The 72089-nt window shown below is 31.0% G+C and overlaps 6 protein-coding genes and 1 long non-coding RNA gene across 10 annotated transcripts in view; 2 read left to right on the top strand and 5 right to left on the bottom strand.

Moving 5' to 3' along the window:
* The window catches only part of LOC110646334 (AP2-like ethylene-responsive transcription factor AIL5), a 3666-nt gene extending 2859 nt beyond the window's left edge, over positions 1-807 (top strand). The window contains exon 9 of the mRNA XM_021799739.2: positions 1-807. This exon is cut by the window's left edge and continues 312 nt beyond it. Within this exon, the coding sequence (XP_021655431.2) occupies positions 1-443 (443 nt within the window). The 3' untranslated portion in view covers positions 444-807.
* Positions 808-20725: 19918 nt separating this feature from the next.
* Positions 20726-30959, top strand: LOC110646338 (uncharacterized). 2 transcript variants are annotated; one of them, XR_009145514.1, is made up of 4 exons: positions 20726-21533; positions 29995-30110; positions 30307-30396; positions 30494-30959. XR_009145514.1 is itself a non-coding variant. In XM_058139464.1 (2 exons), the coding sequence occupies exon 1, from the start codon at positions 20838-20840 to the stop codon at positions 21510-21512; it is 675 nt and encodes a 224-aa protein (XP_057995447.1). In that variant the 5' UTR covers positions 20726-20837; the 3' UTR covers positions 21513-21533; positions 29995-30287. The 2 variants fall into 2 exon arrangements, 1 of the variants encoding a protein (XP_057995447.1); XM_058139464.1 differs by lacking the exons at positions 30307-30396; positions 30494-30959 and having other exon boundaries at positions 29995-30287.
* Positions 30960-32302: 1343 nt separating this feature from the next.
* LOC110646335 (ribulose bisphosphate carboxylase small subunit, chloroplastic) lies at positions 32303-32887 on the bottom strand. Its single transcript, XM_058140023.1, has 2 exons — positions 32558-32887; positions 32303-32443 (listed from the first exon to the last, which is right to left on the bottom strand). The coding sequence occupies exons 1-2, from the start codon at positions 32708-32710 to the stop codon at positions 32303-32305; spliced, it is 294 nt and encodes a 97-aa protein (XP_057996006.1). The 5' UTR covers positions 32711-32887.
* A 1369-nt stretch (positions 32888-34256) lies between these two features.
* Positions 34257-38768, bottom strand: LOC110646346 (pentatricopeptide repeat-containing protein At5g66520). 3 transcript variants are annotated; one of them, XM_058139443.1, is made up of 3 exons: positions 37052-38768; positions 36393-36935; positions 34257-35925 (listed from the first exon to the last, which is right to left on the bottom strand). In XM_058139443.1, exon 1 carries the CDS (start codon positions 38637-38639, stop codon positions 37053-37055), a length of 1587 nt encoding a protein of 528 aa, XP_057995426.1. In that variant the 5' UTR covers positions 38640-38768; the 3' UTR covers positions 34257-35925; positions 36393-36935; position 37052. The 3 variants fall into 3 exon arrangements, with proteins under 3 accessions (XP_057995426.1, XP_057995424.1, XP_057995425.1); XM_058139441.1 differs by having other exon boundaries at positions 36393-38767; XM_058139442.1 differs by having other exon boundaries at positions 34257-35714; positions 36393-38767.
* A 141-nt stretch (positions 38769-38909) lies between these two features.
* Positions 38910-44840, bottom strand: LOC110646336 (ankyrin repeat-containing protein NPR4). The gene is made up of 5 exons (XM_058139437.1): positions 43367-44840; positions 42309-42814; positions 41552-42186; positions 41284-41455; positions 38910-39600 (listed from the first exon to the last, which is right to left on the bottom strand). Exons 1-4 carry the CDS (start codon positions 44706-44708, stop codon positions 41332-41334), a joined length of 2607 nt encoding a protein of 868 aa, XP_057995420.1. The 5' UTR covers positions 44709-44840; the 3' UTR covers positions 38910-39600; positions 41284-41331.
* An 8263-nt stretch (positions 44841-53103) lies between these two features.
* Positions 53104-54394, bottom strand: LOC110646340 (uncharacterized). The gene is made up of 3 exons (XR_002493129.2): positions 53957-54394; positions 53625-53714; positions 53104-53370 (listed from the first exon to the last, which is right to left on the bottom strand). It is a non-coding gene; the product is annotated as an uncharacterized LOC110646340 (long non-coding RNA).
* A 6151-nt stretch (positions 54395-60545) lies between these two features.
* Positions 60546-61714, bottom strand: LOC110664055 (pentatricopeptide repeat-containing protein At2g42920, chloroplastic-like). The gene has a single exon (XM_021823584.2). It carries the CDS (start codon positions 61153-61155, stop codon positions 60628-60630), a length of 528 nt encoding a protein of 175 aa, XP_021679276.1. The 5' UTR covers positions 61156-61714; the 3' UTR covers positions 60546-60627.
* Between the last annotated feature and the right edge of the window lie 10375 nt (positions 61715-72089).

The following is a 72089-nucleotide window of genomic DNA, read 5'->3' as shown; positions in this document are numbered from 1 at the left end:
ATTGGTCCAATATCCTTGGATGCCAACGCGGTACTAGTACTTCTTGTTCTTTAAACAGTATTGGTAAGAGCACTAATAGCAACGTTGCTCAAAGTGTTCTGTTTCAATCTTCCACCAATTTTCCAAGCACAACAGCCTTCAGTATGGACTTTAATAATGGAAGTTCTACAGTGAATGAAAGCAACAACAATGGGTTACTTTTTAGTGGTGGCTACCTTCAGCAACAAAGTGGTGGAGTCAGTGGTGGTGGTGGTGGTGGTGGTATTAGTACAAATAGTTCAAGTTCAGTCCCATTTGCCACACCTGTTGCTTTAAATATTAGTGGTAGCAGTTACGAGGGCAATTCTAGTTATGGAAGCTGGATTGCGCAATCTTTACATTCTTTCCAATCTGCAAAACCAAATCTCTCGATGTTTCAGACCCCAATTTTTGGCATGGAATGAGATCATCAAAAGAGGAGAGAGGGTATGGGAATGAGAATCTCTGCAAAAAATGTAAGTGGAGGAGGCTAGTGGTGGTGGTGGTGGTGGTGGTGGAGGAGGAAGGAGCATATGCATGCAGAGATTGGTGGGTCTTGAACTTTTTTAGTTGAAGAGAGAGATGAGATGGGAAATGATGTGTTGGTGGGACTGATTCCAGCATTTGACAGGAGCTGACCGTGCTAACTGAAGTTCTTTTCTTTCTTGCTCATGGTCTTTGGTTCTTTTTTTTTTTCCTTTCCCTTTTGCTTTTCTGTAATTTTGTTTTCTTTACTGACATGAATTTACTTGGGTATAAATGAAAATGAAAAAAGAGATCCTTTTGTAATCTTTCTGTCCTTTTCGTTGCAATTTATTATCGATGTGAAGAATTTTTCCATATCATATTGGCATTTTGTCTTATCTTTAAGATGTTCTCCATGTATATATATATATATAAAGAGAGCGAGAGAGATGTAAATCATCAATAAGCAGCAAAATTCTGCTTAATTAGAGGATAAACATTGATAGATATTTGGCTTAATTTATAAAATTTAGTTTATAATTAAGCTATTTCAATTTTTAATATTATAAGTAATATGTCTATCTAAAATGTTTATATTTCAAATTAAATTAATATAATATGATAAATTATTTGATCAAAGTATCTTATAAGTTGTGCCTTGTTATAAATTGAGCTTTATTTGGTTGGGGTAAAATGATTTTATTTGATTTGTATTATCAAATCAACTTCCTAATAAGTAAAGCATTTTTTTTTTTTTTGTGTAAAGGAAGTAACTTATTTTGATGAGACTTAGTAAATTACACTTTTTCTAGTTAAATATAAAAATTTATTAATTTATCTTTCAATTTATTATAGTTTAAATTATTTTATGAGTATTATTATCTTCTATAATTTAAAAATAATTTACTTCTTATAAAATTAATTTTATATTAAACATGTTTATATCATACTTTTTAACTTTTTAATAAGTAAGTTTCATGACAAGGTCTTAATTGACTAATATACAAGACAAGAGAAACACATTTTTTAATTTTAATTTTTTTTATTTATATTTAACTCTGATTAACATTTAAACTTAAAATCTTATAGCTTTGGAAATGACTCGGTATCATTAAATTAAAGCTTATTGATATTTTAATATTTTTTAATTTATTAAAAAATTAATAAACTTAAATTCAGTAATATTTCGAATTCATCAAATCTACCACATATATATTTAGATGATCTCTCACCTTTATTAATAAATTCAATTTTAATTAATTTCTTGTTATCCATTTTTGGGTCAAATGAACTTATTGTTGTCGGATTAATACCGTGCAAGAAATGTAAATTTTATCATATTGTTTTTTACAAAAATAAATCCTTGTAAAACATTTTTTAATGCTCATAAATTATACGTCTAAATGTCTCATTTCAAGCTCATAATTCATCAACAATTTAATTAGAAGAACTTTAAAAAAAATTATAAGTTTATATAATTCAATTTTATTCACCCCAAAAATTATAAAACGAATTTTTCAATATATAAAAGATAAATATATTAATTTTAATAAAATCCAAACAATTATATAGTGATGAATGTGCATTACACCCTAAATTTGAATACCATCAAATGGATTGCCGACATGAGCATGCATGGGAAATATTGCCTTTATGAACACCATAAAGCTGAGCAGAATAAAAATTTCTATAAATTTTCTCAATTTCAAAGTGGTTTTTCCTCGTCATGTAAAGTATTTTGGAGCCTAAAATTCAAACTATAGTAATAATTATATATTGCCTTTTCTTGCAACAAAAGAAAAATAAATTAAAATATATTTCTTTTTTCTTAAAGTTTGAAATTCCAAATATTGATGCTAAAATTATTCTTTTTCACTACAATATTATTATGATATTCTGTCTAGAATTCAGAACTCTAAAGCACCATGCATTAATTTGTGTAATGCCAAATTTGAGAAAATTTTTAAATATATAATTATTATATTTTATTTTAATTATCAATTATAATAAATTTTATGTGAATTTCATTGTGATTAATATTTAAAGTACATAAAGTTGGAAGCTTTAGAGATATTTATTCTCTTTTCGATGATCCTTTAAATAGTTTCATCATAAAATAGTTTTTGCACATTCTATTTACAATAAGATTTAAAAAAAAAAATTATTCTCCCAAAAAATTTTAAGTAAAAGCGAATCAACGCTGATATTGAAAAATAGGAAAATTAAAGAATAAATATAAGTGAATAAATTGTAACATTAATTTGATTAATTATTTTGATGTGTAAAGTAATATAATCAATTTTCTCTCCAAATTTAACCATCAATTCATTATTCAATAATATTAATTTAATTTTTTTTACAGAATTTGAATATATTGCCAGTATTTTTTTTTTTTTTTTTACTAAATGGTTAAAAAGATCCAAGCATTTTCAATTTTTTACCATTATAACTTATCTATATAATTTTAGCATAGTTTTAAAGACTGAATATTTTTATAGCTCAAGATCAAATTTTATTTTAAATTATTTTATGTGGCACAATCTCAACTGTTAATCTCTTTAATTATATATATTTTTTTCTTTTTAATTCTTTTAACCATTATATTTTTTTCCCCCTTAAAGCATATATCCTCAATCATATAATTTTCTTTGGTAAAATTTTAGCTATGACCAATTTTAACAAAATGAATCAGATTTAACTCACTCCGAAAAACTAGTTCAAGAGAGAAGAAAATGTCCAAAACCTTATAAAAGGCACGTTATTCCTATCCGAAACTAATATGGGATATTAACGATCAGAGAAAAAAAAATAAATATTGACCAAAATATATCCATCCAATTTTCTATTCAAACCTCCAATTGAGGGAAAGAAAAAAAGGAAGAAAGAACAAAATGATGAAAAGACAAATGTATATATATAAAAGGTGTGTCTAAAACCCTGAATGCTCCACAACATAAAAAAGGCAGTCCAAACTCTTAATTAAAGGTAGGAGTAGATTGACCAAAGAACAAAGAAAAGTGAGATAAAAAAAAAAATTCCAAAAGTGAGCAAAGAAGAGCTAACAAACTTTAACAAGATGCATGATAATATATATGTAGAAGAGGAGAGGACACAAACAAAACCCATATTGTTAAAACATTGCACAGCTATATATAATAGCTTTTTGGGTTTGTCCCTTTCCAAATTAATATTAATTTTGCATAGAAATTTAGAAGATGATGAGAGTCACAATTCAAAATTCCTGTCCTTTTCTTGTCTCTTATGTTTCTCTCTTGGATGATATGCTTCCTTTCTTTTGTATCTTTCGGCGCTTAATAGAGATGTTCTCACTCACACCCCCACCACTATCATCATCATCATGCCTTCTTGTTTGACCATTGTTTTGAATTTATTATATAGTCATTAATTAACTAATTAATATCTTATACTCCATAGATTTAATTCGATAATAAAATCACACCGAAAATAAATTAAGTCTAACTCAATTCTCATATTAATTGATTTAGGATAAAAAATTTATGCTAAATATAAGACTTGTGTAAATCTTGTTTCTCTCCTTAAGCTAATTTTTAGATTAAGTCAGGCTCGACCTATTTTTTTTTTATGTAGTATAAGAGTTTACTCTACTTCAATATTAAGTTACTTATATATATATATTGATGCTTATAATTTTTATGCTCTAAATATTTATATTTGAACGTAAATAGTGTATTATCTACATTATTTATGAGATAAAGAATTTGTCAAACATGATTTTGACGTATTTTGATTCTGTCGAACTCCTCGCCGAGTCTAGATATGGCTTTTCTTCGTTAGTTAAGAAAAAAAAAACTTGAAATTTGCTTCATAAAGTAGCTATCTAAGCACCTTTGTAATCTTAAATTAGAGTTATTCACAAGTGGGTTTATTTCTCATATTGTTAATAATAAAGGTAATCATTCTAATTAGACTATATAATTAATTATTTCTCTTTTACTAGTTTTGTTATTATATGTATATAATTTTTCTTTTATGGAGCATAAAAAATAAATATCATATAATGTAAAAATTGAATTATGATATTATTTTATTGTAATAAAAAATAAATTTCATATAATATAAAATTTGAATTATGATTTTATTTTATTGAAAAAAAATATGTTTGTGGTATAAATTTTCAAAAGAAAAAAAAAATTGATCCATGAGGCGCCCATGTGATGCAATTTGCCAAATCTTTCTACTGGTCTTAACTTGCGGCTCTACCTAACCTAATCCGGCTCAGTGGATAGCTGTTTATCTTTAGGTGCTCGTGGGGAAGTAGCCACTATTTTTTAAAAAAAATATATGAAAATAAATAAAAAAATTTAAAAATAAATATGATAAATATTTAATTTCTTAACTCCGAGATAATTTTTTTCTTCTATCTGTACGCGTATAGATATTTTTTTATTTTAAATACATAATTTTTTCATGCTTGAGTCAGAAAAATATTTAAGTAAAATTCTCTAATAATCTTCCTAAAATTTAGACTCTTATTTAATATTGTATTTGAACGGTGAAAATTATTTTTAAAAAACTGAAAATTATTAAAAAAATTAATTTTTTTTAATAACAATTTTAATAATAACATCAAATGATTATAAAATTTATGTAATTGATTTAATTATATATCTATTTTATTTATAAAAAATATATAATGTGTTATATTATTATTAGACATTGCAGTCCAAGTACATACGTATGTGTGATCTCTTTTCCGAAAATTGCTCCCAAAGTTGTCACGACGAAGCCACGTTTTATGTATGTGAAATCTGCGAACAATGTGAATCTGAAAAATATTTTTATTTTTAGATAGTTCGCACGTGTGGACCTCTGTTACGTGTGAAATCTCTCCTTATCAAGCAAACCTTATCTTCAAATATTTTCATTATTCTTTTATTATGTTAATTTTAACAAGAAAAATTATAAATGATTTAGAAGTCCTTTAATTTTTTTTTAATATAAGAATTTCAGAATTTCACATTTATCTTTAATACATTAAATGAATTTTAAAAAAAATTCTTAAAAATAAATTATAGATTAAGTTCTCAATTTTATTAAAATAAATTATTCACGTCAAATTTTAGTTTAGCTAATTATAATCAAATTCTATTGTTAACATGTTATTATAATTATTTAATCTAATGTTTTTTTTTAATAAATTAAGAATTAAATTATCTTGTTACAATTTTATTCAATTAATTAAACTTAATTTTATTAATTAAGGTCCCATTTGTTTCAAGAAAAATATTTCTGTGAAAAATATTTTTTACATTTTCTGATGTCGGAGTATTAAAAAAATAATTAACGAAATATATTTCTCTAGTCGAAGGAAAATTAAATTATTTTTAAAGAAAATGATTTTCATTTTTTAAAAGAGGAAATCATTTTTCGTTTTCTAAATTTTAATAATCTTATTAAAATGTGAAGCACTTTTATATATATATAAAATAAATACATATCATTAATTTGATATTACAACCAAATAAAATATTTTTTATGAAAAATATCATTCACATACAAATTATTTTCCGTGAAATAAATAGAGTCTTAAAACCACAAAATTATTTTTTTTCAATATTTTCCTCTCTCTCTCATTCTCCTTGTGTCTCTCACGTATACCCACAACCAAAATCACAATCCTCATGTCAAAAAATTCAGAATTGCAATCAAAATCACAGAAACTTAACACTTTCCTTATGTCCCAAAATCAAATGACTCAAAACTCCCAATGATCAATTTCACAAACCCACAAAAATTCAGTACAGAAATTTCACAAACCAACTGAAACATAGAGTTAGAAAGCACCAAACTGAAATTTCATATGATGTTCAAAACGATTGTTATACTATTTCAAGTTCAAGAACAAACGAGCTCTCTAGACTTTGACAATCCCCATTCTCTTTTAGCCGACCCTTATACACCTAATTAAAAGATAATGCCAGAAAAAGAAGAAATATATATCATGCGAATGGTAGACTCAAATTTATTGTTATCAAAACTCAATATGGTATGACGACCTGCAGCAATTAAATGTTATGTCATGGTTGACCACGCTTCTTCTCAATAAAAGTCATTGTTGCTACATCATCTAGAAATGAGGGAACCTTCATTTAACATCAGATATAGAAATTTAGCTATAAAAGATAATGGCGTTGATTACAATTACAAATCATATAATTTCATTATCAAGACCAAGTGAATGCGAGTGAAGGAACGATACTCAAAATCTTTGTAGAATTTGAACAAAAAAATTTTAATTTAAACGAGAAAAATATTTATATTCCTCGATTTGATATGGAGAATTATTTTTTATATAAGATAGAATTCTTATTATAATTTTATTCTTAAATTAAGTGAAATTTTATTTAGATTAAAATTAAGAGGATTAGTATAATAAATAGAAGCATTGTTGGACATATTATAAATACACTAATTTTTCAATGAGGCTATTGTTGATTAAGATTAAAGGATTACTAAGTATTAGATATCTATAATATTGAGTGAGAGAATGATTGCTTATTAAAAAGGAGAAGGTACAAAGAAAAAAAAAACATTAATTAATTGTAGTTATCTATTGTACTTAGACAAAGCTAGCTGGGGGATTTATGTTTAAAGCAAAGGTGAGAAGCACATGCCAATTCCTGAAAAGGTTAGGTCCAAAAATGCAAACAACTATTAGTCAAATCTAGCACTGCAAAAGTTGCTCCTCTTCTCCTTTTCTTTATCCCCTTTAAACCTTGTGGGGATCCCTTCTTTTTAATATTTTTTATTTTTTTATTTTTTTTTTGTGATTTTAGTCTCTATCGTTGCTTCCCTTTTTGTTATGCTTGCCTACAAGAGATGTCGGCCACACCTCCGCCTATATAATTATATATATCGTTCCTTTCCCTCGCGACGTGTTGCTGCTTTGACCGAGGAACTTCCCCCACAGGGTGCCCTATTATGCATTTGGGATGCAGATATTATTAACTTAAAATATAAAATGTTAGATCAGATTTTCTTATTAAATATATAAATTTCGTATGATTATATTTTAAATTTATGATAAATTAAGTTTAAATAATTTTTTTTTAAATATAAAAAAAAATTTATCTAAATCTTTTTTTGCAAGAGATTGAAAATAGAGACTTGAATATGAATTTATCAGATGAATGATATGCTTTCGGTTATTAGACTAAACTAAACTAAGTAAAATTTATTTAAATTTAATATATCATAAATTTAAGACATAAATATATGAGTTTTACTTATATATAAGTTTCAGCATTATATCGTATCTTGAAATCAAGATGAATTGAATTTAGGTGAAAATTTTCTTTCAAATTATATATAACATCATATAAGATAATTTTTAAATAAGTAGATTCACACCATATAAATGTGATATATACATCCGATATAAATATTTCCTACATTCCAATCTTATATTATACAATGATATTATGCTTGTCAATATATAAATATAAATATAAATAAAAGCTAGTCACATAAATGTATTATGATTGCATTTCATACTTATTCTTTTTCTGGGTGTTTATTATTTGAATTAATCTCATCAAGCTGGCCAACATTTTTCATTAATGGATAATGATATATATATGGGGTAACTTATTCCCTTGGTGTTCTTAATTAGTTTTGTGCTTGCCATTATTTTTGTTAAAAAAAACTACATAATAAAATTTTATTTTTTACGCTGTGAAATTTGTGTGCAAATACGTAATTGTCTTATCTTGTTAATTAATTAATTAATTTTTAGTGTTTATTAATTTTTCAGCTGTTTAACCCATATCCTACATGTTACATATTAAAAAAATAACTCATAAATATAAAATGTAATTTATAGCTGGTCTAATTGATAAGGATGTGAGCCTTCAATTTCTTATGGTACTTATTGGAAAATTTTAATTTAGCACATTTTAAATTTTTTTTCTAATTTAATTTAAAAATATTAATTTAAAATCAATTTAACTCAAAAATTAAAATTTATAAGCTAAATTTCTTTATTTTTTAATTTAAATAAAATTTTAAAAGTTTAATTTCTTAATTTTGAGATAAAATTTCTTAATTTCTTTATTTCAGCTCAAAAATTAAGAAGCCAAATTTCTTAATTTTTGAGTTAAATTGAATTTAAATTAAAAATTTTAAATTAAATTAAATAAAAAATTAAAAATAAACTAAATTGAACTTTCCCCATAAATATATGAGTATAATTAAGTTTTAAGTCATTTTAAAATTATTGATAGTAAATGCATTAAGTCAATTTAAGAAAGTATTTTTAAAATTAATTAAAAAATAATAATTTCAGTGTAAGAAAACTGATGACATCATTTGGAATAAATAAATATCACATAATCATATTTCATTTCTATTTCTTTAATTATAATTTTTTTTAATTAAAAAAAATTAAATTCTTTCACCTCAAATATAAAAATTAATTAAAAAAAATTAATTGAATTAAATTTTTATAAATTTCTAAATTCTAAATAAAAAATATAAAAATATTATCATTTTAAATATAAAAAAAAATCAATTTTTTTTTAAATAAATAGGGTGCATAATTTGAATGTAGATATAGGCAAATTAACAAAAATTAATAATGTATATAGGTAGTGTTAGCTAGGAAACCCACTTTTTATTTATAGTTATTTAATGATTATGTGAATAGGGTTTTGCCTTCTAGGATGTGAACAAGGAATCGTAATTCAAGGACAAATTATTATGTTTATTTGAATTTATTTTATTAATATTTAAATTTAAAATGACCCAAATATTATTAATAAAACTTTTTAACTTTTATGATAAACATTAGCAATTATTATAATCATGAAGTGCATACATAATTATTATTATTATTATATAGTTTTGTATTTTTATATTAATCATATAGTAATGAGGCCGCACGTGCCCCTTGACCAAGGTGATCGCCGAAGCGTGCGGTTGAATGTCTGGGATTTGATTTGATTCCTTCCCTTTGATTACTTCGATCCCTGCATTGTAAAGTACTGTATTGTCATTCTGTGTAGTCAAAGATGCTAATCATTTTTTTTAATGCCATCAAAGCAAGGCTTAATATTAATATTAACATTAATTAAACCCTAATTCATTATTGAGTCTCAACCTCCCTAGCTTAAATCTTTACAGGTTTATCTTCTTAATTAAGCTAAATCCATATTTTAAATTGGATAATAACATGAATTTTGAGTTCCTTCTTGATAGTAAAGGGTATGTGCAACTGAGTTTTCATGAGCTAAAAATAATTACTTGGAAAATAGGATTAGAGTAAAATTTTAACTCTAATGAGATTTATTCAGTGTGATCACCGTGTGTGCAATGGATTTGATTATGATAAAATTCATATGAGATTCACCATAATTAATAGTTATATTTTAAAATTTTTCTTGATTAAGAGTTCATTCAGATACTAAAGTTAAAAGGGTATTAGCGATGGAAAAATTTTGCTGCTAATGTCCTAAAATCTGTATTTATCATTAATGGTAAAAATTTTAAAAATAGATAAAAAGATGAAAGTGTACAAAAAAATCAAAACTTAAGGCCTATTTTGTAGAGAGAAAAATAGGAGGAAAAGAGAAAGAGGGCAATTCCCTTCTTTTGTGGGAAGGAAAGAAAAGGAAATAAAAAAAGATTAAATGTTAAATTCTCCTGTTTTGTAAGAATGAAAAAAGAAAAGGAAAAGAATTGTGAGCATTTGTGTAGAAAATGCTTAAATAAGAGTATTTTGAGTCATTTTATTTTTCATCTAAATTGGGTAGAAAAGAGAGAAAAATTATATTAATTATTTTTTATCTTTTATGCCTTTATAATTTTATTTATTCAACATGGGCACGATAATAAAAATATAAAATTTTCTCTACTCACTTTTTTTCATTCAAAACATGAAAAATAATTTAATCTTTTTTTTTTCTTTACTTATAAACAAATTTATAAGGAAAATAATAAATTTTCTTTTCTTAAGGATTTTATTTTTCTTATGATTTCATTTACTTTTTTTTCACCTTTCCTTTTCTTTAAAGATGTTTTTAATTTTTAAAAATATGGAACTTAAATATTAATTATGACATAATATAAAAATTAAATAATATTTTTTTTCTGTTATAATAAAATTTATCTCGAGACTTGATTTTATAGAGTTCAACTTAGATACAGACTTCAATTTCAATAGCCAAACATTCACTTGACATTCAGAGTCGACTCTAATTTATCATCTCTTGGCACTTATTCCATTTAAAAAATAATATGAATTTAAAATAATCATATCTCAAAAGAGACATGAAAAGTTAAATGAAAAAATAGAAAATTCTTATATACATTGAGAGTATTGAAAAATAATATTTTCTTAAAAATTAAAAAAAAAATATTTTTTTTATTTTAAAAAAATAAGATTATATATATATTTAAAGAAATTGTGTATATATATTGGATGTACCGAATAATATCTCATATTGAAAGCACGTGGACAAGGAAAACACTATCTATTTATATGTATATGTATTTCTTTTTTCCTTGATTAAATGAGTGAGAGAATGAAATAAGAAAATTTCCCCTCATAAATTCTATATTTATGGACCAACGAATTTTTAAATTTGATGGGTTATGTATATTTATTTGTTTATTATTTATTTTACTATTTTCAATTGTAAATATATATATTTCCGAATGATTATATTATGATATATTTTACATTCTTATTTTTGAAAAAAAAAAAGGTTATTTATTTGATCAATTTTATATTTAAATTAAATTAATAAAAATTGAGCCCAACGGTAAGTTTGGTTTGTTGCTCCATTAGGCCTCCCTGCAAATTTGAAATGCCTGGACCATATAATCCCATTGAAAATAGTAGTCATAATCCATCTTTCTTGGCCCATTAATGTACATATTTGTAACATTATTATGAGCACTGGGGGATTTTTTTTTTCTTAGTTTTTGTGTAAAAAAATTATTATTCATTTTTAATTTTAATTTTTATATATTATTGTTCTCATAATTTTTTTAGTATAATAAGCTTTAATTAGAATTTGAATTCAAAATCTTCCAGCTCTAAAAACGACTATAGTACCATTTATCTAAAGCCCTAAACCCAACTCCCCTCTATTTTTATTCACCTGTTTTTGCATTTAATATCCCAAAATATTGAATTGGAAAAACACCATAAATTTCTCAAAATTTGTCTGTTTATTTATATATTCGTTAATAATGTTTCATTCAGCCTGTAATCCCAATTAAAATTTTGATTTCTCGGCATGTGCTTAACTAGCAAGCCTTGGAGCGATACAATACAGTTTCTTCTTTGGGCTTTCTTGTGCTTAACACCCATCTGTGGAACTTGAAGGTCTTCATGAAAGAGAGGCTTGAAAGGGGTCAATATGCCCATCGTAACTAGGCCGTTCAAACCTTGCTTGAGGGCCATGCATTGTTCAGTGGTATGTTAGTCCAATCAACAATGATATTTGCCATATTTGCAAGAATCTCAAGTGGTAGAGCATGCAAATTTCCTGCTGTAATACAATTCTCATAAAATTTTATGATACAACAAACTTTATTGAGAATTCATGATTCTCAAATGACTTTGTATCTTCTTAGAAGATCATTCAATTTCTTGGTTTGATTATATTTCATTTGGTTTTTCATTATTTTTATTTATTTTTATTTAATAAATTACCAGAGAGAGAAAGCGTCATATATATTTTGTGGCTCTTCTTCATTAATCATAAAAGCATCTCTTCAATCTCTAAACCACAATTGAGGTTCTTAAAATAAATCCTTCAATTTTCATATTGTTCCCACTCGAATCAAATAATGAAAACAAATCATCATCATGTAACAACTAATGTTTATATGAAACTAATTCATTATTTTTCAAATTGCTCCCACTTAGATTGACTTGATCTTGAGTTTCAAATAGAGATTGATCTTTACATATTTTCCCTTGCTTAAGAGAATCATTTTACAAAAAAAATGACATTTTGATATTCAAATTCAGTTATACTCCCATATTATTATCTAATTATCAAACACTTATGCTTTTGAATATATGAGTATCTCATATGAGACTCCTCTTATCTTTGGACCCAATTCTCCTTTTTTAAATTGAAGTCACAAACATTGATAACATAGCCTCATACTATCAAATGGTCATTCAAATTATCGAGATACTCTTAAATGATTCCTCAGACAATTAAGATTTGTACTTTCAACTAATCCATAATTTATAAGAAACTTGTCGTTGTCTAGCAGAGACTATTTAGAGTGGCTTAACTTATAAAAATTACCTTATAAGCATTAATACTTGTTACAATCCATATAAATTTCTTGTGAGTATAGACCTACAAAATAAAGTATAAATAGGTCAGAAGTCCACCGGGATATTCTCAGTGAGAATTATTCGACACTCAAGTCAGAGCTAATATGTGAGAATAAAGTGTAAAACTAATTGGAGAGAATGATATGCCTGATTATGGAGGTTTAACCTTCTTGTATAGGCATAAGATAGAATTCTATTGGGTTTCAATTTAGGGAAACTTGATAAAAGTGAGATAATAACGAGATTTAAAATCTTAAATAATATGGTATGCTTATCTTTAGCATATATAGTTAGTGCTAGACAGGATATTTATCATTTAATTGACTAAATTGTATATTGGGGTATTTTGAGGTGATACTATATCAATGCTTATAAGCTAATTTGAGCATATAAGCTAATTTGAGCGTATAAGTATTTAAAATTTTAAACAATTATATATTTAATTAAAATGCTTATAAGTTACTAATAAACAATTGATGTGTTTAGTGGAAAATAACTTATAAGCATATTTATTATTAAAATGACTAGAAATGATATTAAATTAAAACTATAGTGAAATTTAAGAAAAAATTAAATAAGGATAATATAATAAAATATTTTATCAAACTAGCTTATAAGTACCAAAATGAAAAGGCTGGCCCACCTAGTTTATTTTTGTTTTAGTTTATAAGCTCAATTTATAAGTCAAAAAAACATTATAAACAAACAAGTAAATTTATTTTTAGAGTTTATAAATTAGTTTGATTGGCTATAAGTTAAAACAAATACTCTCTTATTAATATTCAATTAGGTATATAGATAATTGTTTATCATAAGCTTAACCATTCCTATAATAATTTTTTTTCCTAATTTTGAAAACACTCCTTAATTTGTAAGCCTAAAAATGTTATAAATAAAATAGGTAAATTTATTTTTAAAGCCTATAAGTTAATTTGAACAGCTTATAAGTGAAGACAAACACTCTCATATTAATACTCAATTAATTATCTATCAATAATCAATAATTTATAATTCTATAATATATATATAAATGTATGAAAGGGGAAATATTCACGTTGCCTAAAATTCCCTTTATGATTTATATTATTTAGAAAATGCCAATAAAAAAATATATAGCGATGGATGCATGTATTTGTTGCTAATTACCTTTAGTGACAATGTATCCATTGCTAATACTATCAGCAATAAGAAGTTATTCTATAGAAATTAATTGCTAATAATTTCTATGACGATACATCCATCTCTAATACTTATAACAATAAGAAGTTATTCTATGTAAATTTGTTGCTAATAATTTTTAGCTGCAACTTATCCGTTGTTAAATCAATAAATAATTTATTAATTTTGTAAATCTATAAATAATTTTAATTGCTAACATTACTATAATTAATATAAATTTAAAATTATTTAAGTAATAAATATATATTCTTAATTCTATAAGTATTATTAATTCATTAAAAATTTTTTAGTTTATTTTAATAAAATTAATAAATAACCTTAAACACTGAATTTCACTTTTACTAATTTATTTTTTAATTACAATTTTTATAATTATCTAGTATTAATGTAGTCCTACAATTGGGCAATGCACCAAATAATTAGATCAACGAAATCATTGTTCAAGAAGATAAATTGGAATTACATACACCCATCCATGATATATATTGCGAGCCTGCCCCATACCTTTGTTCTCTAAATTCAAGATGTTCTCTTATTCCTTTTTGTGAGGGTTAGTAAAATATAGCGTCATACCTATGTTACCCATACATATCTATATCTATGTCTACAAGAGTCAATGAATACTCAAGCCATACCTACCTAGGAGTTTATATATATATATATATATATATATATATATATATATAGTGGCACATCACATAATAAAATGTAACAAGTAGGGGATACTCCTTGATAGGATAACTTTGAAAGTGCTTGAAATCGCAACAAAGAATACAATAGTGAGAGTAGTGTTGAACCCATAAGGACTAAGTTTAAGTGCAAAAAAATGTGTAATTCTACTAAATCTAAACTATCAAAATTGGTTCAGAGTAGAAAATAAATTTAACTAAAAACTAAAATTAACTCTTAACATTATAATAAAAACTGATGGTAACATAAAATTAATTAAGCACCAGGGTATTCTTGATTTTACTTAGTGTAATTGTTAATTCCAATTATTTTGTTTAGTAATCTAAATTTAATTATTAATACAAAGATCAATAATCCTAATTTATCTAATAATCTCTTTCGAAGCTTATTAAAAATATTAATTAAAACCTATAATATATCTCCCAATAGTAAAATAAATCTCAACTAATTCACTAAGTACTATGATTATTCTCAAAATCTCATAAGTCAATACTTCTGCTCCTGCTCCAATTATTATTTATGTGATGTTTATTATTATTCACAAATTCATAGCTTTCCTTCATAGTACTAATTATGAATTAAAATCAATCAAATACCACAAAAATTAATATCTAAAAGCATTAAGTACGAATAATAAATAACTAACACAAAATCTCTTGAATTAAAATTAAATCCAAGCCATATTAGGTACCCTAGTTAAGAATTTTGTTGCTCATAATAATAGAATAAAACGTAAGTTTAATTGAAATAAAATCCAAAATATCTTAATTATGAGTTATAGAAATTAAGTTCAATGTAACAGGGGAAAGAAGTAAAAACCTTGGAATAATCTTTGAGGTGATGAACTCTCTCCAATCTCCAGGTCTTCAATCTCTCTTAGCTTGATCTTTAGAGTGAGGACGTGCTCTTGAAAATTAGCCACAAGCCCCTCTACCAGTGAGAAATATAGCTTTTATACGAATTTTGGAACCCCTTCTTTCAAACCACCCAAAACATGACCCGAGGCGTTGATGCTGGAAAAAATAGGGGTGTTCGGTTTCTGTTCAGTTCGTGGTTTGGCTAAGAACAAAAACCAAACTGAAATTTCGGTACTATTCCAGTTCAGTTCTTCATTATTTCGATTATGGTTCGGTACGATTCTCGGTTCTTCAGTTCTGGTTCGATTCGGTACGGTTTCGATTCGGTTCTCGGTTCTTAAAACAATATTATGTTATTATTTCCTTAAAAAGTCATTCTTAAATTAGCATTTAAGTTTTAAATTGGGTTATTAATACATAATATATCATACAATATATCTTTTAGTTATACCTAAAGTGTATATATAATTTAGGATTAAATATATTATATAATATAATAGTATAAGTATATAATATAATATACACTTTAATTATTTATTAATCATATAATATTTAACTATAAGATATAAATATAATTGAGAATTAATATATGTGTGCATGTGTATATGTGTAAAAGATAATAGTATATTTATAATTTAGAATTATAAAGTAATTTAATGTATGTATAACTAAAATTATTAAGAAATATAGAAAAATAAAATATAATATTAGGTTATATTTAGTTCATAATTATATATATATATATATATATATATATATATATATATATATATATATATATATATATAATTATATTGAAAGTATATAATACACTAAAAAAAACATAAGTATAAATTCGATTCTAATTCGGTACAATTTCGGTTCGATTCTTAGTGAAGAACCAGAACCGAATTAAAGTATCAAAATAAATTCGGTTCGGTATGGTTCTTATCGATTTGGTACGGTTTTTCGGCTAAGTTCGGTTACGTCACTAAAGTATCAAAATAACCGTGAATAACCCTAGTAAAAAACATGCCCTTATACATCACTAAAACACAACCCACCCTATGTTTTTAGTGGCGCGAATTCGAAACATAGCTCAAAACACAATATAGGTTACGTCATGGATGGCGAGATTCAAATATGAAGAATGAAGCACTTTATAATAACATGACCCAAGGCATGTTCTTCATTACAATTTCTCATTTACACTTTGCAATATGGCTTGAAATATTTCCGAAACACAACCAAAGTTGTGTTGTTCCCTACAAAGGCTTCTTCATCAGTTTCTTCACCAAAAGTACAGCCACATGATTAAATCTACAAAATTGAATTTTCTAATTGAAAATAGAAGCAAAATAAATTGAAATTAACTTTAGAATTCACAAATAATAAAAACAATAAATCAACACAAAAATATTAATAATTTAATAAAAACTTAATCATAATCAATAAAATAGTTGTGAAATATCATGAACATTTATATGAATTATCACTACATCACTTTGAATATCGTAATATGTATATAAGTAAATGTATAAGTATGCCATAAAATATAAATAATATTGAAATTATAAAAATAATTAATATTCAACTCACAGACTATGCGATCTAATGACTATTGGCTTTTTGAGAAGAGGATGATGACCAGTTTGGATCACTTATACAAACTTACCAAGAAACTATAAAAATAGATCAACAATGAATAATTTAAAAAGCAAAAGACTTTTTACATATGTGCCAAAAACTTTATAAAATTTTTCATATACCTAGAACCTAATCTTTCTGCAAGAAAACTTAATTTATATGTCTCAACAACTACAAAGGCCTTATATCTACAACACATAACATAATACCCATATACAGTCTTCCAAGTCAACCTAAACCAATGCTATTTCCAAATTACAACTTAAGCGTCTAAACTTTACTATAATCCAAAAATATCAAACTCAATTCCAAAAATTTTGTATAATTTATGAAATATTTTTTTATCATGATTGTAATGAACTTGTCACGACCCAACCTATGGGCCGGACCGGCACTAGGACCTAGGCCAGCCTAAAGCCTCCGAGGCCCGTAGTAAGCCTAACTATTCATTAACCCAATTCTAAGGCCCATTTGAGCCCAATTTCAAGAAACCAACCGGACAGAGTCCGGCCATAAAGTGGACATTTCAACGGGGAGTTTTTGACTCACCCGACCTGTAAACAAAATATATCATCAATTGGGGAGCTCAGCTCACCCTCCACATACTCATATCATCATAAAGATAAATGGGAGCTCAGCTCCCTCATCCAGCCCATCAAACATGCATATACTAATTTTACAGGTCCACAATAAGAACTTATATTACAAGCCCAATTTAAATGAAGGTTTCTAACACATGCAGAAATTCTAGAAAATTCATAGAATTACACAAATATTGATAAACGACCTGCGAGGGAGAAAAGCAGGTTAACCTCACAAAAAAATATCCTCCTGTGGCCTGAAAAAAATATTGAACAGGAGTGAGCGTTCGACTCAGAGAGTAAAATATCAATTTTAACCATAATCTCTATAACTATCTAAAACTAATGCACCCTGTAGAGTAAAATGCAACATCAACAACATTTTCACATCATAACATCAAAAAGGTAATTTGGAGCACTCACGCACCCTGTAACATCAATCATAATATATGGGAGCTGATCCCCTATACAGCCCTCTTAAATCCAACGGTGCAAGAACTCAAGCCGGACTTTCGCTTAATAAACCAAATCGGGGGTCCCAGCGAAGAACTCAAGCCGTGACTACCCCCCGAAGGATCGGGTCCCAGCGAAGAACTCAAGCCGTGACTACCCTTCCTATCCATAGTCCACACCACATCACACGCACGCCAACGCACGCACACTGCTCCAAATTACCACAACAACATCCATGGCACGTTAATAGTTATGAATGCAACATAAATCGTGCCTAGAGTTTAACTACATAAATATATGCATATAAGTGATGCATGGGCATGCTGAACATATAATAATATCGAAATTACAATTAAAATTAATATTTTACTCACAGACTTGACGGTGGTCAGGCGAAGGAAGAAGACAATTTTATTACAATCATTTAATAAATTTGACTCAATACAAATAAAGAAAAAGACCAAATACGTCCTAAGTCGAAAATCGAGTCTCCCTATACCTAGGACCTACCCAACCTGCAAAAGGGCTCAAAACACACTTCTATATTCAAAATCCATATATCCACAACTCAATCACATCACACAGCCCCTCCTGGGCCCATCAAATCAATCATCCATCACAATATGTAAAATTTCAATTTAGTCCTTATAATTGAACATTTTTGCAAAAGCTGCCCAAATAAGCTCTAAAAATTCTAAAACTTTGCCCCGCGGTCCTTAGTAATATTACTAAGCTATTGCAAAAAGAATCATAATTTTCTAAGCTACCATGAATATTTTATGGATTTTTAATCCTATTTAAGCACTAGAAAATTACGAAAAAACATTGGGGGATAGCCAAAACCTCGATCCAATTTGGAGACTTTTCCGGTAACGGGTCTGTTTGGCCAGAAATTCACAGACCCGGACAACTGTCGAATTTCCGCGAATTGAAGATACCTACACGAAGCCCATAACACGGGGGTTAGTACATAAATTTTTTGAAATTTTCTAAGCTCATTAAATGCTCGGAAAAACACTGCGAAGTTCCGTGGGACCCACCGAAAAACGGTGTCGAAAAAATTCGAAATTTATGTCGCCGCGAAGCTCTCGACGAGTGGAGCGCTCGGGTACTCTCGGTTTTCTCGTGGGGTTTACGGTTTGTGAGAAATCTAGCCCAAAAGTCAAAATGGGGTAAAACTTCCCGGGCAAAAATTGGACAAACCGCTCGATGGATTTCGGTGTTCTTGGTGTCTATGGAAAGCTCTCGACGAGTAGATGAGTTTAGACACAAGACCCGGTCCGATTGGTGGCCGGATCGGCCGGATTTTGGCCGGGAAGGTGAACTGCGTGTTGCTTCGGAGCCGTTTCGTGGGGGCGAGGTGGGGAGACAGGGGAGGTGGCGGCGCGGCAAGGGGAGGAGGGAGGAGGGAGAAAAGAGAGAGAGAAGGGGTGGAGGTCAGACGAGCGCGGGAGGAAGAAGGAAGAAAAAGAAAAGGCCGGTCCGATTCGACCGGTCCGATCCGGTCCGGTTCGATTCGGACGGTCCGATTCAGGATACAAAATTTTGAATTTTTACTCTGCCTCGGGATCGAAAACGAGGTCCAAAAATTCCGAAAAAATTTCAAAAAACTCAGAAAAATTCGTAGACTCCAAATATATTTTTAGTTTTGCCACGTGGTCTTTAAATTAATTTTTAAAAATCATCAAAGTTTATATTTTCGAAAAATCGAACCCGATTTTTAAAATCCGAAAAATCTCAATTAATTTCTTAAAATTTAAATAAAACTAAAATATCAATAATACTCATCAAATAATAAAATTTAAAATTTTTGGGGTGTTACAGAACTTGAGTTTTAATTGATGTATTATACTTATTCAAATTATGTAAATTTTGTTGAACTTAGCATGATTAACTTTGTATGGTTTATTTATAGATTTCTTTTATGGTTTATTCAATGAAATTAAAATGTTAAATGAAATTGTAGTTTATTTTTATTTAGTTATTTTAAAATTTATAATTTTTTGGATTCGAGTATTTGATCCATATATCTATTTTACACTAATTTTTTAGTAAAAAATAAAATATTAATTGAGTTTGAGCTGATTTTCTTTTTAGATTTAAATTTAAATACCCTTAATTTTATGAGTATTTTGCTTGATTTCATCTACGATGACTTCTATCCTTGATAATATGCTTAGATGAAGCTTAAATGGATGAAAATTAAAGCATCAAAATCTTAACATTGTATTTATTTGGTGAATTAAAAAAGTAAAAATTTCATATCCCTTAAAATATTTTACTCTTAAATAAAGCTATTACTCTAAAAATTCATACCTTATTTTAAATAGCAAATAGCGCGAGTTGAATTATGAAATTTAAATCAATAAAATAATGAATTTAATTTATTAAATAAAATTTAAAATTAAATCAGCTAACGAGTGAATTCGTGAATTTAAATAAGTCAAATAATAAATTTAAATTGGACTTGTTTACCAAACAGATTTTAAATTAAATTAAATTAAATTTACACTTGTCTCGTGAAGGATAGAGAGCTTGCCAAGATTTACAGCCCTCACATCTCGGCTCACAAAAACCCTTACGCCACTCTTTGAAGCTATTCTGCGACTCCCTTCCCCGGTTGCCATGGGAGACAAAGAACGATCTCGCGACCGCGACCGTGACCGTGACCGAGACAAAGAAAGACGCCGAGACAAAGAAGATCGTGATCGCGACCGTGACCGAGACCGCGACCGCGACCGAGACAGAGACCGCACCCGTAGCACCCGCTCCCGCACCCGCTCACCTGACCGTACACGCTCACGACACGCCCGCTCCCCTGAGCGCCATCGTTCTCGCTCACGCTCTCCGGAGTCTCGTTCTCAGCGCCGCCATCGCCACCAGCGCACCCCATCCCCATCGCCACCCCGAAAACGTCACCGCTTTGAGACCGAAGAAGGCAGAGATAAAGAAAGGGAAAGAGAAAGAGAGAGGGATAGACAAAGGGCAGCTGTGTCAGATTTCCTGGATGGGATCGCAAGGGAGCAGATGGAGAGGATTGGGAATAACAATACTAGTGGTGATGGTGGTGCTGAAGGAGGAGAGGGAGAAGTAGAGGTAGAAGGATCTTTAGTGGATGAGGATGAGATTGAGATGATGAAGAAGTTAGGGATTCCAATTGGCTTCGATTCTACCAAGGGGAAGCCAGTGCCTGGTGCGGACGTCAGTGGAGTGAGAGTGGTTACGAAGCGGCAGCCCAGGCAATATATGAACCGAAGGGGAGGATTCAATCGGCCATTGCCTCCAGAACGGAATCGCTAGCTATTTTCTTAGTCTGGCCAGGTTAGGCTTTAAACTTTGGAGTTTTGATTGGTTGTTGACGAACTTAACGAAAGTTTACGGTTCTTAATTTGTCAAATTATATTGTTCCAAATGTATGTTATATTAGTTTTTTTTATTATATTGTTAGATTATACAAAATAGAGTGGGCTGACATACTCATTACTTTATTATCTATGCAATCGTGGTCTATGGTTTTGAGGTTAATTTGATTGAACTTCTGAGGAAATGAAATTTTGTGGTGGTGGATGCATTTCATGTCAGGTCGAATGGTTTCTTTTGCTACATTTTATGGTTGGTTTATGGTTTGTTTGATGCCAGAGCTGATAAGTCATTTGGTTAAGTATTTTTGTACCCAGGTCACTTGCCATTTCTTCTCATAGGTTCACTTTCATTTTGGATTGCTTTAAATCTTAAAGGCATTAAGATGTTACTAAAGTGCTGTTGATGCCAAGAGCAAGAGCTATTCGATTTTCTTTTTATTTTGATTGGGTTGCTTGTTGCTAACTGTTTTGACTTCGTCACTCTTACCCTTCCCCAACTTGATCTTTGTGACCACCCAAAATAAAATATCCAAACTGAATTAATTTTCCAGTTCTCAAGGGTTTTAAGGCTTATCAGCTAGTGCATTTTGCTCATTGAAATTGAAATTTGGTTATAGTTCCCAGAAACAAGAATAAGTTGTTTTTTTAGCACCAAATCATGTCTATATACAGGCTTTTTATGATGCAGGTTTTAAATTCTACATCCATTTTCATAGGAACCAAATCACATGCTTTAATGATTTGCTTACTAAGGGTTTGTTTGACATTACTATTAGAGTTGTTGAGAAGAATGTTTTCTTAAATATATTGTATTAAAAATTAAATTTGATGTTTTAGCCATAACCCATAAGATACTAAAATAACAAAATAATTTTTTTCCAAGGTTTTTTTTTTAAAGCATCTAAAATGATTTTTTTTTTTAATGTTTTTTTGACCTTGAAACTCAATGCCAAACTGGGCCTAAAAACTCCTAAGAGTTCCAATATTAATGTGAACTTGTTTCAACTTATCAACAGTGATGAATATAGTTCTCCACCTGTACACTCATATGTTTAAGTTTTCTAAATACCTAGGTATCCTAGGATTCTGATGAAAGGTGTGCTGAAACAAGCCTAGCCATTGAAAATTAGATACTGCAAATAGGAAAATAACTGAAAATCAGTGACTCATGTACTGGTCTAATGTTATTCACCTTTTCTTGTTGCATCATCTTGGCAGCCAAAGGGATTGGCAGGAACTGCTAGAAAACTAGTGGATCCACTAGGTCTCTGGATTTTTTGCTGGGGACACCTAGTGATACCTAACTTATGTAAGGGAAAATTTGGCAATCCTTTAATTAGTATGGCAATGTCTTCCTTCACTATCTTTTCTTATGAATAAAAATATATAAAAGTGTCTTTCCAATAAAGAATGAAAATAACTACCTGCAAAAATTATATAACGTCTATAGCGGCCTCCTGTACTTTCTTTTAGCATTAAAAAATTGTTAAACAACTCCACTTTCCATTTCTACCTCAACATTCCTTAGGACTCCGAAGTTATGAGCATAGCAGAGCAAAATGCTGTCTCTTTTCTTCATCTGGGTTATTTAATGTGGATTACAAATTTAGAGGAAAAGGTCAAAATGAAGATTTAGGTCCTCCGATACTGATGCTAGATAATAGAAACGCTTGTAGATTAGTTTTTTGAGTTCGCTTGCTTTATATATGTGGCAATATGACTTCTTGTTGTTGACTTAAAACTTTCTTTGCTTTAATATGCTCCCAATGTATTATTCTTTTTTGTACTCACATGTGCACTGTTGCACAAAAGGTCAACATGGCATAAACGAGAATGCTAAGATCAATGGTCCTAAATACAATTATAGACTAGATAAGGAACAAATATATTTGCAGGAAGGTGCAATTGGTACAAAGCTCAAAGGCATTAACTACAGATTAGTTGTCTTATCAATGTATGTTGATAATTTTGAATTTTCAAGCAAAATTCATTTTTGTTTGTGCATACTTCTTGTAGGAATGCACTTGCACCTTGCATCTTCCATGTAGGCTCTAGTAGGATCCCTCTGTTTCTTAGTGTGTCTTCCATTTTAATAACTATGGAAAGAGATGATTAAGATAGTTTGCCATTGTTGATGTTGATCATTGAATGTACTAGTACAAAAGATTGAGTTTATCCAAATTATGGGAGAGAAAAAGGTGGGAGATAAAATTGGACTGGCCTAGATCAAAATTGTTTTAGAAGAATTTAGCATCATCAGATCTCTTTATAAATGAGCATTGACTATAGTAAAATTAAGGTAACATATTCATACAACCTACCTTATCTAGATTGAAATTGGTGTTTAGCTAAGTAAGTCATGTTGTAGTTGTTTGTAAGGTTGTTCTTATGTGTTATTAGGGCTAAACAAAGTATTAAAAAGGTGATGATCTATCTAAAGCTCAGTTCAAAGTAAAGGCGGACAAATTGTTGATATTGCATTAGTAGTTAATAAAATGTTGATTACTGGTGATACTGAGGGTATCTGGACAATGGACTCATGGGCAGGGTATATTCTATGGAGATAAAGTTATACGGGTATGTAGGAACAATAATATAGCCCAGTTTGAGTATTTTAGCGAAGTATGGGGATGAATACGACTACTTTTGAGTGCTATGAGAGGGGTAGCAACAAGTTATGACTGGTTTTCCTAGAAGACAACAATAGGTTAGAGGGCCAAGGGGATATTCCCCCTTGGCACTCTAAGGGTTAAGTTAGCATGGATGAAAGATAGAAGACAATAAGAAGACAATTAAAGGGTGAGCAAAAGAGGTTTTAGAATGTTTTACCTGATATAATAAATACCTATATATACTAGGGGGAGCCATTAATAAGTAAACACGTGGAGGTCTATGCCAAGTGGGATTGTCTCATTCAAGTAGGATATGTCTTATTGAGGACTAATGATGATTCTGACACTCCTGAAACAACGGTGATGGATAGTCTATTAATCAGGGAATGTTAGGAACTTAGGGCAAGTGGCAGATGAAGTCGACCTGTTGAAACTTAGTACTCAATTCAACTCAACTCAACTAAGCCTTTGTCCCAAAATTTGGAGTCGGCTATATGGATTCGCTTTCTCCACTCTAAACGATTTTGGGTTAAATCCTCAGAAATGTATGCTGCTTCTAGGTCATGTTGTGCTACTCTCCTCTAAGTTAATTTAGGTCTACCCCTTTTTTTCTTTCTATCCTCTAACCTAATTTGCTCTACTTGTCTAACTGGAGTCTCCGTATTTCTATGCTTCACATGACCAAACCACCTCAATCTCCCTTCTCTTAACTTATCTTCAATTGGCACCACTCCTATCTTTTCTCTAATACTCTCATTACGGACTTTATCTAGTCTAGTATGGCCACTCATCCACCTTAACATTCTCATCTCTGCAACTCTTATCTTAGACGCACACGACTCTTTCAGTGCCCAACACTCACTACCATATAACATAGCCGGTCGTATGGCTGTACGGTAAAATTTTCCTTTCAACTTATTGGGAATCTTACGATCTCATGAAACTCCCGTGGCACGTCTCCACTTCAACCATCTGGCTTTAATCCTATGACTAACATCTTCCTCACATCCCCCATCTACTTGAAGGATTGAGCCTAGATATTTAAAGTGATTACTTTGGGACAGTACCACTCCATTCAAACTAACTCCTTCCCTATCACCAGTTTGGCCTTCACTGAATTTGCAATGTATGTATTCTGTCTTCGTTCTACTTAACTTAAAACCCTTTGACTCTAGAGCACTTCTTCAAAACTCTAGCTTTCTATTGACTCCTTCTCGTGTCTCATCTATCAGAACAATATCATCCGCAAACATCATGCACTAAGAAATACTCTCTTGTATATGTTTCGTCAATTCATCTAAAACTAATGTAAAAAGGTAAGGGCTTATGGCTGATCCTTAGTGTAATCCAATTGAGATCGGAAAATCTCTTGTGTCTCATCCCACCGTGCGCACAATAGTAGTTACTCCTTCATACATATCTTTCAACACTTGTATGTACCTAATAGATACCCTCTTTTGTTCTAACACATTCCATAAGACATCTCTTGGAACACTATCATAAGCCTTCTCCAAATCAATAAAAACCATGTGCAGATCTTTCTTCACATCTATATATTTCTCCATCAAGCTTCTAATGAGAAAAATCGCTTCCATAGTTGAACGACTGGGCATGAAACCAAATTGATTGAGAGAGATAGAAATATCATGACGTAGTCGATGCTCCACAAGTCTCTCCCACAACTTCATAGTATGGCTCATGAGTTTAATTCCCCTATAGTTTGAGCAACTTTGTATGTCTCCCTTATTTATAAAAATAGGTACTAAGATACTCTTCCTCCATTCATCAGGCATTTTCTTTGAGTTTAGAATTTTATTAAATAATTTAGTTAACCATGCCACTCCCATATCTCCCAAACACTTCCACACTTCAATTGGTATTTCATCGGGTCCACAGGCTTTACCCACTTTCATTCTCTTAAGTGCTTCCTTTACTTTTAAAGATCTAATCCTTCTAGTATAATTCACATTCTTTTCTATTGTTCTATAATCTATATTCACGCTATTACTATTTTGACTATTATTAAAGAGATCATTAAAATAATTTCTCCATCTTTCTTTGATGTCCTCATCTTTCACCAATACTTTTCCTTCTTTATCTTTAATGTACCTAACTTGATTGAGATCTTGACATTTCCTTTCTCTCCTCCTTGCTAATCTATAAATATCTTTCTCCCCTTCTTTAGTTCCAAGTTTCTAATATAACTTTTCAAAGGCCTGTGCTCTTGCTTGACTAACTGCCTTTTTTGCCTCTTTCTTTGCTATCTTGTACTGTTCATATGCCTCATTATTATCACATTTAGGTAATTTCTTAGACCATTCCCTTTTTCTCTTCACTGTCTTTTGTACTTCCTCATTCCGCCACCATCTCTCTTTTGAGGGTGGTCCATGTCCTTTAGACTCTCCAAGTACTTTTCTAGCTACTTCTCTAATCTTTGATGCCATCTGTATCCACATATCATTGGCCTCCATATCCAGCTTCCATACTTCGGACTCGAGAAACTCATTTTTGAACTTCACTTGCTTTACTCCTTTGAACTCCCACCATTTTGTTCGAGCTACACTATTTCTTCTGATCTTACTTGAATTGTTCCTAAACTTGACATCCAAGACCACCAACCGATGTTGACTTGTTAAAGCCTCTCCTGGAATGACCTTGCAATCCTTGCATAAAGCTCTATTTATCTTCCTGGTTAAGAGGAAGTCGATTTGGCTTTTATGTTGCCCACTTTTGAAAGTCACTAAATGTGACTCTCTTTTTATAAAGTAGGTATTTGCTAGCATTAGGTCGTATGCCATAGCAAAATTCAGGATGCTTTTTCCCTCCTCATTTCGACTTCCAAAACCAAAACCTCCATGAACATTCTCATAACCTTGTTTATCACTTCCTACATGTCCATTCAAATCTCCACCAATGAAAACATTCTCTTCATTCGGTATGCTTTGTATTAAATAATCCATATCTTCCCAAAACCTTTGTTTACTTTCACTGTCTAGTCCTATTTGAGGGGCATAAGTACTAACTATATTTATTGTTTCTTCTTCTAGTACTAGCTTTACTAGTATAATTCTATGTCCTACTCTTTTCACAGCTATTACTGCGTCTTTCAATGTCTTGTCTATGATTATGCCCACTCCGTTCTTATTTCTCTCATTTCCAGTAAATCACAGTTTGTACCCTGAATTACCCACTTCCTTACTTTTCTCTCCTACCCTTTTAGTCTCCTGAATGCAAGCAATATTCACCCTTCTCCTTTCCAAGGTATCCACAAGCTCCATTAATTTTCCTGCAAGTGATCCAACATTCCAAGTACCAACCTTGATCCTCCTCCTAACCTGCTCATTCCTAATTGGTCTCTTTCTATGATATCTTCTATTGTTTTCTATGTCTATCTTATGTTCTGTTCCACTATCTGTTCTACCATCTGTCCTATGGATTAACTTCTTCACCCACACTCGTCCATGATGTGGGAACCCTTGCTCACTTAACACCACACCCGGGCGCCGGCATGGCGCGTCTCTTTCAGTGAACGCCCTACACCCTTGCATATTTCTCACTACACCCGGGCTCCGATGTAGCGCGTCGTTAGTAGAGGACGCCCCAACGTTTATATCATTTGAATCCATATCAGGGTGTCTATGCCCTTTATATAGGAGTTATCAGGTTGTGTATTCTGATTACTCGAAATCACATGCTGTACCTTTCTGAGTATCTAAACGGATAGTGAGGTATGACCTCTTTGAGGGCACATGGCATGGGTCTAAGTAGTCGGATAACGTATAATGTATTGCTACCTTTATTTGATATCCGAGTGTTATTGTATAATATGACTCTCTTTTGTTGAGGACACGTTGTATCCATCTAAGCAGTCGGATAATTTATATTGTATCAATGGTGGATTCTTATAATCAAGGAGACTGATATGCAAACTTGACATGGAGAAGTTCTATTGCATGTCTAGTGGATATTTTCCTGTATTCTTTATAGGAATTGGTTTTGAGGCTTCTATGGTGTTTAATGGTTGTCCATTGGGCTTTTTTCATGCTTCTTATAGTTAAATAAACCCTTTTTCATTTTGTTTCTATTCTAATTTTGAAGGCTATGAGAAAATATTGACCAAGCTTATAATGAAGAGTTTGGTTAGTGGCATTCACACATTACCTGGTTGATGGTGGGAGATTTTTCTTGTTGGGCTTAGCATGGAGGAAAACTGTGGCACTTATTGCCATGATAATAGATTAGCTTTATCTCCAAATTTTTGTTACTATGACAATATTTTCGAGACATAGAAGCTGATTTTAATTTGTAAACTTGTATGGGTGCAAAAGTATCTCATCTTGCATATAGTGTTGGCTCTTCCTTGGTCCTTTGTAATAATTTTCACTTTATTTATCCCAGAAACAATGGGCAATATATTGTGGAAATGCCAAGCAATCTTGGCTTCTCTTGGCTGTGACCACATTCATCTTAGAGTGACCAGTCTTGATCCTTCCTAATTGAACCATGTCATTTTGCATTGCTGGGCCATGCTCTTACTTTTTTTTGTTGCTTGATTCTCTTCATGAATGTAATATGCACATGTTCATGTGTGGTTCTTTTTTAGTATGCTCTTCTTTTCCTTCTAAGGTGGTATTTTTTCCTCTATATGATATTGTACTTAAAAAACACCAGCAGTGTTGTTAAAGTTGCATCTTAGGTGCGGGACTTACAAGGCTTCAATCCTAATGCCTCTATTGGAGAAAGGCAGGTGATCTTTAACAAGTGCTTGCCTTATGCGGCTAGATGTGCTCCTTGTTCCAGGCACAAGGGTCTAGAAAAGCGTGCCTTCTTTATTTCCATATCTAGCGAGCACTTCCATTGGCAAAAGACACTGCCACTGGACTCAAAATTTGCCAACCTACTAGAATCCAATATTGATGCACTAGGAAGTCACCAAAATTAGTGTTGCAGATCTACTAGAATCTGATGAATCAGAAGATCTACTTCTAGTCTTTAGCCCTAGCGTGGGTGAGTGCTTTCTTTCATTGAACAGGCTTTCCCCTCTATCATACCATTCCTTGTGACGTTTGATAATTTATTCATAAAGGTAGTTGTGCCTCCCTATCCGAAAGGTAGTTGTGTCCCCCTAAAACCTATTAGTCTAGTCAAGCACTCAAGCAGCCTTCGTTCCAAGACTGCTTAGGCAACCTTTCTGGAAAGTCTCTCTTCCACTTCTCCCCTAACCCTTTAGCCTCGCTTGTCCCCTCCTAACATTATTTGTGATGAAATAGAAGAGATTGATGAAGGCTAGATTCCTTATATGTATTTTTCTGTGCTTATTAATGCTTTGTAAATTAGTAATTTTGATAAATTTGGTTAATAGAGCTACATATCTATGATTATTTGATTTTATTTTAATTTTTTATTAAATTTAATTTTTTTTGAGCCTCAAGTCATCCAGGCGTATGCCTGTGTCTCGCTTGTAGGCTCCAGGGCCCCTTTGTGCATAAATGTGCCTTGCACCTTTAATAGCTATGAGCAGCAGAATCTCTTATTTTGTTACTTTCTCTCACAGTTGCTTTAATACCAAAATATGTCATATTTCTTCAAACGTGGAATACTTTTGTTAAGTCTTATTGGTGGAGGTAAAATAGTGTCAATAGCTTATGGCCCAAATTATTATGTTGTAAAAAGTCATTATTTTGGATGTTTATTTCTCCTATGACAGGATTATTAAAAGTGAATAACCAATGGATGATAATTTCCCCCCCAACTTTTATGTATGTTATTCTTTCTTCCCTAATCATTAATTTTCTGTCTTCATTACAGATGGAAGTATCTTTAAGCATAGGTGATATGTTGGTAACTTGAATGGTTGAATCACATCAATGGACCCAAATGAAAGACCTTGTAAGCTGGAGTCTCCTGCATGATCTTGAGATAAGGTCTTTGTATTAATATTGTGTTTAAAATTTTACTCTAGCTCTTCAAGAAGTAATCGGAGTGCTTGCATTTAGATTATATGGCTTTTGGTTTAGATGACCCCTACCAGATGTATCCTATGATTGCAATATGAGATGATTCTAACATTCGAATGTTAATGCTTCATTTTATCTTTCTAACTGCAATTGCATGTCACAGTGCTATGCCTAGGTATTATAAGGACTTTTTGAGACAGCCAATTCATTTTGTTTCTGGGTGTGGATGCTTTTCTAGTGAGAGCAACCACAGGTTAGCACTCTGATGGATTACTGGCTATATGGGATACATGCATAAACTTTTCTAATTATTTTACCATGTCTACTTTGTTGTCATTTTATTTGGCTAGGTAATGGTTGGTTATTTTGTGAGCATGAAGATGAGCTCTGACCCGAGGCCTCAAGAGCCAGACAAACGAGGGTTTGGCATCTTGATAAAGTGGCACTTTTGTGTAGTAGTTCATATCATCTGAATGAAGTTGCATTTAAATAATTTAATTTTTGACACATGATATAGAAATCTTCAGAACTGTTTCAAAATGCATCCATCTTTCAGAAAGATAGGACTGCTAAGTAATGAAGATATGTTCTCACGGTTGGGGGGTAGAATTTTATTTATTTATTTATATATATTTTTTTTGAGTAGTGGGATTTGGGGAATAGGGACTTGAACGTTGCTTTGCTAATTGAGTGGTATGCCCTTAGCTGATCAAGCCAGGCTAGGTAGTTGAGGTAGAATTTTAGGCCAAATGGAATTGTAGAAATCCTCCATTTAATTCCAATGATTTTAAAGTCGAGGTTGAATTATTGATTTAATTGTCAGTTTTCAGTTCAATTTGTCTAAGCTGTTTGAGCTGCCCCATCGATAACATGGATTGAATCATTAGTGAATTTCCAATTTAACCAGTTGAATATCTGGTGCAGTTTATAAAACTTCATTTTTATGTCTTGAAATGGAGGCGTCATTCATTTGGAAAATTAGGTGACTGGAAGGTCTAATTTTGAAACTTCATCACGATTCACGTCATCTAATTTATGCATAAGCAACATGGGCGGTATGGTGGTTTAATTTTTAATAAAATAGTTATTTTCTTAAGAATAAATAATCTATTGATATGAAAATTTATAATAGAAAAATATTTTTTATTAAAATTAGTAATTTAAAATTTCTATATTATTTGTACATTAACAAAATTAATGACATTACGGTATTTAATTTTATATAATATTTAATTAAAAATTAAATCAGAAGTTTTGATATGTCAAATCAGATCACATAATGTTTAACCTTTTGTACACAATATTGGTAAAGAAATCATTTCCCAATTTCAGAATGCGTAAATAGAATCGTTCGTACAGAATCATTTCGGTTTTGGAAAACCATGGGCATCACCACAGGCTGTCTTAGAACAGACCCAAAACCATGTGCTGCTTACTCATTTGACAAATTAACAATAATAAAGAACTAATCATTCAAGCATATATAGCTTATTTAATTAGTTGTATGTCTCCACTAGCAAACCCAACAACAATACATCCATCTTAGGTGCATAACAGAGAAGGAAACAAATGAAAGACATCACAGTACAGCAAAGACTGGTTTCTCTGTTAGGTGGGGGTGGTAGTGGTAGTGGTGTTGGGTTTTTGAATGATAAAGGACATGCACTGACCCTGGTGCTTGTTGTCAAATGCTAAGCAGCGAATATAAGCATTTGGGTATGCATTTTTGCATTCATGGATTTCATTGAGCACTTGAGATGAGTCATTGCATCCAAACATGGGGAGCTTCCACATTGTCCAATATCTCCCATCATAGTATCCTGGCATCCGGCTATTCTCTCTATGCACATGCCCCACCCAAACTCAACAAAGAAAAAAAAATGTAATACTATAAACAAAGACCATCCATGTTACTTGTTGTTTGGTTATGGTAAGTTAGCTTACAGGAAATAAATAAAATTAGCTTATTTAGATGGCATTATATCTCACCAGTTTCTAATGCTCTTAAAATGTTATAAACATGAATATGGTGTGAATATATAGACCTCTTAGACTGAAGAAAGGGCCAACAAATAGATGTTTGATACAACTTTAATCTAAAAATAAAATAGCAATCTTTAGTATCTTTATGGGGAAGAAAAGGAAGATCACCTTCAAATTTATCTTACCTCATCGAATTCAAGGCAAGGGATCCATTCCTTTTTAATCATGTAGTCAATCTCCCTTGCAATTGAATCATCAGAAAGTGGAGGAAGGTAGGACAAAGTCTCATACTTCTTGTTATTGATTGGGTTCCATGTCTATTTGATGAAAAGAACAAATCATCAGTAGTTAGACACGGAGAGAGAGAGAGAGAGAGAGAGAGAGAGAGAGCGAAATAAGCAGTTTTGGATTGTTTTTCTTGATTATATTACCTTCATACAATGAGTTCTTGAGCCATTGGAGACAGTTTTGCTGCTCCATGCAATAGATTCATTTGCAGGGAACAGTTGCTTTGTTGTGTTGGCTTTTAGGCCGCCGTAACCAGACCCAGCAACCAGAGCTGTAAAGATCCCGGCGGCCGACATCTTCTTGAACGATACCAAGGAAAGAGAGAGGCAGAAGAGTAGAAGGACAACTGATCTTAGTAGTTTTACTTGAAAATATGACAGAAATGGCTCAGGAAAAGGACAAAAGGGGCTGGCTTGGGCGTTTGTGAGATGCTAAGCTTAGTGGATTTGTTAGTGAGGACAATGGGCACAAGATGGTGGAGCGTTTTATTAGGCTTTTTTTGTGTTGGTATCATCACCTTTTCCTACTTTTAATATTTTTTTTTCGATTAAAAACAATCATTGTATTATTAAAAATGACAAATTTTGGTTGAAACTAATTATTTTAATTGTTATTTTTAAAAATTAATAAAAAGTAATTTTAAAAATATTTTAAATTAAAATGATATATAACTCAACTTGTATTTAAAATATGATTTTTTAAATTTAATTTTATAGTAAAATTTATTTTATTTATAAATAAATTTTAGAATTTATTTATAAATTAATTTTTTTATTTAATATATTTTATATTAAATTTAAATTACATTTCAAATGAAATAAATTTTACTTTTGGAATAAATAATATAAAATAAAATAAAATATAATAAATATATAATTTTATTATTTAAAATATATATAATTTTAAATTTATAGTTTATTTACAAACTTTATTAATTTTGATAAATTTGATTTAGTTATAATAAAGTTCATGTAATTAAAATTTTCATTTAAATCAAATATTAAAATTTTAAATTTATAAATAAATTTCATAAAATTTTATAAAATTTATTTGTATTATACATAATACAAATCAAAATAATCTAATTTAAATTTTATCAAAATCAATGAGACCATATTAATTCATGACTCGTGTCACTTCACTCTATCCATTTGCCAATTTTCAAGCATTTCTAGACAAAACAGGGTAATTTATAATTAAGCATAGGAGATATAGAAAAACCCACAAATTGGTTATTGATTTTTTTTTAATAATAATTTGATCTTTATCTGTTAATAAATTAGTCACCATCGTTAGTTATTTTTTAATTTAAAATAATTTAGTTTATAAAATTTTATTTTATTAGTAAAATAGTCCCTATATTTATATTTTATGTTTAAGTAATCATTTATAAAATTATTTTTAAATAATTAGTTAAATATAAAATAAATAATTACTTAAATATAAAATTTAGATATAAGAACTATTTTGCTAATAAAACAAAATTTAAGGAATTAAATTGTTTTAAAATGAAAAGTAATTATCGGTTAATTTACATAGTAAAGACTAATTTATTTACAGAATTAAACTTTTTAGGATCAAATTGTTACTTAAAAACATATTAGAGACTAATCTATGAATTTTGCTACACCTCAAAGATTTGATTGTAAATTATCCATCAAAACACATAAATTTAGCCATATTTTGTTTGAATGTATTCTTGGCAGCCGCAGAAAGATTTGAGATCCATCAATCAATTGAAGACATGAGCACAACTGAGCAACGTGTAGCACACTAAAAGAAAAATACATGATTAAATTCTCAAATAATTACAAGATCTAGTTCAGAACTTTAAGAAACAAAATGATAATATAAAGCAAAACTTTATTTGAAAGAAACTCTGAAAATGAAATTATGAAAAGTTCTCAGCAAATAGAAAATAAAGGGTTTATATGGATTTTACAATCCCAAACTAAGAAGAAACAGCTTTCCACTAAAGAGAAACCAATCCTAAAAAGGATAGGAAAGTTTAAATCTTACTGAAACATGGAAATTTAAGAGAACTAGTAACAAATCCGAAAAACCGACGTCAACACAACCAGGCCGTGTGAGTCGATAAATTACACTGGCTGGCCGTCTCTGGACTGCTCGTGAGATATTCAAGACTGCCCGCGTGATGATGGATTACTTAACATGAGCAAGCCGTGTAACCTTCTGGACCTTTGCACGCTTGATAGAGTTTTATACAGAAGTAGACACGGTCTTGGCCATAGCCGTGAGACTTAGGCTGTGTTATTTGGCCCTTTGCTCAGAAGACATTATCGAATACACGGCCATGTAATTTGGTCTTTGTGGGCCGTGTAACTCACTGGATACTCTGTCATTTGCCTTCACTTGCAAAGAACTTGACCTCGAGTTATGATCTTAATATTCCAGTGCACAATCCAGCAAATAATTACAAAAGTTAGCTACATCATATTTCCCATCCAATTTGGAAGATCCACCACATAAGCATTGTCATTGATCTCCTTGGTAATCTTAAATGGACCATATTTCCTTTGCTTCAGTTTATAAAATGCCCCAGCCGTCAATCTTGCCTTGCCAAGATACACCATAACTTCATCTTTAACTTCAGTTACCTTGAATCTCCTATGCTTACCTGCAGTCACCTTGCACTTTGCATAGGCCAACCTTTTCTTTTTTGGCTTTACCAAGGCATAGTGCAAAGAAAGAAATGAGTAATTTATGGTCAAAGATATGCAACCAAATAATCAGTTTACAATAAACAAAGTGCGGACACATTTCCACAACTGTTAACTGCAGCTACTAGTACAAAATGCTGTTCATTTCTATCAAATTCATAGCATTCCGTAATATCTTGGAAAAATAATTATTATAATAGCTGTTTAAATATAGATGAAGAAGCAGTTTGGAGGAACTTGCTTGAAAATTTTTTCTTAAACACCAAAATATGTGAAAATTAACATCTAAAGAAACAGTAAACAAGATGCAAAATTGGTGAAAATGCAGTAAGAAGTTCCATACAAATTTGAGTTCCTAAATTGAGTTGTTTTTGACACATTAATTACTGCTCAATTAGTATTTCACATTGCCATAGTCACTGTCTGCATATGGAGAACTCCTGTTTTTAGCTCAGATCACCATAAAAATTAAAATCAATACCCACAATGCAAAAAATGTTTTCCTCAAACATGAGCTGAAATCGCAGAATTCAATTAGTAGTGCTCTAAAAGGGTCATGTGTGCTGGCATCCTTTAAGGCCATCAAGGAAGGCCTCAATTTCAACTTCTAAGTTTGGTTCTGCAGATTTAACAGTAAAGATAACAAATTAACCATAAATATTTGCAAACTACCCACACTCTTCTCTTTATTTCTTTAAAGGCACCTTGAATTGATCATTATTCAATAATTATAATCTAAAGCAAGAAAATGAGGAATGATATAACAGAGATCTCAAGGGAATCACGTCCATGAAGAAACAAGCTCCAATTGGTTATGGCTGGCCAAACATCTAGAGCTCAAAAAAAAGAAAAGAAAAGCTCCATGAGAAACTCAAATGTAACTCCAGAGAAATTTATGTTTTTAAAAGGAAAAAGAAAAAACACAAGGGGAATATAATTTGTGGTTAATTCTAATATAAAATTGTATGTTAAAACATCCTTGCCGAATTAACATGCCCTTTAACAATCAACCAAACTATACAGATTGCATACTAAACCCTTTTGAGTGATTAGCTAAATGTCAAATAATCATCAAGTAAATTCTATGAACTTTCTAATACCAACTTCAACATCCAGATTGTCAAGAAAAAAAAAACACATATATAAACAAAAAACCAATCTTCAAATATCATATATTTTCCCAAAATATATTTGATTATCACCAAGTAATCAACAAATTATAAACTCCAAATCAAATATATAATGCAAACCAATGCAAATTATGCTATATAATCTAGTTTCTAGCATGGATTGATACCTTGAAAATCAATTACTTAGAAAGTGGTTGTGGTGTATCGTCAGATTGGCAGCGGCAATGATCATCTAGGTCAATTGAAGTCCTAGCTTTGGCTTGGGGTGGTGAAGATTGCCGGATCAAGCTTGATGGTGGTAACGGTCACCATTTGTTGGTAAAGGAGGCGTCGGATGAGGTGGGTTGAGGATTGTGAGTCAGGAATGAGAGAAGTTTTGAATTTTGACAAGGATGGATTATTTCATCAGTTTAACGATACAATTCCATGGGAATGAAAGATACCCACACAAATGGTTGGGTATCACATGCTTACTGCTTAAGAGAATAAATGATTCCTAGGAAAAAATTTTCTTTTACCTCCTAAAAATCAAGGGTATAACGTTCTCAGTTATCTTATTCCTGGGAATGTAATCTCATTCCCCTCTACAAAACGCCACCAAAAAAGTGAAAGGTATCCCATGGAGTCCTTGGTGGCATAAGATCCATCTTTGCAATGTTAAACAAGTAGCAGTTCACTTTGCCTTCCTATGTGCACCAACATTCAGAGACCTGCTAATCAAAAGCAACGTTCAGTTTGCTCTGCCATTCAACGAAGACCGACATGGGACTCTTGTTTCCAGTTCAACATTATTGCCCAGTAGTAAAACTGTAGATAACCTACTTACATCAGCATGCATCATGACCAACAGAATAATAATAATAATCAAGTTGCTTGTTGAGTTGATTCAGAAATTCGGTGATGCCCGCAAAATGAGAATGGACCTTATCATTGTCAACAACAAACTTATGAACAATCCCATCAATCTCAATGAAACTCCATGCAGAAATGGTTGCTGCTCCCCTCTCTTTCATCATTTTCCTTAACCTAATCACCTCCTCCCAGCTTCCCTTAGTGGCATACATGTTTGCTAGATGGACATACCTTCCACTATGTTGTGGCTCTAACTGGATAAGAAGCCTCCCTACCCTCTCCCCCATCTCAAGATGGCCATGGATCAGACACCCATTTAGCAAAGAACTCCATATGGCTCCATCCGGCTTCATTGGCATAATATTAATCAATATCCCAGCTTCTTTAATCAGCCCAGCTCGTGCCAAAAGATCAATCATGCACCCATAATGCTCAATCAAGGGAGCAATGCCATAAACTTTACTCATTCGTCCAAAGAAACACCAAGCTTCACTCAACAAAATTTTGTGATTACAAGCAGTGAGAACTGCAACAAAAGTTACAGCATTAGGTGTAGGTCCCTTCTTCTCCATCTCTGCAAAAAGCTCAATTCCTCTTTCATTTTCTCCATTTACAGCCAACCCCAAGATCATAGAACTCCATGTTGTTACATCTTTATATAGCATCTTGTTAAATATTTCAACAGCATCTATTATGTGACCACACTTAGCATAAAAATCTATCAATGCAGTGCCCATCTCGAGCTCATAATCCAAGCCGTTCCCATCTATGTAGGAATGAATCCATTTCCCATCCTCAAATACACCTATTGTTGCACAGGCATTAAGGACGCTAACCAAAAGAGATCCACTAAACCCCACACTACTACAACTCTTCAATTCTTGAAACAACTCAATGGCTTCGTTGAAATGACCACTCCAAACATATCCAGAAACCATTGCACTACAAGAAATTTCATTTCTTTCTGGCATTGTATCAAACATCTTACGCGCTTCATTGATCAATCCATTACTACAGTACCCACTAACAAGACTAGTCCAGCAAACCACATTCAGATCAATACTTTCATCAAAGACTTGACGAGCAAGTACCATTGCTTCACACTTTGAGTACATATTAATAACAGAACTAATGATATAATAATCAGACATGTGTCCGAATTTCAATATTTGACCATGAACTTGATCAAGCCAAGACAAGCAAACGCAGCATTTTATCAAACTTCTAAAAGTATGGGAATTTGGTCTGATCCCTATGCTATGCATACGTGCAAAAAGTGAAAGACCCTTTTGAGGATGTGAGTTTTGAGAGAAACCCAATATCATGGAATTGAAATTGAAGGCATTGGGCAGTAGGATTTGATTGAAAATGGTTTGCGCATAATTGATGTCTCCATTGTGTGACAGTGCACAGAAGGCTAAGATTTTGCTGGTTATAAAGGTGAAACGAGCCAAGCCATTTGTGATTATGTGAGTTTGGATTTGCTTTAGCTCTATCATGGTTTTGCATTTTTGCAGAAGAGCAAGAATTGGAGAATTTGATATCGAGAGGATTCCTGACATGGGTCAATAACCTTAGATGCTGTAAACTAAGCAACATCGACCAGGGTTAGAAGAAAATCTCACAAGTAGGGACCCTTGTCTATATTTGATTCAAGGATAATTTGATTGATAAAAAATTGCAAGATAATATTTAAGAAAATAATAATTAAAGAATTGTTAGACAACAATACCCTTTATTTCAATTATCATATTATATGCAAAAAATATAAGGCATTTTCATTTTTTTTTAATTACAATATAAATATATATATATATATATATATATATATATATATATACACATTTTACGGTCAAAATTTTAATTTAATTTATGAATTTTTTTCATCTATTAATACCTTTATTACTTCTTTTAGGGATAAAAGTATATATTGGATTATAGACCTGAGGCCCATTACAAAATAAGGATAAGAAAGAGGCCATGCCCTACAGAATTATAATCCAAGGCCTATAAAAAATCATATCTAACAACTATCCACCCTAAACCAGACCAGCCCATAAACCACAAAAAACCTAGATCAAACTAGAAAGAACCAATCAAAGTTTGAGCATAGTGCAGGGAGATACATGGCCACCAACAAAATTGAATTTTCTGGCGTAGCTATGCCGCACGTGAAAGCCATAAACAGGAGCTCTCCAAACAACACCAAGAAGCATAGTTATAGAAGGACCCCAAAAGCACAAGAACCTCATATGCTTAGTCATGTAAAGTGCAACCCGGCAGATCTAGACTTAAACAAATCCTTCACCGATCGAAATACAAAATCTCAGGCCACAGTAGCAAGGTAAGGCAAAAATATCAGAAAACCAAGATGAGAAGGGCAATAGTGGGTCTCTTCGGCGTCCCACTCACGCCTTTCGGAATCTCCCTGTCTGTTGGAGCCCAATGAGTTACCCGCCAAAGCTCCTCTCATTGTTCGTCTGCAAAAGAGCTCCAGCAATGATCTACACCTCCCTCTTATACCTGCGGACAACAAGACTGCAGGATTGGAGCAAGAACATAAAAGCACGAAAACGCAAATCAAGAATGGTTTTCTCATTGAAGACTAGATCTGCCATAACCAAGAACAAAATGTCTATTAGCCTATCTAGAGGTGAGGAGAGCAACCCAAGACTAGGCGGAGGGAGGAAGAGTCACCTCTACCCGGAAGGGTAAGAGTTGCTGCTGCTTGGCAATGACAGAGGACAAAAAGCGAAAAAAAAAAATTTAAATAAAGGAAACTCTTTCTACAGAGAAAAGTCTCTCTCCTATCCCTCTCTTTTTATCATTTCTTAAAACTTCATTTCTTTTATATATTTTTTCGTAAAAAATAAGTTATAATACTGCAAAATTTGGATAGACAAAGGTAATAATCGTGATTATAATTACAAGCTTAAGCATGCAATTTATTCAAATTAATATGCTCTGATTAATTTAATTTTTATATATTGGGAGTTACAAACTATCTCCAAGAGCAAATATACTATCTCTGAAAGAAAGTAAACAAGACCAAATTTTCAAACGGTGCCTCCTCTTATTTGGAAGAAAACTTGGAAGCTACCTGTGATGCCTAAGTTAAAAGTCTTCATGTGGCGTACGCTTCTCAACTCCTTACCTGTGAAGGAAAACTTGCACAAACGAGGAATCCATACGGATCCTCTATGCCCAATCTGTCAAACAGAAGTCGAATCTGTTGAACATGCCCTTTTTTGGTGCGATCATGCCAGAGCAACGTGGTTTGCTAGCCCCTATGCCTATAAGCCGAATCCAATTGGATTCTCTTCTTTCTCTGATTGGTGGCAATCAAGGATTGTTGATGACATTGTTAAGGGAAGTCCACATTTCCATTCTGTCTTGGTGATTGTTTGTTGGCAAATTTGGAAGGAATGTAATCGAGCAGTATTTGAAGATTGTACTCTCAATCCCATGAGTGCTCTGCATAGGATTTCTATTTTGATTAGGGAGCTGGAATTCTTAGAAAATTCTGCCAATATGTTATCTAATGGCCATCCTTACCCCATCCAAGTTAGATGGTCTCCTCCCATGCCAGGTCAATTGAAATTGAATTGTGATGTTGCGTGGAAAGAAAATGTTCCTACAGCTGCTATTGGAATTGTTGTTCGTAACCAAGAAGGAACCTTGATTGATGGTGTTGCTAAAAACCTTCAGTGCTCCTCTCCTAGTGCTGGTGAAGCTAAGGCAATTTTGGAAGCTGTTTTACTAGCCAAGTCTCGAGGTTTCAGTTCAATTATTGTGGAATTAGATTCTGAGATCTGTATTCAAGCTATCACCAAGTCCAATCAATTGATCAATTGAGATATTCGAGCAACAGTTTTGGCAATCCAGGCTTTAAGAACTTCTTTCTTCTCTTTATCTTTTACTCATGTAAAGAGGTCAGGCAATGCTGTAGCTCACTGTTTAGCCAAGCTTAAGTTTCAGAATTTACTTGTAATTGGCTAAATACAGCTCCACATACTCTGATGAATCTTTGTTTGTCTGATGCCCCTTAGGGCCTTGTTATGCCATCAGCATTTCAAAAAAAAAAAAAAGAAAAAAAAAGACCAATTTTCCAATTTACTTGCAATTGAGCATGGATAATTAAGCATTCATAAAACATGTTCTCCTGCTCGCAATATATATTACGCACATTCAGAAAGGGACACGTACTATTTTTTTCACTATTAGCCGTTCAATCCACAAGAACCTCCCAACACACTAAGGCGCGCCCCTTCTAACATACCATCCTTTAGGCCTAACACGCGGCTTGGGATTGGGAGGCATTTCATCGATCAACAACCAGCCATCGATCAACCACCAGCCTCCAAAACTTAGCCATGAGCTTCAATATTAAAATAACAACAATTAATTAATTAATTAAATTATTTTAAAAATTAAAGAAATTAAAATTACTAGAAAAAGAGAAAGAAATACTTACAGGGTTAAAATCCTTCCATCATCATCATCATCATCATCACCACCACCACCACGAGGAATACGATATAACCTTATGAAGATATAAAACAAGAAGAGAAAGAAGCTCAAACCAATGGCACAAGTGGCAATGGCAAGCCCTAAGGAAGGTGCTAGAACTGCATAAGTGCCTGTAACAAATGCAACCACCATTGCTCCCATAGCAAGGAGGATAAACCTGAAGGCAGTTTTTATTAACCAGTAGTATTTTGGTCCATATCCTAGCATCGCCATGATGAAGTTGATAAAAACAGAAGAAATAGAAAGAACCATAGCTATAGTGTCTGATATAATAAATGCTTTAAAAGCTGAATTTTTGCTCAGAATGGGAGTGCCTTTCCCTGAATCTTTTTCATCACTAACATAACCACCAGGTAAGGTGAATGCGGCTGCAAAAGTTACTGTTGCGACAAGTGCTGCAGTCACCAGATGTGAGTCTTTGGCTTCTTTTAATTGAAGTATTATCTTTTCTTCTCTCTCTTTTGCCATTTTTGTTTTATATGTCGGAGCACATTTCATAACATCTATAATATTTTCTTTGCCCCTCGGACGACATTCCAAAACATCGAAAATATCTCCCAAAATAGAAAAGGAGCCGTCCTGCAACAATCTTCGAATATAATTAGTGTCATTTATCTAAACCATCAGAGACAAAATTGCATTATGGTCCATAATGAACCACAAAGTATGGTAATATATTATGATAAAAATAAATAACTGACCTTTATGATAAAGTTATTGGGGATGCGATCATATAGTTTTTTCCAAAGGATGAAGGCATCGTTATCTCCATCAACTACGAAAGTAGGCAAAGGGAGACCAAGACCCTTAAACAGATGGACAGGCGTGCTCCCATTATTATCTTTCTTAATTATAAGGGAAATTAACGATGAATTTTCAAGGATTGCTTTCAGTACTTCTTCATTTTTACTGTATACTGCATAGTGAAGAACGTTTTTGCCATCTTTGCTGGTGAATTTACAACAGTCTGAACATTTAGAAATAATCTCATTCATTGCGTGTTTATTGCCTTTAGCGGCTGCAACGTGAAGAGCTGTCATTTCCAGGGTTTCAGTAGCAATGTTGGCAATAGATTTATCCTTATCTAATAGAGTTACCACCGTTGACCTAGAACCTTCATGTGCAGCAACATGGAGTGGAGTCCACTCGAACTTTCCCTTTTTTTTAATCAAACTACTTTGTTTCTCCAAGAGCATACAGACTACGTCTGAAAGAAAGTCAACAAGACCAAATTTTATAGTCAACTTGTAATTGAGCAAAGATTTTAAGCATTAAGGATAAAATAATCATATTTAAAAAATAATTTTAATATTGAGAGAGAACTCAATTTCATTAAAAAAAAAAAAAAACAAAACAAAGTGGATTTGAAGGAATAACTAATCCATCCTTATTTTTATTTTTATTTTTCAACCCATTAATCTCTACTTATCCCTCTACCCTTTATTTTCTATCTCTTCCTATCCATCAATCCAAACGAAGTGAAAAGTATCGAAATTAAGTAATGTAAATATATACATGGCATTCATAATTCATATTTTTGTTCTTAATTTGGCCACTCAAGATCTGAACTATAATAAGGCTTCTATGTTTGTCTTCAATTTTCTCTAGCTACTTTGTACAATTTGGGGCTTATTATAATTGTCTAATTTGATTTTCAAAATGTTATTAAGAAAGAGATTTGCAGCTCATTTCCTACACTAATAGGCAAATATTAAACTAATAACTAATATGGGGGAAATCTGTTATCTACTAATCATACCTGTATCCCATCGTCTTACTGCCGTATGCAACACCGTTTCACCATCAGGGCCGCCATAATCCAGAGATCGTGAATTGGGATTATTTAACAGTTCAGCCACTATATTTGTACATGTGTTATCAACAGCCAAGTAAAGAGGAGTTTCCCCACGATTATTGGCAGAATATATGTAGTGAGGATCTTCCTTGCTCAATATTGTTTTCACAACACCCAGACTTTTTTCATTTCGTGCTGCTACATGCAAGGCCGTTTCTTTCTTTCCATTTACCTTCCTTAACAACTTCCTTACTGCTTTCATTGCCCTCTCCGTTGCCACTTCTTCACTCTGTGTATCTACTGCATCATGTAACATCCCCGCTGCCACTTCTTCGCTCTGTGTATCGACTGCATCATGAAGCGTCTCGGTTGCCACTTCTCCAATCTGTGTATCTAATGCATCATGTAAGGTCTCTGTTGCCACTTCTCCGCTCTGTATATCTGCTTCATTATCTAAGATCCTTATTGCCACTTCTCCGCTCTGCGTATCTACATCATGAAAGGTCACTGTTGTCGCTTCTACGCTGTGTGTATCTACTACATCATGTAACATCTCCGTTGCCACTTTGCCATGCTGTGTATCTACTGCATCATGTAAGGTCTCTGTTGCCACTTCTTCACTCTGTGTATCTACTGCATCATGTAAAATCCCCGCTGCCACTTCTTCGCTCTGTGTATCGACTGCATCATGAAGCGTCTCGGTTGCCACTTCTCCAATCTGTGTATCTAATGCATCATGTAAGGTCTCTGTTGCCACTTCTCCGCTCTGTATATCTGCTTCATTATCTAAGATCCTTATTGCCACTTCTCCGCTCTGCGTATCTACATCATGAAAGGTCACTGTTGTCGCTTCTACGCTGTGTGTATCTACTACATCATGTAACATCTCCGTTGCCACTTTGCCATGCTGTGTATCTACTGCATCATGTAAGGTCTCTGTTGCCACTTCTCCGCTGTGTGTTTCTAATGCATCATATGAGACCTCTGCCAACCTGATTAGTTCTTTCGCTACATCAGTATACCCATGCCTAGCTGCAACGTGCAACGGAGTATCACCGCCACAATTTTCCTGTGAGAACAACCTCGGGCATTTGACAACTACTTGCTTCATAAAGTCGGTTGATATTTCCCAATGACAGGAAACATAAATATGTAGTATTGTGTCTCCATTTGGTGCCACAATGGAATCAAGATGATCTAAATGTTTCTCGAACAGATCAAATATGCCTCGTTCTGCTGCCACCTTTAAGTTGTCTCCCGGGTGTGGGCATCCCTGGCGGGTGCAATTTATGCTAGTATTCGACATCTCGATAACTAGAAAGTGGTAGAATTTGAAACAGCTATGAGCTTTGGTTGAAGGCTTGATGACTTAAGGTTATATAACAGGCATAGCCTAGGCGTCTCTCCCAGACGAGTGACTGAGGAAGCATTAGGTCCCAGTCCAATTCAATGTGTAATACTGCAATTATTGACAGGATATATACCTTTCAGTGACATGGGCCGGATACATTTGATATATTTTTGTTTTGTAAATTTTATTGAATTATGAATTTTAAAATTCATAATTCTGAAAATAATTTTATTATTATTATTAGACTCCTACCAAACGGGCGATTATGACCGTTTAGTGGAATGGCAACAATCGACCGAGCCAGAAATTTTATTTAGAAAGTCTATTTTAAATAATTAAAATATATATATATATATATATATATATATATTTAAAAATTAATTAATTAATTTTTTAAAAAATAATAGAAATACATATATTTTTTTCTTATGAAGATTCAAATCACAATTTTTTCTAAAAATTGATAAAAAAAATTTTTTTATATTGATATATTTTTTATTATTAACTCAAAAGTATTAACTATTTTTTTTATTTATCTCAACTTTAATATTAGAAAAAAAAAAGAAATTATAGAGAATTTTACGTAAAACTAAATATCTATATCTCTAAATTATTTACTAACTCGATAAATTTAATATTAAAAAAAATTCACTAAACTCAATAGAATGTTAAGATATAATGTACTAAAATTAATTTATCAAGAAATCTAAGAATTAAATTGAAATTTCTAAGTTCATTATTTTGAACATATTTTGTAGAATAATAGCTTTAAAAATCTGTGATATTAGAAATTCTCATTGATTTTTAGTATAGATTTTTTTTGTTAAATTTTTTAGTTAAAACTCTAAACACATCATCTACCTAAAGAAAAATGGATTGGATTTTTTTTATTGAGAAAATTATTAAACTTATTAATAATTAGTGAAATTTACACTTATATATCAAATTTTTAAGAATTAAAATAAATTATTCTTATTTTTAAAAAAATATTAAATTTAATCTTTTTATTATATTTTAATCTCTCACTCATGTTAAATAATCTTTATTGTCTATTTTTAGATAAAATAGCATTTTAATCTCTTATCTTTGATTTTCTTAGAAATTAAAAATTAACTTTATATAAAAATTCAAGAATTAAAATGTTATTTAAAGTAAAATCATAAACATTAATTATATAATATTTTAATTATATAAATAAATTATTATAAAATTAAAAAATTGAGCACTATAATTCTTTAAAAAAATATAAATATTAATTTTATTAAAAATAAAGAAATTTAATTTTTATTTTTATTTAAAAAGTTATTATACCCTTAATCTTTTTTCAAAATATCAAAGGGTCCAATGCCCCCTTTCCCTTTACGACTCTGTCCATGAAGGTAGATATCTATCCAGAAAAATCCATACAATAATTGCAGTCCTATGCATTCAGCTTTGTGCTGTTGGTTTTACAAGCTCTCATGCTTCCTGTCAATAATTGCAGTATTACACATTGAAGTGGGACCCAATGCACATTCCCTCACTATTTTCTTATCTCCAATGTCTCATTCTAAACTACCTTCAATCTAAGAGAGACTCCAAGGCTTTGCTTTTTTTGAACTTGTCCCAATTATATCTTAAAAAAAAAAAAAAAGCTTATTTTTAAGTTCTTTCTCTCGTTCTACTTTAATCATATAATTTATCTTATAAAATTACTTATTTTATTTATATATATATATATATATATATAATTCTATTTTATTTTTCTGAGTGATTCAACTTTATTAACATTGTCAAAATACATCCATTTTTTTTTTCTTTTTGACAATCATAGTGTATTAAAAATTTTAATTATTTAATTAAATTGAATGATTTTAGTTACATATTATGTCTATTCACTACCATCAAATCTCATAACTATTAAAAGCTAAATGGTTATAAAAATGGAAGAGTTGTTTAATACAATATAAATAAGTAGAAAAATAAAATTTAATTGATTAAAATTAGATAAAATATCATGAAAGCAATCATTCACAACCTTATCTAGTCTCATCCCAAACAAAACTACCCTGAAAATGTTTAAAATTTTTTCGTTATTAGGCTTTTCTCATTGGCCAAAATAAATTTTATTATTTTATTTATTTAGTTACCAAAATCTTGAATTCATTATAATTGCATATATAATGAAATAAAAAAAATAATTATATATAATACATCTTAGTTGTAGACTAAATACTGAAAAACTACATAAAATTTCGCTCTTAAAGGTACTTGCACAAATAGCACAACCTGCCATCTTTGCTACTAAAAGCAGCCATTTTTCAATTTTTTGTGTCGATTGAGTCATTTCTGAAGGTAGGCACAGACTAGAATTTTCCAACTCATATATGAATTGCTTACACCCATGCCCCGTCAATTAGCTTTGTGAGTGAGGTGCCCAGAGAGCCTTGCCATGAATGATTTTGCAAATTAAAAAAAAAAAATAAATAAAATAAACAATTTTTTTAGATAAATTATGACCTTATTTAACATTAACTTTTAAAGTATGATTTTTTTTTAAAATAAAAATATTATCTTAAATATTATTAAAAAGAAATAATTTAAAAAAATTATTATATTATTTTAATATTTTTATAATTAAAATTAATTAAAATTAATTTTTAATATTTTTTAATTAATATCTTTAAAAAAATAAATTTTTTAATAATAATTTTAATACTAAACAAGGAATAAAGTAGAATGAGAGGAATAAGTTGAAAATAAGCAATTTCCTTTTTTAGATATAACAGGTATAAGTTAAAAAAAAAGAAAGAGACATTGAAGATAAGGAAAAGAGCGAGGAAGCATTAGGCTGCAATTCAAAAAGAGGAAGCATTAGGTCCCACTTGGATGAGTAACACTGCAATTATTGACCCGTGGTCCAGATTGATTGGCTGATATAACAACATTATGAATCGGAATGCACAGAACTGCAATTATTGTTCAGATTTGTCCAAATAAATGCCTTTCTATTAAATGGCATGATTGCCTATTAGGTAGGAGTCTATTGATAATAATATAATAATAAATTATTTTTAAAATTATGAATTTTCAAATTGATAATTCAATAAAAATTAAGAAAAGTATGGGTCGTAGAAAATTTGTGCATAAACAATAATACCCTTAATTTTTTATATTACAAAAAAAATTACTGACAGTAAAAAAAGAAAAAATAAATAAAAGATTTTCACTGAAAAAATTACCATTAGCGGCAGAAAAATCTATTGCTAAAAGGCTAAAGCTATTTACGACAGAAACTAAATTGATAGTTGTATACTGTCATTGGTTCTGTCGTTAATTTTAAAAACCAAAAAACTCCTAATTTGTGGCTAATGTCGCAATAATTATCACTCTGTCATCGCTAATATATATATATATATATATATATATATATATATATATATATATATATATATATATATATATATATATATATATATCAGAAATAAGAGAATTTTATTCAAAAAACAGGTAAACTATACAACTTATCCTTTTTGATAAGCTCATCTAACTGGGCAGGTGGAGTAGACATCCAACCTGATAAAAGACAACCTGTTCTTACAGAATGTGCAATCCAATGAGCACATCTATTTGCACTTGTAGGAACATAACTAACTATCCAAGAAGGATAGGAAGACCAAATCCTCTTCATGTCCTGTCCTGCAGCAGCAAACCTCAATCTCCCAAGGAATAGAAGAAGAAGTAGAGATCAAATTAGCTAAAACTTGAAAATCAGTGGAATAAGTTCCCTTAACAAATATAATTCAATAATATCTTATTAAATATGAATAGTAAGAACCGTAGCAAACACATTGAAAATAACTATTACAATCCAATAGAACTTAATGATAACGCATATAATTTAAAAATAGTGCGATGAAATTAATTAATAAATAATCTTACTTTTGCTTATCAAGATTTTTTATAAATTAATAAATCATCGTTGCCCTTTTCATGCGAGTAGCCCAAACACCTCTGCCATACTCAGCTTCCTACCTAACTTTTTAATCTATAACATAAAAATTATCATATTATGTAACAATAAAATATGAGTGAACATTTATTCAACTAATGATATACACAACTACAAGAAAACAATAAATTAAATTTAAATAATTGAATTAATTGATATTTGTGAATCTCAATTTTTATTGAACCATCTTTTTTTATTATTTGGTTAAGTTTACCAATCTCTAACTTCTTTCGCCATTGTAAGGTAGACAAATATGCAACCAGTTCATTCCATACCTCTATCTTCATTTAGTCTGGTCATAGAGCCATCATGCACTTAGCTTCTCTTGATCCCAAACAAAACGACCCTTAAAATGCAATTGTCAGATCTTGTAACAAGAAGTTGAATATACTTCATCCAATAGATTAGCCATATGCTAAATTAAATAACTACCCTATGTAACAGATGTATTCCGTAAGAATTCATAAACATTTCATCTAAAATTCAAATAGGGCATGCAATGTCCGTCATCACTTACACTAATTAAAATCTGAGATCGTAGATGCAATATTTGTCAAAGTCTCAGAGGACAGACAGAGAAGCCCTGAAAAAATTGGATTTAGGAGAAAAAATGTTTAAAAAGAGGGGCCTGACTTTATAATTTCTTAAAAGGAAACTCGGTCGTCAGAGTCTATATGTTCGGCCGCCGAACTTCCCTTGAATAGGATATAAAACCGGAAAAATATCATACTTCTCTAGAATTCTACCCTTTTCTTTAATTTTTTTTTATATGTTCTTTTGTACATTGAACCAATATAATATATTTAACAAGCATTTAAATTAAAGAAATTTGATTTGGATTTAACTAATCAATAAAAATATCTTTTCGACCAAATTTTTTATCATTATCTTTGAGCCATTATAAATTATATTATAAGCTAATAGTTTTGCCCACTCATTGTATGAATTATTAAATTTTTTATTTAATATAATTTCATATATAATTTTTCTATTTTATATTTTTATAATTATGTTATAAAATTTTAATAATAAAGTTATTAATTAGTTATAATTTATTTTCAAATTTTAATAAATAAATAAATTGTTTAATATATTATATTTTATTATTTTTAAATGATTTGAATTATACTAATAAAAAATTAAATAAAGTAAAAAAAAGTCAAATGACACTTGCTAATTATTTACATATTATTATTAAAATTTTTAAATTTTAAATATAATAAGAAATATTTTTTATAAATAAATTCTCAATTTTTATTAATAATTTTTTATTGAATAATTATTAATATAATTTTTAAAAAATAATTTACTCTTTTTTAATTTAATAAAAATATAGTTAAAATGATTATTTTTATAGGTATTATGATTTATAGAAATTTCAAAATTTTTAAAAATGTATTAAAAGGAACTTTAACTATAATTGTTAATATTTAAATAAAAAATTAATATTTAATGTAATAAGTTAATTATTATATAATAAAAACGTAAGAATAAAAAATTGTGTTATATATATGTATAACCTTCGATTGCCACTGTTCAGTGGGTGGTTTAAAAAGGGAGAAGCATGTGAGCAGAATTTGCTAGAGGTGGTTCACAATCAAGAAAAATGAAGATAAGGAACAAGTGATTGAGCAAGCATTGGGTCCCAATCCATTGAGGAATACTGCAATTATTGATAGGATTTTTCAACGATGTGGGCCAGTGGCAGAATTAGCTATCAAATTATGAGGGGGCAAACATAAAAACTATGAACATCATGATCCAGAGGTCAAGGTCAAGGAGATTGACATAGATTAAAAGATTTTTAGAAATATAAAATATTTTATTTATTCTTTATAATTTTAGAGATATCTTTTACTCTTCCTTTATTAATTTCTCTCTAACGATATATTTTTTTCAACTCTATAACAGTTGATGAAAATCAACTATATATTTTTTTCAACTCTAATAGTTGATGAAAATCATGCATATTATGTAGGACATGTAAGGTATAATATATTTTGATTAATTGAATTAACTGAATCAATTAATTATTTACAATGTCATATACATCATATATATTTAGATTAATTGTGATAATTATTATTTAAATAATTTAATTAAATATATATTTTAATCAATTAAATCAATTAAATACACAAAATATCACATTAATAATGTATTTTAATGAATTGAGCCTTAATCGAGTCAATTAAGTAAAAAATGTATAATTTGATAGTGTGACATGATTTTTTTTTAATTGAGTTAATTGAATTCATTTAAAATTATAATAGTAATTAATTATTTATTAATATATATATATACATATTAATCGAGTTAATTTAATTAATTTATATTGTTAATATAATTGAGTCAATTTAATCAATTTAAATTCATATTATCATTTGTTCAAATATAATAAGTAATACATATAGTTTTTTTTAATATAAATTGACAAATTTAATTAAAAATATATTATTTATTTTTATTTATAATTTTTTACTTACATAATGATGTTTTTGTTTCTAAATGTATAAACTTAATTGAAAAAAAAAAAGGAAGCCGTTGTGAAGAGGAGAGAGGCCAAATGAGACTTGACATTTGTATTGAAACTTATAATTATAATAAATACAATAGACGTAATTAAAATTTAAATTTTAAACTTCTATATTTTTCGATAAAAATAGTCTAAAAGATATTATAATAAAGTGACTTAACGGAACTGATGGGCTCCCAATTGATTATTTGATAAAAGTATAGTATTGTATAGATTTTTCAAATAGAGGAACATGTAATTATTAATAATTTTAATTTATATATTTTTTTAATTTTAATATATAAAAATAATATAATATTTTATATTTTTATTAATTATTTTAATTTTATTTTTATTATTTATATATCTCAAACTTTTTAATAAATATTTTACAATAGAAATAATTAAAATTTATTTATATATAATATAGATATAAATAGATGTAATTAATATACATTAATATATTATAAATTATCTTATAATAATGACTACCTATTATAATATTAATAGAGTAACTATTAAATAGTTTATAACATACTTTAATATAGAATGCTACGTAATAATATTATAAAAGAGAATGTCACGTATTAATCACATGATAAAACTATAAAAGAAAATATCGCGTATTAGATTAGAATTATTTATGCTAATACAAGAGACTATTAATAATTTTAATTTATATATTTTCTTTTAATTTTAATATATAAAAATAATATAATGTTTTAAAACTTTTATTAATTATTTTAAAATTTATTTTTATTATTTTTATCTTTCAAATTTTTTAATAAAGATTTCATCATACAAATAATTAAAATCTATCTATATATAATATGAATATAAATATATATAATTAATATATATTAATATACTGTAAGTTACCTTATAGTAATAATTATATATTATAATATTAATGAAGTAATTATTAAATAATTTATAATTAATAAATAATAAAAAATGTTTTATGATAACAATATAAAAAAAATGCCATATGATATTCTCATAAAAATATCTTCATATGTATATATATATATATATATATATATATATATATATATATATATATATATATATATATATGAGGTAAAAAGCTAACGCAATGTTTAGATACAAAATAGAGAGGAAGGAGAAGACTCTCTATTATAAGACAATCTTTTAATTTCAAATTCTACACGCTTGTAATTCTATTTTAATAATATTATAAATTTATAATTTAATTCTTAAATAAAAAAAAGTTGCTCAAAAACAATTTAAAATGCATATTATTATTGTTATTTTTATTTTATAATATAAATAAAATAATATTAATAAATTTATTGAAAGAAGAGGATAAAAAATTAGGCGCATTTTTTTGTAAGTCTTAAAAAAAAGAGAAAAAAAAAACAATTATATTTATTTTTTTTTTTAAATATAGACTTATAATCTTTCCATATTCTGAATGAATATAAATTTATATTATTATTAAATGAAATATGACTATCTTTAATATATTTCAAAATTCATCTTTATTGTGCTTAATATATTTTTATTTTTTAGTTTAATTATATATTAATAGTATTAAAATTTTATATATTAATAAATAATATATTTAAAATACTTTTATTAGTTCATACGTGTGGGTATATATATTACGACCTAACAAGTATGGTTGAAAATATGATCCATTGGTTTATAAACTTTTTATTTGTGAATTTCGATACAGAAGATTTGTAGATATATTTTTGGGTATTTTTTTTTATGATTTCGTTTAAGTAAATAAATTCCTTTAATTTTATGAATTTTTCTAAAATATTTTTTCTTAAATATGATTTAAAATGTTTTGAATTTATTAATATTATATCAATTAATAACGTAAAATTTCAAACTTTTATTAAATAAAAAAAATCTACCAAGAAAAAAAAATTATAAATTTAAGATACAGAAGGGAGCAACACAAAAGCGGCAGAGTCGAAATACCAAAAAAGGGAAAAAGACATGATGTGTGAGAGCACTTGTCCAAATGCCCCTTAGCAGGACTTGCAGACTTCCTTCTTATCAACGAGCCGTGTGGAAAAATCTGAACTCGCGACATATAGAGCCACGGAAAGATTTACAAATGGGTGGCAAATTTAAATCTAACAATCACAACCAATAAGATATGTTAAGAGGAATGAATTTTAAATCTAACTTAAAATTAAATAAAAATAGCTAACCGATTCAAATAACTTATTGAAGGGTGAAGATAAGCAGTGAAGATGAAGGCTAAAAATCTCAACTCTCAAACATATATAACCCATTTTTTTAGCAACTAGAAAACTCAAATAGGGGGAAATTTGCACAACACTTGACAATTAACAAAAGGCTAGAGAAAAAAAGAGAAGGAGCTTACATTATAGGGCATGATCTTCGAATGGCGGCATTCCAAGGAACACCAGTAGGTCAACAACAATGCCGAGTGCAGCAAGCAAGGTGATGATGACTGATTAAAGCATGAGAAATTTAACACATTAAAGCAGAAATCGAAAAATAAATCTCCACCATTCAATCTCAATCTCACAGCAAAATAATTGGTCACCATCGCAATTTCACATTCACCAATCACCGTCAATATTAATGCACAAATTCACACAAACAAATACTGTAATCATAAACAGGAAGAACAAGAATTTCAAATCGGTAGATTTATTCTCAAATTCACAGTTTCAGAAACAAGAAATTTACCGGATTATTATGAAAATGAAAATCGATCACCATCACAATTTTGCAATTTCACATACACCAATCACCATGGTTTCCCTTGGAATCGCAAACCTAAATGGAAGGACTTGCAGTCGCATAGAGCCATGGACGCACGAAGGGCAGAACCTAGACCATAATACAAATCAAAATCTCAACTTTCAAAACCCACTTGCAACAAACTGAAGAAGAAGAAGAAGTAGAAAACAAGAGCAGTGGGGCACTGATATGTCGCAAAAGAAGAAGAAGCAGAAAGCCAGGAACACCGATGTGGCATCATCCAAAATGGGTGCTAAAATGGCATATATTATCACTAAGGAAGAAGACTATTGGCATGAAGAACGCATTGTATTCATTCAATATTTTCTCTTGCCTTTATAATTGATAATAAAAGCCCAATTGTTACCCAGTGTGGACTGAATCACTTGGGTAGTATTTATAATATTTTTAAATATATTTACTATCAAGAAACCGATTTCTTAAATGCCTTTTAGATATTTCTCAATGTCTTGAATATGCACAGAATGTGAAAAAGAGATGAATAATTATCTGCTTCTAGAAAGAAATCAAAAAATTTGAATGTGATATGGTTATAGTTTAAATTCAAATTAAGTAGGGGATTCTAATGAAAATGTTTTTACTAAAATTAATTTTCCTATAATAAAAATATATATTTTTATAAAATTCAAACTAACTACATGGAAATTAATTCTAATTACTTATTTATTTTGCTTCGGTTTTGTGCTTTGAATGAGTAATTAAAATCAAAATTTCGCTAGTTTTAAAATAAAAAGTAGCCTGCCGTTAAATTGAGCGGGAAGTTATTACAGGCGTTCAATATGCAGAGATGGGAGAAAGGGGTTAGTTGTGATAGATTTCCATTTCAATTCCTTCCTTTCCTTCTGCTTTCAAGAACAACCAATCTACCATCAAAATCACATTACATCTGATGAATCTTCTCCAATTCAATTTGTAAGCCTCTGTTACATAATCATTTAAGCAGCTTAAGGCAAGTACTAATGTTGCGAATAATATTCAGTTTCTCCATCTTAATAAATTAGCAGCTGCAGGTCTGCTCGAGAAAAGGGCCAAGTAAACAGTGACTTGATCATGGAAAAACAAAATCATAAAACAATTTGAATGGCCAAAATATTCCTTGATTAACTTTGATCATTACACTGTATATGCACCTAAAATTTGTTTCAGACTATAGAATACGCCTGAAGCTCCAGCACTCAGATCATGCAATGAGACATATGACATGTGTAGAGGTACTGCCAAAAATTAACTAGTACCTCCACACATAAGAGGCTAATATTTTCAACTGCCCCTCCCTGCTATCCTTGCAAAAGGAGAGATGCTTGTATTTAAATGATGAATATAATACATTTGTGCCACTGTAGTTAACAAGTTTCTGGAAATGAAATTGTAATTCATTCTCATTGATAGAAGGCCCAAAGATATGTTTTTATACACCAGCTAGAAAATAAGCGGGAAGAAAACTAATTGTAACTGCTATCTGACACAAGCTACATGTGCTAAATATTTCTAACAAACTATATTTTTAGAATAAAGTAAATTCCAGCTCAGTAACTTCTAGCTGAATTCTAGCTCTCATCTTTATTGCTTTGTAACTGTTTTGCTTCATGTGATACCCCCCCGCAAGCTGGAGAATAAATATCCAACATTCCCAGCTTGAGTTGAAGAGTGTGAAATGGCGTATAAGCTAGGGGTTTTGTGAAAATATCAGCTATCTGGGCAGAACTAGAAATAGGCAGCAACTTAACTAGGCCTTGCTGAGATTTTTCACGAACAATATGGCAATCAAGTTCAATATGTTTGGTACGTTCATGAAATGTAGGATTAGCGGCAATAGATAAGGCAGATTGATTATCACAGTAAATCAATGCTGGTTGTGTGAAAGGAACATGGAGATCATGAAGCAGATATGTAATCCATTGAAGTTCACAAGTCACAGAAGCTAAAGCTCTATATTCAGCCTCAGAAGAAGATCGAGACACCGTGCTTTGCTTTTTAGACTTCCATGAAATTAGAGAGTTGCCCAAGAAAATACAGAAACCAGTAACAGATCGCCTTGTATCTATGCACCCTGCCCAATCAGAATCACTGAAGCTTTTTAATTGAAGTGAGGAATTTGCTGGAAAGAACAAACCAAGACCAGGAGAAGCCTTTATATACCGAAGAACTCTATTTGCAGCTTGAAGATGCAAAGTAGTAGGCTGGGCTAAAAATTGACTGAGTTGTTGAACAGCAAATGTAAGATCTGGTCTGGTAGTAGTTAAGTATAAGAGTCTCCCAATTAGTTGTCGATAGGAAGAAGGATTAGGAAGAACATCTCCTGTGTCCTTTTGAAGCTTAAGAGAACAGTCCATGGGAGTTTTGGCTGGTTTGGAAGCCAAGTAGCCAATGTCAGATAAGATCTCAAGGGCATATTTTCTTTGATTAATAAGAATGCCTTCAGAATTTCTTGCAATTTCTAAGCCCAAGAAAAATCTCAAGTCACCCAAGTCTTTAATTTTAAAGGAATCATCAAGAAAATGCTTGACTTGAGTGATTTCTGTCATATTATTCCCTGCTAGAATAACATCATCAACATACACTAAGATAGCAGTGAATGATTGTGATGTGGATTTGATGAACAAAGAATAATCAGACTTAGATTGGGAATATCCAAGAGAGAGTAAGGCAGTAGAAAGTTTCGAAAACCACTGCCTACTAGCTTGCTTCAAGCCATAAAGAGACTTAAGCAATCTACAAACCTGATTGGGCTTAGAAGCCTTAAATCCTTGAGGCAAGGCCATATAAACCTCCTCATGAAGATCTCCATGCAAGAATGCGTTGTTTACATCTAGTTGCTGAAGAAACCAATTGTTGGCAGCAGCAAGAGCTAATAACAAGCGCACAGTAGTCATTTTGGCTACAGGAGAAAAGGTATCAAAGTAGTCTATACCTTCAGTTTGTGTATAGCCTTTAGCTACAAGTCTGGCTTTATATCTTTCAATAGACCCATCTGCCTTGAGTTTCACTTTGTAAATCCACTTACACCCAATAGGCACCTTACCACTTGGTAAATCAGTAAGCTCCCAGGTCTTGTTTTGCTCCAAAGCAGCTATCTCAGATTGCATAGCTTGCTTCCAACAGTCGTGTTTAATGGCCTGTGAATATGACCTAGGTTCTACTATTGTGGAAGTAGATAGAACAAAGTGTTTATAAGGAGAAGACAAGAAATCATAGGAAAGCACTTGGGAAAGAGGATAGAGAATACATGGACCTGTATTTCTTTGGAGTGCAGAGATGCTAAATTGCAATGGTAGTCCAAGAAATATGAAGGTGGTTTTCGGGTTACATTAGAATGTCTAGGTTCTGTTTGTGCAGTAGAAGAAGGAGATACATGTTGTGAAGGTAATGTAGATGACGAAGAATTCAATAAAGAAGAAGGAGAAAAAAGAAAATCATAATCAGAAAGTGTGGTGTCTAATGGAAGTGAAATAGGAGAGGTAGAAAAATGAGAAGAGGACTGTGATTTATAAGGAAAAATGGATTCATAAAAAATAACATGTCTAGAAATGAAAATTTCCCTTGTAGAAAGATCAAACAAAATATATCCTTTAGTGCCACTTTTATAGCCAAGAAAAAGACATTTCTTTGCTCGAGAATCAAACTTAGATCTATGGGCTGTCAAGGTAGATGCGAAGCATAGAGCACCAAACACTTTTAGATCATGTATATCAGGTAGAGTAGTATAGAGAATTTCATATGGTGATTTATTGTTTAGTAATGGAGTAGGCAATCTATTGATAAGATAGACTGAGTGTATAACAGCATATGACCAGAAAATTTTGGGCAAATTGGCTTGAAATAAAAGTGCTCTAGCAACATTTAATATGTGTTGGTGCTTTCTTTCCACTACAGCATTCTGCTGTGGTGTTTCAACACAGGTTGTTTGGTGCTCAATTCCTTTGGAAGAGTAAAAATGAGGCATTGAAAATTCTAAACCATTATCACTTCGAATGACCTTTACATTTGTTGAAAATTGAGTGTCTACAAGAAGAACAAAAGATTGAAGTAAAAAAGATGTTTCAGATTTGTGTTTCATCAAGAAAAGCCATGTATGCCTTGAGAAATCATCTACAACAGTGAGGAAGTATCTGTGACCATGAACAGCAGTTACAGAAAATGGACCCCAAATATCCACATGTACAAGCTCAAAAATTTTATTTGTTTGAGTAGTACTAATAGGAAAAGGCAACTTCTTCTGCTTAGCATAATGACAAATGTCACAAACTACATTAGACAATGAAGTAACATCAGGATATTTAGTCTTTATTGCATTAAGTCTAGTAGTAGAAGGATGACCCAATCTAAAATGCCAGAGATTGAATGCAGGATTGCAAGCTGAATATACTGCAGAAATAGAAACTAAATGTGCTGGTGGAGGTGACAAAGGAAATGAAGGTGGGGCAGGATCTACCAATGCATATAAACCATCTTTAGCTCTAGCTGTACCAATCTTCTTCAAGGTACTCAGGTCCTGTATGAGACATTGGTCATAGTGAAAGATTAGACAACAATGAAGTAAGGAAGCAAGTTTAGTAACAGAGATAAGATTGAATTGAAATTGAGGAATGAAAAGCACATCTGTAAGTATAAAAGAAGAAGAAAAATGAATTGTGCCAGAAAAATAAGCTATGACTTTATTACCATTTGGAAGATTGACTGAGATTGGTCTAATTCTTTTATAGGTAGTGAAACAAGAAAGAGAAAAAGTAATATGATCTGTAGCTCCAGTGTCTAAAAGCCACATATCATGTTTTGTAGTACAAGAAAGGGTAAACACATTACCTGAAGTAGAGGGATAAGAAATGGTGGAAGGAAGAGAGGATTCAGGGATGACTTGACTGAGGCTTACTTGGTTCACTAAATGAGAATCTGGAGTGGAAGGAGACTGTTTAATTAAAGCTAGCAACCTTTGATACTGATCTGGTGTAAAACTACAACTTGAATGCTCATGATCACCTTGTGGTATATCAGAATCAATTATCTGCTCAACATCACCAGTACAAACATTGTTAATCTTGGCACCAGAATTCTTGAATTTAAAACCAGGAGGAAATCCATGCTTCCTATAACATGTCTCTTCTGTGTGTCTTGGTTTTCCACAATATGTACAAGTCTTATAGTTATTCTGAGTCCCAAACTTTCTATTATCTGTATCAGTGCCCCTGCCATATACATTCCTTTGAAAACCAGCTGGACTAGACTTATTAACAAACACTTTTGGTTCAGTAAGTATTCCTATATTCATATGTCTTTCTTGTTGAACCACCAACGAGAAAACCTTATTGATGGAAGGTAAGGGTTCTAACAGCATAATTTGTGACCTAACATTGCCGAATTGATCATTTAAGCCCTTTAAGAATCTGATAACATTGTCATTTTCCCTATATTTTCGCACAGTGACAAGAGCTTCACAGATACATGGAGTTGCACAAGTACATTGAGGAATAGGGCGAAAATTCTCTAGTTCATCCCATAAAATTTTCAAATGAGTAAAGTAATCTGTGACAGAATGTTCACCTTGCTTAAAACTATATATCTCTTCTTGTAAGTCAGAAATCCGATACACATCTCCTTGAGAAAACCGATCCTTAAGATCTTTCCATATATCTGCTGCAACATCAATCCACAGGACACTTTGTGCTATGGACTGAGATACTGAATGTGTGATCCAAGAAACTACCATGGTAGTACACCTTTCCCAAACAGAAAACATTGGATCTGTGGCAGCTGGCATCTTGAGAGTTCCATCAACAAATTTCATTTTATTCTTAGACTGCAATGCCATTCTCATTGCCCTTGCCCAAGAATGATAGTTGGATCCAGATAAAACAGGAGAAACAAGAACTAATGCAGGATTTTCATTAGGATGCAAGAAATATGGATTCGAAGGATTTGTGAGATGATCAGGAGCTGAATTTCCAAATCGAGAATTAGCAACTTCAATTGCCATGAGTGCAGATCAAAGAGAAGCAAGCAAATACAGAATCAACTGGAGGAAGAATAAAAAAAAAATTGATCAAGAAGGAAGGAGAAAAGAATCTCAGATGCAAAGAAGAACAGAGGTTACCAAAAAAAAATGCTCTGATACCATAACAAGTTTCTGGAAATGAAATTGTAATTCATTCTCATTGATAGAAGGCCCAAAGATATGTTTTTATACACCAGCTAGAAAATAAGCGGGAAGAAAACTAATTGTAACTGCTATCTGACACAAGCTACATGTGCTAAATATTTCTAACAAACTATATTTTTAGAATAAAGTAAATTCCAGCTCAGTAACTTCTAGCTGAATTCTAGCTCTCATCTTTATTGCTTTGTAACTGTTTTGCTTCATGTGATAGTAGTAGCACGCTGGAAGATTAAATGGGACGATAAATTAGCTGCAAAATCTGATTCCTAGAGAGCGGTGTTAGATTTCATACCATAAATTTGGGAATTATTTTTTACATGGGAGCATAATATCCCTCCATGGAAATGCATGTTAGCTAACAGCTTAATGCAATAGTTAAACTAAATATGCCTTAAATTTTGGGAGTAGATAATATTCCATCCAAACACTCATCAAAATTTTGTGATTACAAGCAATGAGAACTGCGACAAAAGTTACAGCGTTGGGTGTAGGTCCCCTTCTTCTCTATCTCTGCAAAAAGCTCAATTCCTCTTTCATTATCTCCGTTGACAGCCAACCCCAGGATCATAGAACTCCAAGTTGTTACGTCTTTATATAGCATCTTCTTAAATATTTCAACAGCCTCTTTTACGTGACCACACTTAGCATAAAAATCTATCAATGCAGTGCCCATCTCGAGCTCATAATCCAAACTGTCCCCATCTACATAGGAATGAATCCATTTCCCATCTTCAAATGCACCTATTGCTGCACAGGCATCAAGGACACTAACCAAAAGAGATCCACTAAACCTCACACTACTACAACTCTTCAATTCTTGAAACAACTCAATGGCTTCATTGAAATGACCGTTCCGAACATACCCAGAAACCACTGCATTATAAGAAATTTCATTTCTCTCTGGCATTGTATCAAACATCTTACGCGCTTCATTCATCAAGCCATTACTACAGTACCACAAACCAGACCACATTTAGATCAATACTTTAATCAAAAATTTGACGAGCAAGTTCCATTGCTTCACACTTTGAATACATATTAATAATAGAACTAATGATATAATACACGTGTCCGAATTTCAATATTTAACAATGAACTTGATCAAGCCAAGAAAAGCAAACGCAGCATTTTATCAAACTTCTAAAAATATGGGAATTTGGTCTGATCCCTATGCTAAGCATACGTGCAAAAAGTGAAAGACCCTTTTGAGGATGTGAGTTTTGAGACAAACCCAATATCATGGAATTGAAATTAAAGGCATTGGGTATTTGAATTTAATTGAGAACGGTTTGCGCACAATCGATGTCTCCATTGTGTGACAGTGCACAGAAGGCTAAGATTTTGCTGGTTATAAAGGTGAAACAAGCCAAGCCATTGGTGATCATGTGCTTTTGGATTTGCTTTAGCTCTATCACGCTTTTGCATTTTTGCAGAAGAGCAAGAATTGGAGAATTTGATATTAAGAGGATTCCTGACATGGGCCAATGACCTTGGATGCTGCAAACTTTACAACCCCGATTGATAAAATCTCAATTGGGACCCCACTCTATATTTGATTTAATCGATAATTTTAAAATTATAAATTTTTGTGCATTTGCACTTAGAAATTAGAATGCATTTGATTGATAAAAAAAATTACAAGAATAATATTAAAGAAAATAATAATTTAATAATTAAAAATTTATATAGAGTAATAATTAAATTTATTTATTAGTAATTTAAAAAATTGATGAAAATTAAATAAAATAATAAAAACAAATATATATAATTATTGGGTGAACCTATTTTCACAACAATAATGATGAGTGTCACAATTTTTAAATAATAATTTAGTTGTTAGAGTAAATTGTTCTTATGAGATGTGATTTACAGGCTTGTTTGGTATTACCGTTAAAGTGGTTAAAAAAATATTTTTTAAATATATTAATTAAAAAATATTAAAAAATTATTTAAAATTAAATTTATAAATTTTTTTATAAAAATATTAAAATAATAAAATAATTTTTTTAATTATTTTTTTTCACAACATATAAAATATTACTTTTTTTCCTGAAAAATAATTTTAATCTTCTAACCTCGATGCTAAATGAACGCTATATAACTATTACAATTATCATATTAAATACAAAAATATAAGAAATTTTCATATTTTTAGAATTGTAATATATATATATATATATATATATATATATATATATATATATATATATATATATATATATATATATATATTCCTTATCATTTAAACTTGGGGTCTGCAATTAAACAGCTTTATTGTCTTTAGTTTAATCCATTCTATAGAGAGATCTACCATCAACACACAGTGATACTCTAAATATCTAGAGTCCAAATAAGTTGTAGTGGATTTACCTATTGCAAATAATGGAGATAATATTTAGTCTCAACGGTGAAGTGGAGAGTCGAATTGGGATTGAAAACATCCAACACTAATGGCTTAAGTCACTATGCTCGATAGTAAGGCATTTTCATTATTATGTAAATAATTATTTTGCTTGACAAATTAATATCTTTCCACATTTTATGGTTAAAATTTTAATTTAATCTATGAATTTTTTTTATTTATTAATATATCTTTATTATCTCTCTTTTTTCGTTTCTTAAGACTTCATTTCTTTTATATTTTGTTTTTACTAAAAAATTTAAATTATAATATTGCAAAATTTGGATGAACAAAGTTAATAATCGTGGTTATAATTACAAGTAAGCATCCAATGTCCAAAAGATGGACCATTAGTTAGTGTTAATGATTGTCTGTTTCCGACTCTTGATGTAGGAAGTAAATCTACAGAGGAATAATTAGCTTTAGTTAGGAACTAGTTAAATCCCACCATATGATGTCTTTACAATTTTATTTTTAAATATATTTTTAAATTTTTTATTAATTTTAAAATATATAAATTTTAAATTTTTTAATTAAGTGAAATAATAAAAAAATTTAAAAAAATTAAAAAAAGATATTTATAAACATTTAGGCTACATTTGGTATGATATAATCAAAATTTTAGTGTAATTGTGATTACATATTCGATTATGTTATTTGATAACACATAAAAAAAATATAATGCAATGGAAAAGTAATTACATAATGTAATCATTTAAGTTTAAAATAATGTAATAATCATTCATACAAAAAGAAATATAATTATAATCGCTTGTTTTGATTTTTTTTCATTTATTATTGTCATTGTCACCATCATCACTCTGCTACTACCATAATTACCCCACTATGTCACTATTACCATCATCAGCACTACCATCACCATCACCACTACCACCACTCTGTTATTACTATCGCTATCACCATCACTTGACCATCGCTATCTCTGCTTAGCAACTGGTGCCTCTACCAACTCTAGCTACTATCAATACTACTATCTCACATTGTCACTATCACAACCTAACCATTGCTATCGTCACTACCATCATCACTACCACTTAGTTGCCACCATAAATTAATTAATTAATTAATTAATCATCGCGACCACTGCCACATATTATTAATATTATAAATAAATTAAATATTAAAATAAAAATTATTATTATATTATACTAGTTATATTTTTATTTTGCAACCAAATATAGAAATGTAATGACAATTACATTATGTTAAATTATAACTTGATTGCATTGCATAATTAATTACATTATATTATATTACGCTTTATCAAATATAACCTTAAAAATTTAAATAAACATTAATTTAATATACTTAATATTCTCATCAAGTAAAATTATTTGATATTAATAAAATCTTTTACGATTAAAAAAAATTGATTATACAATATTGATACATGCATTTTATATGGTCATTTAGGTTAAATTTCATAATTATTTTATTGATTTGTTATTCATTTTTAGTTAATTTTATTAGTTATTTAGTTAATTTTTCATAATTGTCAATTGTTGGACTAATTTGTAATTTTACTTTTGTTTTATAGATAAAATAGTGTATTTATAGACTAAAAAGTAATTGTGCAAGTGAAGAATGATTTCTAAGTCTAAAAGTGCAAAAATGAAGCTTGAAAATTAAAGAATATGTAAATTGCCAAAATCAACATAACTTGTTGCACAACTTGTGTAGCTTTTGTATAGAAATCTGAAGTAATTTTTGGACCTGCTGAGATCTACACAAGGGACTATACAACTTGTGCACTTTCACGCTTACCCTGTGCACCTTCACGGAGGACATTTGAAAATTGCTGAAACTTGCACAACATGCTGTACAGCCTATACAGTTCGGTTGTGCACTTTCACGAAAGATCTCAAACATGTCGAAACCTACACAGGCTGAAGGAGCGGAAGCATGTTGATTGGTGAATTAGAGTATTGAATTTCAAAATTTTTCTTCTAGGATTTTATGCATCATGCCACATCTATTATGTGTCTAATTAATTTCAATACTCAATTGCATATTAAAACACATTTAATATGTATTTGGATCTATATTTTCCATTCAAGATTGTGAATTAACAAATTAATTCAATTAAACCCTAATTTGAAAGAAGAATTTGTACACTAACCTCTTTGATGCATAATAGATGTAATCAACACCTTTAGGAAGCACCTAGGACCCCAAGTGTTGTCCCTCTAGCTTGTCCACACCAAGATCACAAATGGGCAGCCCCTTATCTTGCTTCTCAAGCCTTGCCAACCAATTATAAATTGGGAATTTTCCTTTAGAGAGATTGTAGATGTGTATAGAACACTAGAAACAATTTCTACTAATTTTAATTCAAAGGAATTTGGGCAATTCTCTTTGAATTGAAGAGAAAAGATGAAGAGAGGAGAGGGAGCCAAAGGTGGCGGCACACTTGAGAGAAAATAAGAGTGTATGTTTTATTTTTCTTTCTTTTCCCTTTTATAATTAGGTCATCATTTAAACCCTACGCCACATGTCATCACCTCATTGTATATTATTTTTAATTGACTTAATCACATTAAGCCAAGTGTCAAAGCTAGACTTAATCTTGACTTTGATCATCTTACATGATAGGAAGACAAATGGCAAGCTCATATGGTGCCATGTGTCACCATCTCATGGTGCTACATATCACCTTGTGAAATGATCAAATTACCCTTATATTTTAATTTTGAGTTCTCAATCCAAAATCATTATTTCTCCTCTTCTAATTAATTTATATCAAATATAAATTAATTAATCTCTATTAATTAATTTCTCATAATTAAATTCATATTTAAATACTTTAAATATAAATTTAACTTGTACTATACATCCAATAACCTAGATTTGATTTCAAGCCATGCTAGAGACTTTGTAATCTTATTGCAAACCGAACCTATTTAATTAATCAATTAAACTCTTTAATTAATCAATTAAATCACTTTTAACTAGCTGATTAACTTGTGTATGTGTGTGACTTACTAGGCTCATCACTAATTGGCAATGAGATATGATATCAACTCTTAATATCATCAGAACTCTTTCTTACCATAAATGATTTCTCTAAATCATTTTAGGCACCTCATAGACCATGGTTAACACCTAGCATAGCATGTCATGGCCACCCAATCAGTAATAAGAAATACCTTAAATGAACCTATAATCATATGTTACCATGCACTTGAATCTCTCTGTTATAAAATCCCAATTCCAGCTGGAGCCATGGTTAATGTCAAACTCTAATTACTATGAACATTATGTTCTCTTTTAATTCCAGTTCTTGATTAATAAGATTTTCTTATCAGAAACTCCTTTCTGATTAAATCTGTCTGTCCTGGCCAGGAACTTGAAATATCAAGAACAATTAAATGAACATAGGATTTTATCCCTATTTACTTAGGATAACAGATTCCATCTTGATCAACACCTACCTCCATATATAACTAGTAGGAGCCAACACATGCCCATATACCCATACACAATACAAGTATGAAAGCAGTATCAAACTCAAACCACCTATATATAAAATAACTGTGTTATCTCAAGTCTAAAGATTATATGCACTGATATGATTTATGACAATGCATTGACAAGAGTAAACTCCATGTGCTTGTCATAAGTGTCACTGGTTCGGCTTACTTATCATGTATAAGTGCCTATCATGTTTGTTATATGGCAAGAGACTCACCATTCCTTTTTATTTATATCTCATATAAATAACTTGAGAACAAATATGATTACAATCTTTCTGGATAAATTATGTCCTTATTGTGAAGTATCCTCGATTGTGAACCAATTTATGATACTTTGTGCTAGAAATACTGTCACTCATATTCTTAACAACTTAACAATAGAATTTCTAACAAAATATCAATGGACCTTTTCTATTACACATAAATACATTATGTAAATGAAAAAGTGAAATTGCCTTTTAGTAATAAAATATGTACTAGATACATACAAAATGATATGCTCTAGGGCATACTACTAACAATCTTCCGCTAGCACTAGAGCCATTCATTACAATATTTTAGACTCATCTTCTCAAGATGTCGGTCTAACTGAGCTTGTGACATAGGCTTAGTAAATGGATCAGCTGGATTTTCAGCTGATGCTATTTTCTGCATAGCTATATCGCCTCGTCCAACTATCTCTCTGATAATGTGGTAGTGTTTTTCTATGTGTTTGGATTTCTGGTAAGATCGGGGTTCCTATTCAAACAGCCTCTTTTGCAGCAACATACTCGGTCTCTGTAGTGGAATCTACAGTCGTATTCTGTTTGGAACTTTTCCAACTGACTGCACCTCCATTACAAATGAACACAAAACCAGAGGTAGACTCTCTATCATCGATATCTGATTGACAATCAGAATTAATATAACCATCCAATTGTAAGTCATTACCTCCATAAATCAAGAATAAATCCTTAGTTCTTCTCAAATTCTTAAGGATATTCTTGACAGCTATTCAGTATTCCAAACCTGGATTGGATTGAAACCTGCTAGTCAAACTAACAGCATATGCGATATTGGCCTAGTACACAATATTACATACATTAAACTTTCAATGGCTGAAGCATGTGGAATCTTGGCCATTTTATCTCTTTCTTCTGATGTCTTTGGAGACATTTCTTTAGAAAGGTGGATACCATGTCTCACTGGTAACAATCCTCTCTTGGAATCAAGCATGTTAAACCTCTTTAATACCTTTTCTAAGTATAGACTTTGGGATAGACTCATTATTCTTTTCGCTCTATCTCTATAGATGCGAATTCCAAGAATATAGGTTGCCTCCCCTAAGTCTTTCATGGAGAATGTATTTGACAACCATACCTTTATAGTTGTCAACATACCTATGTCATTACCCATCAACAAAATGTCATCCACATATAAGATAAGGAAAATGACAACATTATCACTAACCTTCTTATATACACATGGTTCATCCTAATTTTTTATAAAACCAAATGACTTAATGGCTTCATCAAAACGAATGTTCTAACTCCTCGAAACTTGTTTTAACCCATAAGTGGATCGCTTTAGCTTGCACACTTTAGAACCATCTTGGGATTCAAAACCCTAGGTTGTTCCATGAAAATGTTTTCATCAATGTATCCATTGAGAAAAGCTGTTTTGACATCCATTTGCCAAATCTCATAATCATAGTATGCAGCTATTGCTAATAGAATCCTAATTGATTTAAGCATAGCAACAGGCGAGAAAGTCTCCCCATAGTCGATTTCTTGCCTTTGACGAAACTCTTTCGAAACTAGCCTTGCTTTATAGGTCTCTACCTTTCCATCAGAACCAATTTTCTTCTTGAAAACCCATTTATTCCCTATAGGTAAATACCTTCAGGTGGATTAACAAGATCCCAAACTTGGTTCTTATGCATGGACTCAATTTCGGATTTAATAGCTTCAATCCATTTTGAAGAGTCTATATCTGATATAGCTTCTTCATAGGTAAGTGGATCATCTCCATTATCTACTTCTTCATGAATAAACAACTCTTGTTCATCTTCATGAAGAAAATCATATCTCATTGGTGGGTGAGATATCCTGGTTGATCTGCGAGGAATTATTGTGGATGTTTTATTAACATGTGTAGGTTGACTAGATGGATCTATATCCATTTGATCTTTTGGTTGGTCAGAATTCTCCAATTCTAACTCTATTTGCCTTCCTTTGCCTCCTTCTTGAATAAACTGTTGTTCAAGAAATATGACATCTCTACTTACCACAACTTTTATGATGTAAGCAAATAAAAATAATATCCAAAACTTTCTTTTGGATATCAAACAAATCGACTTTTCTCTGATCTGATTTTCAACTTATCAGTGTTCAGCTTTTTGATATAAGCTGGATAACCCCAAATCTTAATATGCTTAAGGCTTGATTTTCTTCCATGCCATATCTCATAAGGTGTGGAAGAAATTGATTTTGATGGAATTTTATTCAGAATAAGCAAAGCTGATTCTAATGCAAATCCCCAAAAGGAGATTAGTATATTAGTATAGCTCATCATACTGTGTACCATATCTAATAGGGTACGATTTCTCCTTTCAAATACACCATTCAGCTGTGGTGTTCCTGGAGGAGTCAGCTGGGAAGTAATGCCATGCTCCTTCAAGTATTCATCAAATTCAGTACTTAAGTATTCACCTCCCCGATCTAATCGAAGAGTTTTAATACTTTTTCCTATTTATTTTCTACTTCAGATTTAAATTCTTTGAACTTTTCAAAAGATTTATGTTTGTATTTCATCAAATACAAATACCCAAACCTTGATTTATCATCAGTAAAGGTAATAAAGTAATGAAAACCGCCTCTAGCCATTTCCTTAAATGGACCACATACATCACTATGTATTAGCTCCAAAATATTTTCAGCTCTTAGTCCTTGTCCAACAAAGGGTGATCTAGTCATTTTGCCCTGTAGGCAGGATTCACAAGTTTCAGTAGGTTCAGAACCCAATGAGGATAAAATTCCCATTTTCTCCAGCTTTGCAATCCTATCTTCTGCAACATGACCCAATCTTAAGTGCCAAAGATGTTTTGGACTAGATTTGATTTTCATAATGGCATTACATTCATTTAGATTGTTGCATTCAATTTGTGTTTATCATTATTATCCAAATAATAAAGACCATCGCGCATATAACCTGAGCCAATATATTTATTTTCAAAATAAATATTGCAACCATCATTTGTGAACTGAAATTTATAACCATTTCTAGTCAAACTAGATATAGAAATGATGTTCTTAAAAGCATCAGGTACATACAAAATATTATTTAAACACAAAACATGTTGTCACATGTAAAAAGATTTAGATCCTATGGCTAAAGCTTCAATAGTTGAGCCATCGCCAATCCGGAGTCTAACATCTCTAGCATGCAAGCTGCTACTGTTTGCTAGTTCCTGCATATCATAAGAAATGTGAGAACTGGCACCAGTATCTAAAACCCAAGTTGTAGATAAACTATAAGTATCATCAGCATCTAAATAATAAGATATAGACATACCTTCTGAAGGTGTATCCTTCTTGTCTTTTAGAGAAGCAAGATACTCTAGGTAGTTTCTTTTCCAGTGCCCATCGCTCTGGCAGTGGAAACACTTTCCCTTGCCTTCATCAGCTTTGGTTTTCCCCTTCTATTTGGCTATCTTCTTGGAAGGTCCAGGAATTTTAGGTTTCTTAGTCTTATTGTCCTTCTTCTTGTTGGACTTTCCAGCAGAAGAAGATGCAATCAAAGCTACTTCTTTTCTTTTATTGCCCGGCATATTCTTTTGGAAAATAACCAGCATGTTAAGTAAACCAGCCAAGGTGTATTCCTACTTAGTCATATGGAAATTTGTCACAAAATTTCCAAATGACTCAGGAAGGGACTGAAGGATCAAATCCATCTATGGTTGGAAATCCATGTGAAAGTCAAGATGTTCCAGCTACTCAATAAGCAGAATCATCTTGTGGACATGATTCCCAATATTATGTCCCTCAGACATCCTCATACTAAATAGTTATCTAGATATCTCATACCTAGCATTCCTGCTGTGCTCACCATACAACTCTTATAGGTGAAGGAGGATCTCACTTGCACTCTGTATATTTTCATGCTGCTTCTGTAACTCATTACTCATGGAAGCAAGCATGTAACGCTTGGCTCTCATATCATGTTCCTTCCACTTGTCCCAAGTTTCATGTTCCTCTTGAGTGGCCTCTGGAGGTAAGGGACCAGGAACCTTTGAGTCTAGAACATATCCTATATGTTTAAGGTTCAGGACAAGTTTTAAATTTCTTAGCCAATCAGAAAGATTAGGTCCCATCAACCTATTATGATCAAGTATGCTTGCAAGGATATTGGATGGTGGTGGTTGTTGTGTGCTTATTATTATAAAAAAATTAAATACAAAAAATAACTAGATTAATTAGTAAATGTATCAAGTAAGTAACCAAAATGATTATAGTCTTTTAATCAAATTGGTCCTCCCACTAACTTTATGAATCCTACACTTCCAAAATAGGCAACGGAAATCCTAGTTGGATGGATTTCTAGTGGGTAATTGAATTCTTACAGTCTTGTTGATCATCCTCAAGCACATCCATTATTGAAATTATAATAAACTGTAAGTGAGCAACTCCTTGCCCATCACATCTCATGTGAGGTTCAATCATTTACCTAGCCCCTAATGCTCAAAATCTCAGGCACATCCATTATTGATTTATCTTGTATTAGTTAAGTTGTAACACCCTAGGCAAATCCCACATCGACAAAACACGGGAGAGATGCTGGGTTTATAAGTTGATGGTTCGTAACTCCTAGTGACGCGTTTTAAAACCGTGAGGGCTTCGGCTCAGAGCGGATAATATCACTAGTGGGTAGGGCTATTAGATTTGTGGTATCAGAGCCGCTCCGCGTGCAACCTTGAACGATGGTGGGGCAAACCTCAGCGAGGACGCTGAGTCCCATAAGGGGGGTGGATTGTAACACCCTAGGCAAATCCCACATCGACAAAACACGGGAGAGATGCTTGGTTTATAAGTTGATGGTTTGTAACCCCTATTGACGCGTTTTAAAACCGTGAGGGCTTCGGTCCAGAGCGGACAATATCACTAGTGGGCCGGGCCATTACATAAGTTGATCCCATTAAGCTAGTAAATATGCAAATAAATTTAATATCCTTAGGCACATCCATTATTGGCCATCAACTTATTTACATATTTACAATATCTCATGCTTAACAATTATTCTTAATAAAATCTTTTAAATTAAATGCATCACATGAAAGTATTTAAAATTTCTTAAAATAATTGCCTCAATGGAGGGTCCATGATATAATTACATTAATTATACCATTTCCAACTTAATTATTTGTTTGGAAGATTTAGTGGTAAACTTAATTACTATTATGGTCTCACTTTGCACATTATCTAATTAGCATGCATATATCATATACTTGTATATATTCCCATACATCTCATGCATACATGGATAAACATATAATATGGTATGATCATGGACTTTCTAAGGGATTCAATTCTGAGCCACCAAGAATTGAATCAGGGCATTCCTAGGTGCATTTCATTCATTCATTTTACAAGAGTTGCTGAAAGAGTACATAATCAACACTTGATCTTGAATTCCTCCCACTGGTCCCATTAATGCTCTTGACCTCCTTGATCTTCTTGCAATCCAATTACATTATAATCCTTGGCATAACAAGGCGAATTTACAAGAACATGGACTTTAAAGTCCTCAAATAAATGAAATTACAACCCAAAAATTATTACAATACTTATAATATATGCCACCAAAATAAATTAATTAATTTACAACCCAAAGAAAAATGAAAGAAATAAATCCAATCACATTGGTCTTTTGTTATCCATGATCATCCATCATGCATATTACCATTTAACAATTAAATAAAACATACATACTAAAATTAAATTGAATATCTCATATTCAACTAAAAAAAATTCAGAT

Source organism: Hevea brasiliensis, chromosome 17, assembly GCF_030052815.1.
Source record: "Hevea brasiliensis isolate MT/VB/25A 57/8 chromosome 17, ASM3005281v1, whole genome shotgun sequence".
Taxonomy (NCBI): Eukaryota; Viridiplantae; Streptophyta; class Magnoliopsida; order Malpighiales; family Euphorbiaceae; genus Hevea; species Hevea brasiliensis.
Note: the sequence above shows the minus strand (reverse complement) of the source record. Positions and strands in the feature narration are given on the sequence as shown.

Coding starts and splice junctions, on each gene's coding strand:
- LOC110646338 (XM_058139464.1), top strand. CDS start 20,838: ATGGGAGACAAAGAACGATCTCGCGACCGCGACCGTGACCGTGACCGA.
- LOC110646335 (XM_058140023.1), bottom strand. CDS start 32,710: ATGTCGGCCGCCGGGATCTTTACAGCTCTGGTTGCTGGGTCTGGTTAC. Junction 32,444..32,557: donor CAAGAACTCATTGTATGAAG/GTAATATAATCA, acceptor TTCATCAAATAG/ACATGGAACCCAATCAATAA.
- LOC110646346 (XM_058139443.1), bottom strand. CDS start 38,639: ATGTCAGGAATCCTCTCGATATCAAATTCTCCAATTCTTGCTCTTCTG.
- LOC110646336 (XM_058139437.1), bottom strand. CDS start 44,708: ATGTCGAATACTAGCATAAATTGCACCCGCCAGGGATGCCCACACCCG. Junction 42,187..42,308: donor CCAATAACTTTATCATAAAG/GTCAGTTATTTA, acceptor AGATTGTTGCAG/GACGGCTCCTTTTCTATTTT. Junction 41,456..41,551: donor GATGGAAGGATTTTAACCCT/GTAAGTATTTCT, acceptor TTAATATTGAAG/CTCATGGCTAAGTTTTGGAG.
- LOC110664055 (XM_021823584.2), bottom strand. CDS start 61,155: ATGTGGTCTGGTTTGTGGTACTGTAGTAATGGCTTGATGAATGAAGCG.